Source organism: Macaca nemestrina, chromosome 4 (genome assembly GCF_043159975.1).
Source record: "Macaca nemestrina isolate mMacNem1 chromosome 4, mMacNem.hap1, whole genome shotgun sequence".
NCBI lineage: Eukaryota > Metazoa > Chordata > Mammalia > Primates > Cercopithecidae > Macaca > Macaca nemestrina.
The window spans coordinates 39,390,260-39,462,348 of record NC_092128.1 but is presented as its reverse complement, the minus strand read 5'-3'; positions in this window follow the sequence as shown (position 1 = coordinate 39,462,348).

Here is a 72,089-nt window from a genome sequence, read left to right as displayed (position 1 = left end):
CAATGGAACAGAACAGAGTCCTCAGAAATAATACCACACATCTACAGCCATCTGATCTTTGACAAACCTGAGAGAAACAAGAAATGGGGAAAGGATTCCCTATTTAATAAATGGTGCTGGGAAAATTGGCTAGCCATAAGTAGAAAGCTGAAACTGGATCCTTTCCTTACTCCTTATACGAAAATTAATTCAAGATGGATTAGAGACTTAAATGTTAGACCTAATACCATAAAAAACCTAGAGGAAAACCTAGGTAGTACCATTCAGGACATAGGCATGGGCAAAGACTTCATGTCTAAAACACCAAAAGCAACGGCAGCAAAAGCCAAAATTGACAAACCGGATCTCATTAAACTAAAGAGCTTCTGCACAGCAAAAGAAACTACCATCAGAGTGAACAGGCAACCTACAGAATGGGAGAAAATTTTTGCAATCTACTCATCTGACAAAGGGCTAATATCCAGAACCTACAAAGAACTCCAACAAATTTACAAGAAAAAAACAAACAACCCCATCAAAAAGTGGGCAAAGGATCTGAACAGACATTTCTCAAAAGAAGACATTCATACAGCCAACAGACACATGAAAAAATGCTCATCATCACTGGCCATCAGAGAAATGCAAATCAAAACCACAATGAGATACCATCTCACACCAGTTAGAATGGCAATCATTAAAAAGTCAGGAAACAACAGGTGCTGGAGAGGATGTGGAGAAATAGGAACACTTTTACACTGTTGGTGGGATTGTAAACTAGTTCAACCATTATGGAAAACAGTATGGCGATTCCTCAAGGATCTAGAACTAGATGTACCATATGACCCAGCCATCCCATTACTGGGTATATACCCAAAGGATTATAAATTATGCTGCTATAAAGACACATGCACACGTATGTTTATTGCGGCACTATTCACAATAGCAAAGACTTGGAATCAACCCAAATATCCATCAGTGACAGATTGGATTAAGAAAATGTGGCACATATACACCATGGAATACTATGCAGCCATAAAAAAGGATGAGTTTGAGTCCTTTGTAGGGACTTGGATGCGGCTGGAATCCATCATTCTTAGCAAACTATCACAAGAACAGAAAACCAAACACCGCATGTTCTCACTCATAGGTGGGAACTGAACAATAAGATCACTTGGACTCAGGAAGGGGAACATCACACACCGGGGCCTATCATGTGGGGGGTGGGGGGAGGGATTGCATTGGGAGTTATACCTGATGTAAATGACGAGTTGATGGGTGCAGCACAGCAACATGGCACAATTATACATATGTAACAAACCTGCACGTTATGCACATGTATCCTACAACTTAAAGTATAATAATAATAAATACATTTTTTTAAAAAATGCCTTTATTTTCTGAAATGTAAGCTATATATATATATATTTATAGAAAATAATCCCCTCAAAGCCTCACACATTTGACTGTTTAGATATTATATTTTCATTGCAAGTATATTAATTCCTGTGGTGATATTGCAAAGTTTCACTTTTTATGGTATATTTTCTAGTACTAAAGTTGAAACACATTACCTGCAGTAGGATATTAATAGTATGTTTTTACAATTCATGATAATTTTTTTCTAGGTATAACACCATTTTTCATGCTAACTTACATGCTGTGCTATAAAACATTAGGCCTATTTCTTGTAGCACATCATTTTCATTTATAATTCAGACAGGTGGTTTAAATACTTGATTTTTTCTCACTTAGGCTATTATATATTAGTGTTCTATTGAAGAATGGGCTTTCCTACTGAATAGAAAATTAAGTAGTGTATGCATCATAATCGTAAATGACAAAGTAAGACAGTAAAAATAACATTTCTAAATGTCAAATATTTGGAAAAAATGGAAAGTTTTTAACAAAGAGATAATAGAACATGTTTGTATTAGTAACATAGCTTATTTTCTATGAAGCCCAGGTAATTTTTATAACAGTTGATGTTTAAGACAGTACATGTTATTAAATGCATTACCTATATTTACCTCATTCTGAAAGTATGCATGTTACTCTCCATTGCATTCAATAAAAGACAGAATCTGGATGGCTGGGAAAATTAAATATGTTTTAATTATTTTTTCCAATTATTTGCTATGCATCCACATTTTCAGAAATAAAATCATCAAGTTATATTCATGTGTGTATATATATATATATATATGTTTATAGGTGTGTGAGTATATATATATTTAAAACAAACACTTGCTACTATGTAAATGTCCTTGTCATCTCTCTATAGTTTATCTATGAATATTGCTTATTTCTTTGTTCTTCATCCTTTGTTCTTTTACCTGTATGGGACCATAATAATTTGCCTTCCGTTTGTGTTCATATTTATAATAGTGAGATTTTAAACCAGTCAATAACTGGAGAGATGATCTTTGGGAGATGATAGTAGGTACTTAGTGTGTGGGTTATTTTTTTGCTCATTTTGAAGCTATGAAATTACCTTTAGGTTTTCATTTTACCCTTAAAGGGCAGCCTCTTTTGCATGTGAATGAGACTAACTGTAATGTGGCAAATAGAATGGAAAATGATTGATGCATGGTCCAAACAACGTAATTTTTTTTCCTTCAGGTACAAATTCAATTATTTGAGGCCACTACAGTGAGTCCCCACTAAGGCAAAGCCTACGAGCCCTGGGAATGGGACTGCCACTGGAACCACGAAACTGTGGAATCACTGGCAGCATGCCAGACTTGCCTGGGAAAACTTCAGGCACTGGACTTCTACACTTGTGAGTAGTCATACGCACTTCGCCCAGCAAAGCCATAGGGGTGGGGCTGCCTGAGGCCTTGGGAGCCTAATCCCCACCCCAGTACATCCAGGAGGTGGTACACAGTGTCAAATATATTATTCTCCAGCTTTAAGATTTAATTTATGTCCTACCAGGTTTTGGATTTGCTTGGGGCCTATTATCTTTCTTTTTGCCTATTTCTTTATTTTGGAATAGGGATGTCTACCTTATGCCTGTACAACCATTGTATCCTGGAGGTAAATAAGATGTTTTGATTTCACAGGCTCGCAGATGAGACTCTGGACTGTGGGCTGTTGAGTTGGTGACGAAACAAGTTGAGACTTCAGGACTATGGGTTTGGAATAAATGCATTTGTATGAGAGAAGGATATGAGTTTTAGGTGGCCCAGGGCAAGATGATATAATTTGAATATTGTTACCTCCAATACCCATGTAGAAATTTAGTAATCAAGGTGGCGGGGCCATTAAGAGGTGATTGATGAGGGCACATCCCTCATGACTGGGTTAATCCATTCAGAGACTAATGAAATAATGAGTTCATAGATTAATAGTTTATCATGGGAGTGGGACTGATAGCTGTGTAAGAAGGGGAAGAGAGATCTGAACCAGACTGTCCAAGCCTCTCACCATGTGAATCCCTGTACTGCAGGGACTCTGCAGAGTACCCATCAGCAAAAAGGCACTTACCAGATTTGATCTCTTGACCTCAAACTTCTCAGCCTCTATAACTGTAAGAAATACGCTTATTTTCTGAAGAAATTATCTAGTTTCAGGCATTCTGTTATAAGCAACAGAAAGCAAACTAAAAAAGAAAATTGAGGGACCTGTTTGTCCTTTGATGGTAGAGACCACATTATATAGATTGTGGTTCCCTGCTCACCCAACTGGGTTAAATACAATATCAGACTCACCTCTATGTTGAAGCTATTTATGCTGCTTTACCACTGTTGTGTTTTGACTTTTTCAGGTTTCTGATAAGCTAACTATGGTCATACCACAGTTAGTGCTTCACCACTGTTGCATTTTGACTTTGGGAAAATCCATACTATGTGTTTAGGTTTCCTGGCTATTTGCATTTATGGAAAAGTTTCTCAACAATGAACCAATTATCTGACTCCTTTGCTTTCACCTTCTCCAAGGCTACACACCTCACTTATTAAGGCAGTGTGGTTATTAAGTGCAACTGTTCTCCAAAAAAAAAAAAAAAAAAAAATGGCGTCACTTATGCTTCTTAAAGAATAATGGCAAATACAAAAGTTTGGGAAATTATAGGAGCTATATGGACCAGCATTAGAATTTGAAGATTTTTCTTGGCCTTCCTGAGCACCATTCTTTCTTCTAACTTCATCCACACCCTCTGCTGGGCAAACTTTCTGGATGGCATCCTGGAAAAGAGGCGTCTTTAGAGATTCCAACTTAATTCTAATCAAGTTTTTTAAAAATGATGTTTCCCTCTTGCCCTTGAAGCTTCCAGATAAAACTGTTTGTTGATATTAGGGGATCACTGATATAAGGTATACTTCTTGTAATAGAGCATCCAGATTTCAGGCAATTGGAGAGAGAATCCCAAGGTGTCTGGGGAGGGATTGCATTAGATTCCTGGAAGGGGTATGTGGGAGTATGGATAGTATTAGTAATTTCTGTATTTTATATCTGTCCCCGAAGGCTTCATCCCACAGGAAGATGCCTTCATGCAACTTTCTCAAAGTCTCATGGGTGCATCTGAGTTTAATCTATTGCTGAGTATTCTATCTCATTAGTCAGGTCTGATAATGAGACCACAGTAGATGTCCACAGCTTTTTCAAGTCTTAGGCATAACATCTCTAGATGCTTCCTTGTATTGAGTCTATTCGAATGAGGAATATCACCCTACTGTTGAGGTCAACAAACAGGACCCACTGGACTGATTTTCCTCAGGCACTTTCTCCCAAAACAAGAATTAGACTCAGTTACTCAGACTGACCTGAGAACCCTAAGTCTCCCCAACCAGCTAGCATGCTCCATAACATTTCACATTGAAGCCACTGTCAACTTTTGCCCCTTATTGATATATGCTCCACTGACTGGTTTCAAAAGTATAAACAATAATTGTTTCCAGAGACAACATCTGTGCCATTTGACTTATACTTCTTATGTGGAGGCCAGGTATTGTCCTGCCTTCTCAATAACATAGTGACTTGCACCTTAGGCTTGGCTATGAGAATATTTAAGGAAACACCACTGGTAATTCATATATTACTTCGATGACTACAGAGCTCTCTCTAAAATAAGGTTTCCTTCAGTTACTCAGGTGAGCTTCCTGGAGAGAAAATCAACTCATTATTTAGGCACATCATGTGGGAAATTTTACCTATCATGTTAGTGATTCAATTAAAAAGGTGACACAAATGTGCCCCTAACTTTACCTGTAGTGATCAATGACATTATCTTAGCACTGGGACACAATAAGATTAGCTTCAGCTCATTGCGCAGGGTTCCTACAGATGATTTAATTCTCCTAGAATTCCTTCTTGGAAGCCAAGACAGAATCAGTGCTAATGTATGCTGCTGTATCTTCAATAATGCTTAAAATAGGTAGAATAGTCAACATACTAAAAAATAAAGCCACCTGACTTTCTAATAGTTACATGATTTATTTGGCTAGTTAGATCAGGGTCCTGAGAAGCATACTTAAGTGCAATACTGCAGGTTGGTCGCTTTCTATGCCCAAAGTCTTACTGACAGTAGCTTTAATTAGGTGCTACAAACAGAAACCAAATGGATTTTATATTAATTGGTGTTCGATTAATCAGAGAGCCCGATGAAGTGATAACATGTGGAATTTCACCAAGGACTTGAACCTTGTGGAAACCAGTAATTAATTGGTTGGGAAAAAATTTCCTTTGGCTATTTCACTTTTCTGTGTAGTCAAGGTCTTTTAAACAAAGGGCATGTTTGAATACCAAATACATCTTAGAAGATAGAGATAGTGTCTGCCTAAATATAGAAACCTCTGAAAAGATTTGGAAATATAATAACTAGCTCCCTCCCTTTTCTGGAGACTTATACTTACATTCCACGAAATAAACCAATTGCTCAGAGGAAATTTGCTTAGTAAGCAATCTTTTCTTTTGGAGAAAGGATGAGAACATGTATAAACAGACTATAAAAAACTCAGTCTCCTAAAATTCAGAATCTTGTGCTTAAGCAACACACCACCTTTATTTGAGCGGCCCTGTGAGGATTGAGATATAGGGAAGCAACACTAAGATACTACTCTGACTGCTACTTTTGCTGTAAGAAACAGCCTGTGTCCAGACCCAGGGGTATGCTGTCTTCTTTTACTCTATGTTATATAAAACATTGGCAGGCTAACTTTTGAGCTTTCAAGTAAGGTAGATTCAGTCCTCTCATACTCACTGAGCCGACTCTTAGAAATTTAGATTGAGTGTTATTTTGGGACTTTATCTATGTATAATACTCTCATGGATGACTATGGGAAAGAATCTTGAATGATGAGCTCCACAAAGCTTCCAACCAAGCATATACTTTATATAGATATATTTATGTTGGGAACAGGCCCCCCAAAATCTGGCCATAAACTGGCCCCAAAACTGGCCATAAACAAAACCTCTGCAGCACTGTGATATGTTCATGTTGGCCATGATGTCCACACTGGAAGCTTGTGGGTTTACCGGTATGAGGGCAATGAACACCTGGCCCGCCCAGGGCAGAAAACCGCTTAAAGGCATTCTTAAACCACAAACAATAGCATGAGCGATCTGTTCCTTAAGGACATGCTCCTGCTGCAGATAACTAGCCAAACCCATCCCTTTATTTCCCATAAGGAATACTTTTAGCTAATCTAAAGTCTATAAAAACAATGTTTATCACTGATTTGCTGTCAATAAATACGTGGGTAAATCTCTGTTTGAGGCTCTCAGCTCTGAAGGCTGTGAGACCCCTGATTTCCCACTCCACGCCTCTATATTTCTGTGTGTGTGTGTCTTTAATTCCTCTAGCACCACTGGGTTGAGGTCTCCCCGTCTGAGCTGGTCTCAGCACATTTATATGTATTGCCCTATATCACTAGTGAAAGTTGACCTGGAAGCAAAATAATCAATTATTTTATAAAATATTTCAGATAAAAGTAAGCATAATGAAGAAATAAAACATTAGTTTAAGGAAGAATATATAGAAAATAATTGAAAGAACTGGCCAACTGAGCATTGAGGAAGGTTAGAAAGGAAAGGGGATGAGTTGTCACAGAAATATAAAGAATAGAAAGTCTCTGACATAAGAGAATTTCTAACTATATGTCATGTTTCACACAATACAATGTCAAGTAGTTAGCTAAAGGATTTGAAAAGGAGTAGTTTATCAGTGACTTTAAAAAGTCTTTTTTTGGATGATGGGAATAAAACCCTGATAATACAGGTAAGAGAAAAAGAGGGAGCTATAAAATTGAGGTCACACTTATAGCTAGCTGATAGTTCACTAATATTTTCCTGTGATGGGGAGCAGAAAAATGAAACAGTGTTGGAGAAGAATATGGGATCAAGGGATTACCATTTTAAGTGTGGACAGAATTTATGCTCTGTAAATGCTCAGTGGAAAGGGAAATAAATATGATAAAGAAAGTGAGGGCTTAAATAAAAGAGTGAAAATGTTGTATAAGCAAGCATGAGACATGAATCACAGAGTCCTTACTATGGAGGCCAAGATCCAAGTTCTCTTTGAACATTTAATAGAGAAAATCACATAAATGTTATTGCAAAGAATTAGCACTATATTGAATTAGTGATGAAATACTGAGGAAAAGACATAAAGGCCAGAAAAAGCCTAATATGCATATTGCATTGGTCTAAGGTGATCTGTAATGATTTCTTGGTCTAGAAGTAAACACAGTAATGCAATATGGTTCTAGGTACTTGGAAACTACCATCAGAGAAACAACACTCCCATCTTGAGGGGGACTTTTAATAAGGCACACATTATCAAGAGTATTATGGATCTTCCAAGGTATTTTCTTATAAAAGGTCTTTTGATCAATGGTTGACTACAAAAATGAATGTAAGAATACCTGCTCTGAAGCTTATTCTTATAATCTTTCATCCCATTATATTTACTTTATCAATTGATATTGAGATTTACCACAAATTCATAATTAAAATTAAAATTTAACTCAGGAACAAAAAGACAAGCAACTGAATTTAAAAAGGAGCAAATATTTGAATAGATATTTCTCCAAAAAAAGTATATTAATGGCCAATAAGGATAGGGGAAGACACTCAACCTCATTAGTCATTAGAGGACTTCAAGTCAAAACCACAATGAGATAGCACTTCACATACACCTAACTAGTTGTAATGACAAACAAAATGGAAAACAGTGTTGACAAGAATGTAGATAAATTGGAATCTTCATACATTCTAAGAGGGTGGAGATATAAATGGGCACTATCACTTTGGAAAACTGTTTATCTAAGAACTTAACCTAGAGTTACCTTGTGATACAACATTTCTATACCTAATTATATATAAGTAATTGACAGCACATAGTCATACAAAAACTTGCTCATAAATGTTCATAGCAGCATAATTCATAACAGCCAAACAATGGAAACAACCCAAAGGTTCATTGTTTCATGAATAGCTAAATAAAATATTATATATCAATGCAGCAGACTAGCATTCAACCACATAAAATGGAATAGAGTACTGATATATGCTATAACATGGATGAATTTGGAAAACATGCTAAGTTAAATAATCCAGACTCAGAAGTCACAGACTGAATGATTATATGCAATGTCTAGGATAGGCAAATCTGTACACACAGACGGTAAATTAGTAGCTGCTCAAGGATGGGGAAATGGAAACTGGAGATCCAACCTTACTTTTGGGGGTGATGGAAATGTTCTAGAAATATATAGTAGTATTGATTGTAAACCATTTTGAAAATACTACAAAACCCTCAGTTATACACTCTAAAATAAAATAGTGAATTTTATGTACGTGAATTTATCTCAAAACTATATAAATATTAAAACATATCATTTTATTTAAATATTCACCTTAAATAAGTTTAGAAAATCTGTGTTTATTATAAATTAAACTCATACACAGGGAAACATGAGTAAGTTTGGAAGATTAATGAGTGAAAAATCTTGGCATAGGCATTTTTCTATTAATTATTCTTCTCTATCACATCAGTAACTGTAACTAGCTGTTATCTCTTGAAACTCAGTTCAATTAAATTTTATGGCCTTGATAGTGGCAATAGTTTCTTGAGTGTATACTTATCCCCAAATGCATCAACCTGTATACATTAAATATATACAGCTTTTTACATGTCATCAAACCATTTCAAAGTATTTAAAAATAAATCTGACTATATCTACCTGTGCCAATTACTGTGATAGGTATTGCAAATCAATGACAAATTTACCAGGAGCTGGCCCTTTGAGATGTTCACAGCACAGTGGCAACAGCAAAAGATACAAATGTGGATGAGGAGAGTCCTATGTAGAAAAGTAGAATTATTTTGATAGTTATTCATGTGGACGTATTTACTAAGAAGTAGGATCTGCCAATGATACAATTTAAACTCAAATTATATTTATTCACTAGTGTTTGTTTTTTATTAATTCAAGGCCATATAGTCCATGGATTATATAGTATATAATTATATATACAGATATGATTATGTATAGCATATATATAATTATATATTCTCATATACATTATAATGTATATACAATCTTATGATTATGTATTTATAACTGTATATTTTATAAACAATTATGTATATGCAATCATATATATCAATATATAAATATACAATTGTATGTACTGAAATATGATTGTATATACATTATAAATATATAAAAATATATAATTATATATGCTATACATAATTATATTTGTATGTATTATGTGAAATTAAATATAATAACATATACTATATGAGTATATATAATTCTATATATACTTATATGTGTGCATACATATGTGTATATATAACTATACATATATATATATATATTTAGCACCGACTCTGGTTCTGTTTTTGTGCATCTGACTTTCTATTGTATTCATATATTCCCCAAAATTTGTTCATGTAAATGTTATTTTTCAACAAAGGCAAGTTATATAGTTGGTTTCCTCTTCAAGGCGAGATGAAGTTTCTGGATGAGGTTTCTCAGAAAGGCTACCCATTGAGTAGTCTTCTTTATTCTGACACAACTTACAAAATGAATTGAAAATCAAAAATCAACATATTCATTGGAAGATGTTATGTTTAAAATAAATTTATTAATGATCTATCAAAATGCATCTGATGGTTCAATGTAAAGGACTACCTGTGTTCAAAGGAACTGTTGATTTCACAATATCCAGCATTCTATCATAACATATTATCTGGTCACTTATTTCCCCCTCCCAAATTAATTACCACACATTTGTGGATTATGTGTGTATAAAATCTAGCTCTTGTTTTTTTAATTTTTTATCCTATGTTCATATCCCTTTCATTTTTCCCTCTACAAATTAAATATTCTTTCCTTCTGATTACTTAGAGCTTTTCTATTTAAGTTTCTTCTTTGGCATTGTGATTAACTTTTGCAAAATATCACAAGGTAAATGGTTTCATGTTGTGTAACCATTGTAGTAGTCTACCTTTTCATGGTCCAGTTTTAGAGACCTATATACTAGATGTGACACTAATGGTAGGTCTCAAGTGACCAGAGAAGTTGGCCTTCAGCTCAAAGACACAATTTAGAAAGTCTTCATTTGACTGATACTAGAAGTATGACAGATATGTTTTGATTTTTTTGGATAGAATTAAAGTATAAGCATGTGAACGGCATATGGTAACTTTGATCAACTTATTGTTTTACTGATGCTAAATAATGTTTATTGAATGCATATACAATTAACACTAGTCCAAATCAAACTGTAAAGACGGCTCTAAATGTCAGAAATGAATCTTAGATAATATGTATGCATCACTTAATAAAATATAATAGAGACCTATATCTTACGTATAGTAGGGAAATGGTTCTGCATTTGAAACACTATTTTCATTCCTCGAGCCCTTTCCACCCTGTAGAAGCAAATTCACTGATTATTCAGATGGCTCTTCATATTTCACGTAAGATGAATATTAAACAAAAAGGCAAAAATCCTGTTTATGAAGTTGTAATTCTGGATATTTGGAATCATTAAAACATACTAAAGCATCCCAACAGAGTAAGCAAAAATTAAATGTTGTATTGATTGCTCAAGTTTCTCATTCCACTTTTGCTTTACCTTCCATGCTAATAAGTGTGCTTTTTACTTGATAGCATATTTTTATTATTTACAAAATGTCAGATGGTTATGGGAGAAAAATGTGGGGAGAAAAGGCACACATATTAGTTACATTTCAACTGCACAGGGCTGTTTCAATCTGTGCTGCTACAAGTTGAAAATCCATTATACCAAGTTATAATTATTTAGAGAGATTAAAACACAATAAAAAAATTTTGACAAACGTCATTTGCTGTTATTCTGTAGGAATAAATTCTACATTGTAAACAAAGCTATTTTATTTTAAATATTAGTTAACATAATGTTTCTCAATTCTTAAAATTTAAATACAATGTTAATTGTATTAAAATACGATTTTCTTTCTTGTTTAAAAAAAAGATGTGTAATTTGTATGCAATTAATGGATTGACTATTAAGTTTCATTGTTGAAGCTCATAAAAAATTACTGAAGTTATTTCCAAAACTTAAGCTCAGCTAAGATTGGGTGATTGGGTAGAAATGATATCTTGCTGTTTTCATTAAAGTACTTCATGCTCTTGTACCTCCTGAGGCGTGTACTTGCATCCATATGTATAGGAGCAGCATGTGGGAGAGATATTGACAGTATGGTTAGTTTCAGTTTAGAATTTCTTGTCATGTTTTCTGTGTGTCTGCATGCAGTGGATTTTGGAAATGATTTATGAGTCATGTGCAAGATTGCTTAGTGTTGAAATTACCACTGCAAGAATTCACAGTCTGGCTTGTTTGCTGTTACTGACAGAACCTGTGGGTTCAAATTATAATGCAGCAGATATTCAGTATCAGTCACTTATGGTTTTGTAATGCTTTCCATATTTAAAAAGAATCTTATCGTTGTTAAGTTTTATCTTGAGATTTATACTTTGTATATTCTGAAATTATCCCTATTCTTATTAGTAAAGCAATAGGAAGTTGTTGATATAAGCTTTTTAATATCCTTTCCAATTAGAAAATAATTTTCAGGTCTCTGTTTAATTGAGGAACAACAGGGAGAGATTTAATACTTCCTTGTAGAAGATGAGTTTCTATCTGTGAAAAAATATATTTGTTCTTTTCAGAAAACCTTTCACTGACTTCCATCGACTTCTGCAGTGATTTAATTTTTCTATATACATGTTACTATACTATAAGAATGCTATAAATTTTATACTGCATTAAGGTATAGTTGTATTATTGGACCTTCAAGAAGTAAGACAAAAAAAATATTCTTTTATTTGCAAATCATCTGAGAAAAGATTTTATTCTTGAAAACAAAACCGATATCTGGGAAGGAAAGCCTAGAAGTCATACTCACAGAAAATCCCTAATATTTATTCCTGACCAAAAGTATCAAAGCTTCTAGAAAATACGTAATGCAGGAAAGGTGTTAGTTTGGCAATTTACATCTGGGGAAAAGCCAAGATAATGGAAGACTATACACATAAAATATAGTTCCATGGCTATGTTAGCACCCTGGGAAACTGGATAAAGATATCTTGGATGACATATGAAATGAGATAAACTTTACAATCCTGGGAAAAAATGATATAGTAAAATACTCTATCTGCACTTTTACTGTTCTTTACAGTTCCATTCTCTCTGCATTAATTCATTAATCATTCTGTAAATATTCAACCACCTTACATGCAAGAGTCTATAATAAAATTTATAAATACATCAATAAACAAAATAGATAAAACTCCTTCCTTTTACAGATCTTTTTGATTATGATTATATTCTAAACGTTTTCAGACTCTTCCAATTGTGCCAGTTGAGTTAGAATCTTTTTTTTTTTTCAAATTTGACAGGAAAATTTGACTAATAATCACAGAGATAAAGAAAACAATAGAGAAGATATGTGATGAGGAATTGGTCAGCTACTTTTCTCTTAATTAACTGAAACATTTACCAGTTAAAAACCTTATAAATTCAGGATCCATTTCTGAAACATGAAAATTCCTTTCATTCCCTTAGGGATCAAGTTTGGTTTCTAACCCATGAATCATCACTTTAGGGATCACTTGCTATTTTTCTCCAAATATTAACTGACACGTGTTCCCAGACATATCAGACATACATGAAAAAAAATGGTAATAATATATACAGGTCTTTTCCCTACATATATGTATGTGTGTGTATATTTTCATTGTGTGTATATAAATGTGCATGTATGTGTGTATATATGTATATATCTACATATATACATACATGTGTATGTTTGTGTGTATTTGCTGTTAAGCTTGAATCTTCAATTTGACATGATTTTACAATATGGTAGACTTTTTATGTGAAAGTCATATCATGTATTTGGTTGGTATATTTGTTATATTACATAAAGTTCTTAGCACAACCCAAGCTCCAGGTATATAGACATACATTAATACTTACATGGTTTTCTTATTTTTGGTTACTCACTTATACTAAAGATGATTATCTCTTTAGATGATTGTATATTAGTGGGTGACACTAATGGTCCACATTGATATTTGGTATTTACTGCTGTGTAACAAATTACCACAAAGTTAGCTGCTTCAATGGCATTCATGTGCAAGATCATAGTGTTCCCAGATTCTCTCCTCACAGTCTCATAAGAATAAAATCAAGCAGTCATCTAGGCTGCATATTCATTTAAAACTAACAGTGTTCTTCCAAGTTTACTGATTTCGGCCAATTAATTTTCTTGTGTTTGTTAATCCATTTAAGCCTGTGGTTGTAATTTTTTGAGTTTTTGCCATCAGACCTAGGCAATGACCTTGAGTAGTAGGATAGAAATGATACCCACATGCTTAGCATTCCAATAATGGAATATTAGGCATAATTAAACTAAGACCCTCATTTCTTCATTGGCTATTACGAGGGGTTGCCCTTAGTTCTGAGAGTCTACCCACGTTCCTTGCCACATGACTCTTTTCATTTTAAAGCCAGCAGTGGAGAATCACCATCACACCAAATTCTTCTTCTACTTCGAATGTCTTTTCTTAGAAATATCTGCACTATTTTTAGGGATTACATGATTAAGTCAGATTCTCCCAGGACAATTTTCTTTCCCTTCAACAATATCATCTAATCTAAACCAATCTAATCTAATGTATTCTAATGTAATCCAAACATGGGATGGTTATTCTAACAAATGACCTATTCTCAAGAGTGATGCAAGATGTACATATCATAGAGCAGGAATCTCAGGGCTGTATAGGAGATCCTTAGTCACCTAAATATTGATAATTTTATTCCTATTTTTATTATAGGGGATATTTTTAATTTCATATGTTTTAATCTAAGAACTAAGTTCAGGTTGGGCTTGGTGGCTCATGCATGTAATCCCACCACTTTGGGGGGCTGAAGAGGGCAGATCACAAGGTCAGGAGTTCGAGACCAGCCTGGCCAACATGTTGAAACTCCATTTCTACTAAAAATACAAAAATTAGCCTGGCGTGATGGTGGGTGCCCATAATCCCAGCTACTCAAGAGGATGAGGCAGGAGAATTGCTCAAACCTGGGAGGCAGAAGTTGCAGTGAGGTGAGATCACGCCACTGCACACACCAGCCTGGGTGAAACAGCAAAGCTCAGTCTTAAAAGAAAAAATAAATAAGAGAGAACTAAGTTCAAAAAACTGCATGCCCATTATTTAAAAACTCTAGGCTTGTTGAAATAAATTAGTTACAACTAATCCTTGCCCTCAAAGAAATTATGGAATTGGAGGCAAGAGTGATGTGTGGAGACAAAAGTAGGCAATGTAAAGCAAGTACATTAACAGATGTGCCAAAGAAAACCTAAGAGAACATCAAGGAGAAGGGGTAACTTGACTCAGACATTAGAGATGGAACCCTTTTGGGAACTGAGCCTTTAAGTAGAGAAAAGAGAAAGATTGTGGCATTTAGTGAATCTGGACTAAGATGTTCAGACTGATTTTTGACAAGTCATACAGCTACCTTAATGACTTAGCCATTCACTAATATTTTTTGTGCACTTGCAGCTAAAGAAATCTTTAATATAGATTGATCCGTTTTTTTATTTCATCAGTTATTTACCTGGCAAACTTTAATTTGGCCTAGCCAACTATGAAGAATCTGACACCTGTCTTTGTAACTGGTTTCATCTCATATATTCACTTTGTCCTCTGTCTACCTGCTACTTTTTCATTTCTCAACTTTATCATTCTCTTTCAAATGAAAATATTTAAATGTATTCATTTTTCTTTCTGAACTGCTTTTCATATTGAGAGACAGGCCTAGCTGGATTTCCTAGGCTGACTAAGAATTCCTCAGCCTAGCTGGGAAAGGTGACTGCACCTACCTTTAAACACAGGGCTTGTAACTCAGCTCACACTCAACCAATCAGGTAGTAAAGAGGGCTCACTAAAATACAAATTAGGCTAAAGCAGGAGGTAAAGAAATAGTCAAATCATATATCACTTGAGAGCACAGCAGGAGGGACAATGATTGAGATATAAACCCAGGCATTAGAGCAGGGAGCGGCAACCCCCTTTGGGTCCCCTCCCATTGTATGGGAACTCTGTTTTCACTCTATTAAATCTTGCAGCTGCACACTCTTCTGGTCCATGTTTGTTATGGCGCAAGCTGAGCTTTCGCTCACCATCCACCACTGCTGTTTGGCTACTGTCACAGACCCGCCACTGACTTCCACCCCTCCGGATCTGGCAGGGTGTCTATGGTGCTCCTGATCCAGTGAGGTGCCCATTGCCACTCCTGATTAGACTAAAGGCTTGCCATTGTTCCTGCATGGCTAAGTGCCTGGGTTTGTCCTAATTGAGCTGAACACTAGTCACTGGGTTCCACAATTTTCTTCCATGACCCACGGCTTCTAATAGAACTATAACACTCATCGCATGGCCCAAGCTTCCATTCCTTGGAATCCGTGAGGTCAAGAACCCCAGGTCAGAAAACAAAAAAGATGCCATCTTGGGACGAGCCTGCCCATCTTAGGAGTGGCCCACCACCATCTTGGGAACTCTAAGAACAAAGACCCCATAACATCTGGTTGCCCTGTACGGGGATTCTCCAAAGCAATAAGTAATATTGGACCACTTTTGCTTGCTATTCGGTCCTATCCTTCCTTAGAATTGGAGGAAATACCAGACACCAGTTGGCCGGTTAAAAACAATTAGCATGGCCGCCAAACTAAAGACTCAGGTGTGAGGCTTCCTGGGAAAGGCTTTCTAACAACCCCCAAACCTTCTGGGTTGGGAGCATTGATCTGCCTGGAACCAGCTTCCACTTTCACAATTTTCCTGCAGAAGCTGAGGGTCAACTAGAGGCAGAAAGCTGTCATCCTGAACTCCTGAGGTCATGGTGCAGCCAGAAGTCTCTACTCAACAGTAGCCCATGCGTGCGCCCCTTCCTCTCCCTATGACTTATACCTCCTGGGTCCTGACCATGACTTTCTTGAAAGTATAGCCCCCAAATTCTCCTTACCTCTGAATCTCCTTCCTCTGATCCCTGCCTCCTAGATACTAATGCTTCAGACTTTCACTTCCTCTCCCAAGTATTAGAGCAGATTGTATCTCCAAAGGGATCTAAGGAAGTTCTACACTGCATCCTTAGGCATCTAGGCTATGAACCCAGGGAGTCTTGTCCCTCCCAATTTAGGCATACAGCTCTCCACATGGGCTGTTATGTGGGACCCGTTCCTCACTACCCTTGCCAGGGCCTAAGAACTGATGACCCAGTACTTTGACAACTGTAACTGGGTCTACAACAACATAACAGATCAGGATGAAAGTGAATTGAGTAAGTCAAGGCAGGGAGTGGGGGAAGAGAGGTGGCGGGGGGAAGAGAGGAGAGAGAGAAAGACAGAGAGGAGAGAGAGAAAGACAGAGAGGAGAGAGAGGAGAAGCAGAAAGAGAGGGGGGAAGATAAAGAAAGAAAGAACGAAAGAAAGAACGAAAGAAAGAACGAAAGACAGAAAGAAAGAAAGAAGAGAAAGAAAGAAAGAAAGAAAGAAAGAAAGAAAGAAAGAAAGAAAGAAAGAAAGAAAGAAAGAAGAAAGAAAGAAAGAAAGAAAGAAAGAAAGAAAGAAAGAAAGAAAGAAAGAAAGAAAGAAAGAAAGAAAGAAAGGAAGAAAGGAAAGAAAGAGAAAGAAAAAGAAAGAAAGAGAAAGAAAAAGAAGGAAGGAAGGAAAGAAAGAAAGGGAAAGAAAGAAAGAAAAGAAAGGAAAGAAAGAAAAAGAAAGAAAGAAAGAAAGAAAGAAAGAAAGAAAGAAAGAAAGAAAGAAAGAAAGAAAGAAAGAAAGAAAGAAAGAAAGAGAAAGAAGGAAGGAAAGAAAGAAAGAAAGAGAAAGAAAAAGAAAGAAGGAAGGAAAGAAAGAAAAAGAAAGAAAGAAAGAAAGAAAGAAAGAAAGAAAGAAAGAAAGAAAGAAAGAAAGAAAGAAAGAAAAAAGAGAGAAAGAGAGAAAGAAAGAGAAAAACAGAAATAGTAAAGATAAAACAGTGTACCTTATTCCTTTAAAAGCCAGGGTAAATTTAAAACCTATAATCGATCATTGAAGGTCTTCTCTGTGACCCTATAACACTCCAATACTACCTTGTTGTCAGTGTAAACAAAGGCATAGCCTGAAAACACTGAGACCACTGACAACCTGTAGCCTTCCTATCAAAAATCCTTAACCCAGTAACCCACAGGTGGCCCAAATACATTCAATCTGTAGCAGCAACTGCTTTGCTAACAGAAGAAAGTAGAGAAATAACTTTTAGAGGAAACCTCATTGAGAGCACACCTCACCGTTCAGAACTATCCTAAGTCAAAAAAGCAAAAGGGTAGCTTACTAACTCAAAAATCTTATATGGGGCTATTCTGTTAGAAAAAGGTGATTTAACATAAACCACTGAAAATTCCCTTAAGGCAGCAGATTTCCTAACAGAGGATTTAAGTATTAATTACCATACAAAGGTCCGATCATACCTAGGAGGAACTCCCTTCAGGAGAAGACAATAGATGGTTTCTCCCGGGTAATTGAGGGAAAAAAACACAACGAGTATTCAGTAATTGATAGGGAGACTCTTGTGGAAGCAGAGTTAGGAGAATTGCCTAATAATTGGTCTGCTCAAACGTGTGAGCTGTTTGCACTCAGCCAAGCCTTAAAGTACTTACAAACCCAGCAAGCCCATCTTTTCCTCTTCGCTCTCTTTCTCGTAGGAAAAAGACACAGAGGATAAACAGGATCCATATCTCATACTTCGTATACAAAAGGACTTAATCTGGGGCAACAGAAAGTTTAAGATCGATAATTAGGGCATATTCCTACAAAGGAAAAGAAGGACAAAGACATAGTGGGCCAAAAACTTCATCTGACTCCTGACTCAAAAGATTACGTACACCGTCTCTGAAAGAAATTTGTGTAAGAACTGTTGTTAATGGGAATGCATCTTGATGGGGTAGCTGGGTTGTCACAAAATAGCCAGGAACCCAGCCCAGCTCTAGGACTCACCCCCGAGCACGAAGGCAATGTTGGGCATGCTGGTAAAGTACCACTAGAGTCCAGCAGCCCGGAACACTTTCTTTGTGGCCAAGAAAGGCAGGAAAATGGGTGCAGGAGTGCTACATTGGTGAGCGTAACTAATCCGATAAGCAGAGGTCGATGGATGGTTACACACCTTGGAAAGGAATAAGCATTAGGACCACAGAGGACACTGGAGGACTAATACTCATTGGAAAATGACTAGGGGTGCTGGCATCCCTATGTTCTTTTTCCAGATGGGAAACGTTCCCCCCAAGGCAAAGATGCCCCTAAGATGTGTTCTGGAGAATTGAGCCCAGTCAGAGTGCATGCACCTTTTTCCCTCTCAGACTTGAAGCAAATTAAAATAGACCTAGGTAAATTCTCAGATAACCCTGATGGCTATATTGATGTTTTACAAGGGTTAAGACAATCCTTTGATCTGAAATGGAGAGATATAATGTTACTGCTAGATCAGACACTAACTCCAAATGAGAGAAATGCCACCATAACTGCAGCCTGAGGGTTTGGTGATCTCTGGTATCTTGGTCAGGTCAATGATAGGATGACAACAGAGGAAAGAGAGCAATTCCCCACAGGCCAGCAGGCAGTTCCCAGTGTAGACCCTCACTGGGACACAGAATCAGGACATGGAGATTGGTGCCGCAGACATTTGCTAACTTGCATGCTAAGGACTAAGGAAAACTAGGAAGAAGCTTATGAATTATTCAATGATGTCCACTATAACACAGGGAAAGGAAGAAAATCCTACTGCCTTTCTGGAGAGACTAAGGGAGGCATTGAGGAAGCATACCTCTCTGTCACCTGACTCTACTGAAGGCCAACTAATCTTAAATCTGGAACAGGGAAACAATGGGCAAATCGAATGCCTAATAAGGCTTGCTTCCAGTGCGGTCTACAAGGACACTTTAAAAAAGATTGTCCAAGTAGAAGTAAGCCGCCCCCTCGTCCATGCCCCTTATGTCAAGGGAATCACTGGAAGTCCCACTGCCGCAGGGGATGAAAGTCCTCTGAGTCAGAAGCCACTAACCTGATGATCCAGCAGCAGGACTGAGGGTACCCGGGCCAAGTGCCAGCCCATTCCATCACCCTCATAGAGCCCCGATTATGCTTGACCATTGAGGGCTGGAGTGTAACTGCTTCCTGGACACTGGCGCAGCCTTCTCGGTCTTACTCTCCTGACTTGGACAACTGTTCTCCAGATCTGTCACTATCCGAGGGGTCCTAGGGCAGGCAGTCACTAGATGCTTCTCCCAGCCACTAAGTTGTGATTGGGGAACTTTACTCTTTTCACAAGCCTTTCTAATTATGCCTGAAAGCCCCATTCTTTTGTTAGGGAGAGACATCCTAGCAAAAGCAGGGGCCATTATATACTAGAATTAGGATCAGAAAAAAGGGTAAATATATATACAGACTCTAAGTATGCTTACCTAGTCCTCCATGCCCATGCAGCATTTTGGAGAGAAAGGAAATTCCTAACTTCTGCGGGAACACCTATCAAACATCAGGAAGCCATTAGGAGATTATTATTGGCCGTACAGAAACCTAAAGAGGTGGCAGTCTTATACTGCCAGGGTCATCAGATAGGAAAGGAAAGGGAAATAGAAGGGAACTGCCAAGCAGATATTGAAGCCAAAAGAGCCACAAGGTGGGACTCTCCATTAGAAGTGCTTATAGAAGGACCCCTAATATGGGGTAAGCCCCTCTGGGAAACCAAGCCCCAGGACTCAGCAGAAGAAATAGAATAGGGAACCTCACGAGGACATAGTTTCCTCCTCTCAGAATGGCTAGCCACCGAAGTAGGAAAAATACATTTGCCTGCAGCTAATCAATGGGAATTACTTAAAACCCTTCACCAGACCTTTCACTTTGGCATTGGTAGCACTCATCATATGGCCAAATCATTATTTACTGGACCAGGCCTTTTCAAAACTATCAAGCAGGTAGTCAGGGCCTGTGAAGTGTGACAAAGAAATAATCCTCTACACTTCATGCCATACATTTCAATCCCTGTATCTTTAACCTCCTTGTTAAGTTTGTCTCTTCTGGAATCAAAGATGTAAAACTACAAATCATTCTTCAAATGGATCTCCAGATGCAGTCCATACAATCTACCGTGGACCCCTGGACTGGCCTCCTAGCGCTTGCTCTGATGTTAATGACATCAAAGGCATTTCCCTCCTGGGGAAATCTCAACTGCATGACCCCTACTACACCTCAATTCACAGGAAGCAGTTAAGAGCGGTTGTTGGCCAACCTCCCCAACAGCACTTGGGTTTTCCTGTTGAGAGGGGGGACTGAGAGATAGGACTAGCTGAATTTCCTAGACTGACTAAGAATTCCTAAGCCTAGCTGAGAAAGGTGACTGCACATACCTTTAAACACAGGGCTTGTATCTCAGCTCACACCTGACCAATCAGGTAGTAAAGAGAGTTCACTAAAATAAAAATTAGGCTAAAGCAGGAGGTAAAGAAATAGTCAAATCATATACCGCCTGAGAGCACAGTGAGAGGGACAATAATTGGAGTATAAACCCAGGCATTTGAGCAGGGAACAGCAACCCCCCTTGGTTCCCCTCCCATTGTATGGTAACTCTGTTTTCACTCTATTAAATCTTGCAGCTGCACACTCTTCTGGTCCGTGTTTGTTATGGCTCAAGACGAGCGTTAGCTCGCGGTCCACCACTGCTGTTTGCCGCTGCTGCAGACCCGCCCCTGACTTCCAGCCCTCCAGATCTGGCAGGGTGTCCAATGCACTCCTGATCCAGTGAGGCGCCCATTGCCACTCCAGATCAGGCTAAAGGCTTGCCATTGTTCCTGCATGGCTAAGTGCCCGGGTTCTTCCTAATCAAGCTGAACACTAGTCGCTGGGTTCCACCATTCTCTTCCGTGACCCATGGCTTCTAATAGAGCTATAGCACTAACCACATGGCCCAAGGTTCCATTCCTTGGAATCCCTGAGGCCAAGAAATCCAGGTCCAAAAACAAATGGCTTGCTGCCATCTTGGGAGCAGCCCACCCCCACTGGGAGCTCTAAGAACAAAGACCCACCCATAACATCACTCCTTCTACCACCTTGCTAGTCAATTCTTACTTATTCTTCAGGTAGATTTGAGAGTTGAGACTTAATAGTTAATGATTGTTTTCCTGTTTAAGGATATAATCTCCTGCTTTGGTATTCAACTAAAAATAATTATGTATTTCTTGTTTAAATATAAAAAATAAAGAAAATAAGATATCCCAGTTTTTATTCAGTTCAATATTTCTAGAATTAAGGTAAGTTTTCAAAGAAAATATTGAATTAATGGATTAAGGCATGAATGAATGGATGGGTGTATGAATGAGCACATTTAACCATTAAAATTAAGCTACTTGGAGAGGCATACCAGAAATGTCATTGTTTGGTTTTGTTCAGTGTTTTCCATTTGTTAGTTCACATGAGTTAGTTACAGAGGAAGTTCTTTTAGTAGGACAATGAAGTCCAACTCTGGACATGCAAGCAACAAATATATCACATATATTGGCATATCTCTTTCACTCTAGTTGTACATGCAATCCTGCTAAGAACAATAAATAATAGCAAACATTTATTGCATGGCACTGTGCCAAATGGGAAGTGCTTTATATTGCTCAAGAAAATCTCCTCAGCATACATTTAAGACGCAAACATCTTTAAAATTTGGGATTGTTCACAATTTGTGAAACGGAAATCATCACTACCTTTTAAAATTGAGGTGAATATTATAGTTTTTTTTGTTGGTATATGTTTTCCATAGCTAGGTGATTTCTTCCTGCCAGACACAAAGTCAGTAGTCACTATCCCCCTTCAGTCTTAAATACTGAAAAGTATCATCTGGGCCTACCTGAAGGGGAGGGGAAATTTGTTTTCTTTATGAATGTTACTTAGTTACCTTTTCCAAACTAGAACTCTCCTAGTTATTGCCTGCCAACACAAATAATTGTATAAACTGGGGTGTAGGAAATGACACACTTGTCGAGTGGGGTCTGAGGTGTTTAGAGATGCAATGCCAGGAGGAATTAAGTTGACTGAAATCATGTAGCTAAAATAAGAAATTTTTTTTATCTGAGAATAAAGGTTAAATATTACATTTAAGTTAAGCATCAGGCAGGAGTAAAAATAAATGATAGAATCAGTTGGAAATTAGATGACCAGCAACAAAATCATTTGCTACTTAAGGTGTAAGCAGGAATTAATTCTGACATTGCCGCCTATCTGTCCTTTCTGCCATCTCTCCTTGATATTAATAATTGTCAGTCAAAGAACAAGGGGAACATATTTTTGAGGACCAAAATATCAATACACAAAATGCCTCTCTGAATTGAGGTAAATTGAGAATTTATCTCACAGTTTTAACAAAGCTGAATTAAGTTCCACATTTTTAATCACTTAGACTATTTTTAAGATTTAAATATTTGTTCTTATTAAAGGATATTGAAAACTTATTATGTCTTAGGTGTTCCATACTTTATGTCTTATAGATTATGGCAGAGCTCCAGAGAACTCTAATTAAACAAAATATCAATGTAGAAAAAGAAAATTGGGGTTAGAAATTGTATTTGAGTTTATGAAGATGATTAAAAACAGGATCAAATAGCATTGATAATCCATCATTTTAGCAAATTACTTTAGAGTAATTGAAATAAGTTTGGATTAGTAATATTGAAGTTGTTGTACACAAGCACAATAGTCTTTAGTTCTTCCCTACATATTTCACTCTATCTCTTCACGTTAATATTTATAACTAAATGAACTAATTTCCTGGTGTGGACAATTTATTTTTGGTTATCTGCTCCTTCAGGTCGATATGTAGATAAGAGTGAAGTAGAATTAAATACATTAGTGATTTAAATAATGTGAGGCTCTAAAACAGTCAAAATAAATTATCACTACCTCAGTTTTGAATTTTTTTTTCTTAATTGAATAGTAAGACAATGGAAAATAGGAATGTCCAAAGAACATATTCATTTGCAGTTACTTTTAAATGCTAGTATATATTATTACCTTTTAAAAGTTTTCATGAAATATGGTTCTCCTCTTCTAAGAAAATACTAAGCATCCTGCATCTTGGGAATATATGGGCATTTCTTGTAAAATATGAAGAGATGCTTTGTCAATATGCCCCATGTGTCAATCTTCACGTGTGCCTCTAGAATACAGTATTTCCCACATATTTGCAATTTGGCAGCGGCTCTCCCATAGATTACTTATCCTTGATGCTCCCTGTGGTAGTTAATTTTGTGAGTCAACTTGACTGAGCAATGAGATGCCCAGACATTTGGACACACATTGTTCTGAGTGTATCTGTGAGGGTGTGCCTGACTGAGATCAACACTTTCATTGGTAGACTGACTAAAGCAGATTGCTCTCCTTAATGTGGCTGGGCCTCATTCAATCAGTTGATGACCTGTATAAAGCAGAAAAGGCTGACCCTTCCTCAAATAGGACGAAACTCCCGTCCTGCCTGACAACCTTGAGCAGGACATTGTTTTTTACCTGCCTTCAGACTTGAACCAAACTATTGGCTCATCCTGTGTTTTGAACCTTCTAGCCTTCAGACTGGAACTCTTCTGGTTCTCAGGACTTGAACTCAAACTCAAACTACGTTATTGGCTCTCCTAGGTCTACAGCTTGCCAATTTCATGCCTTGAGACTTAGCCTCTGTAATCAAGTGAATCAATTTCTTCTATACATATATACATGTAATGTATATTTATAATATATTTAAATTATAATATATATCCAAATATATATTATATAATGATATATAATTATATGAATATATAAATATATGATTAATAAACTCAGTAGCTCTCTCACTCTTTTCTCATCATGACTAGCAACCTCTTCCTACGACAAGATGCTTCTTATATTACAAGGACATTGGAAGTGAAAATAATGTGGTGTAGGGCACACTCTTATTACTCCTTTATCCACAACATTATCATTTTGTGTTTGAAAGGCAATATCACTCTAATAAAGATGTAAGGGCTACCAAAACGAATTCTGATGTGTTTTGGGAGGAAGTTTGAGGAGAACTGGTGAATAATGAAAGCCCCTTTTGAGATTTCCCTATAGTGTGAGAATAAGAATGAACATTTCTTCTGGTAATCTAGTGCATAAGTATTAAATGAGATTACTCCCCAAAGACAGAAAAACATTAATTTTGAGAGGAAATTAAATCTAAATATTTTTTAATTGAAGGCCAGAAATAATCCTTGAAATAACATAATTTGATAGCCCTCTGCCCAACAACAGGTCTAGATTTAAATAATTAGGTAAAGTAGAGTCAATCAAAAATCTGTTCCTCTCCCACACTGTCTACGTACAGATTTAAACACACCAAGGGTTCTCAATCCTGCCTGCCCTTCAGAATAAAATATATAGATATAAAAAATAAAAAGTGATTGAGAGCAGAGAGGTACCCTAGGACAAATGGGGTATACTCACTGTAGAAAATCTAGAGTAGAATATAAACATCAGAAATTTCTTCTGGCTCCCCATGTATACTCTCATACATTCACAGACTTGAGAACTGTTGGTATATATTTAGCTTCCAGGCATTAAAACAATCATCTTCCAAACAAAAACTGCACAAAGCCCAAGATGAATATTGACATCCCTTTGGAAAAATATTATATATATATTCTTTGATAACATGCAAGAGGGAAAAGAAAGAGATAGAATTTTGTTAAATTCCAAATACTATTCTTCTTATAATTCCACTAAATGAGCGTATGTCCCAGAGTAAGCGTGAGATGGAAGAAGTTAGTGTACTGTTTCTTCAGCAGGTTTTAGTCTCTGCAAGCCTCTTCTAAGTGGGGACTTGGCAAAACACTGAAGGTGATTATTGAAATAAATATTTAAATATAGTTCTCTTAAGGCATGGCTTTTAAACTTCAGCTAAGTGCCTTTCTGGTGCTCAGCAAAGTTACAATCTGTCCCAATGATGGAAGGAAATCCTTTGTGTTGGAAATATTGAAAGACCATATGTTCCTCTTCAACGGGACAGCTTTTCTAAGGAGGCTGACTACAGCAATGGGACGCCTTTAGAACCCAAACTAACCTTAGCCGTGCTTTAGGAAATACTCGACTTCAATGTTTTTCTCTATGTTACACCAGGTCTTATTATCAGGCAGGGATTTTTATCTCTGCTTATTTAAATAGCAAAGAGGTAACACATCTTTATCATACTATACAAACAAAACCCAGAGGGATTAAATGAGGTTACACGTATAACACAGTAGCCATAAAATAACTTCTCATTTTATTTACAGTACAAATAGCAACAAATATAAAAGAGAGAAAAAAAGAAACAGTGATTACTATATTTGTTAATGAAATTTTACAATGTTTCAGCATGAGCTCAAATCTATGAAACAGCTTTCAAATCTTGTTACAAAGTGCAAACGGGTTTGATCGCTTTGAAATTACCAGCGGGTTAAGCTTCAGAATTGTTAGCTGATAGATGTTCGTTGTTTATATTAGCCTTGAAATTTGCCCTTATCTCTCACGTGATGTAAAAGTGTTATTTTTCTAAACTGATCAAAGCATCCTTTATATTCTTCGGTGTCTTACCACAGCTGATGTGTTGGGAAGAAAAACTGTCTTCCCAACACAATACCAGTTTGTCATGGTTTAATAAATACTAGTTTGTCATGGTTTAATATTGCCACTGATTGCATTAACCAAGTGCAATCTATTCTGTTTGATGTCATTGTTAATCATGGGCTATAGGTGAAACTCCAGAAGTAAGTGTCTTGGTGGGTGAAGTAGTGTTTTCTTTTCTGATATGTAAACTAGCATATATGGTCAAAATCAAGCAGCCCTAACTATGATCACATCCCTTCGTGTGATATCTGTTAGTGGGATGATGAAAACTCAGAAACTCATATAGATTTCTGGTTACTCCATGAGGTTGACACTTTGTACCAGCTGAAACATGGCTAAGGATGAGAAAAGTCTGAAATGGCAAGTGGAGAAGTGAGAGTGTGATATCAATTGCTGATTTGATATCATATGTAACACTCCGATTAGAGTTCCAATAAACCTCTTGTTATAAGTACTTGTAGACAGTTTTGGATGGTCCTGGAGTCACATGGAAATCTATAATGAACTTAATGAAAGGCATGTGCATATATGACTGATATAAATATTGGAATTAAGGATGAAAAAGGCATTGGGTTGTAAAATAAAAATTGGTTAAAAATTTCCATAAATGTAGCAAACAATTCTTGATATGTCACTCAATATTTTATACACATGGACATCCACTTGTAAGGTGCCTGAAAGGTAACACAGAATCTGTCTACTTTGTAGGTCTGATGTGGTCTTATTTTTCTAAAAGAATTATTTAGTCTTCAGGAAGGGATAAAGTATGTAAAAATAATGTAAATGAATAAAATAAAAACATCCATACATTTATAATAGCTAAATATAATACTAAAAACAACTTTTGTAATTATTACCATAATATGTATGAAAGACACGCAATCTGCCCAGTAAAATGTAATCTGTGTGTATGAGCTACTTTTTCAAATGTCAAAATGTTTCGCTTCTATATATGTTTGTGTGTGTGGGGGGGTGGTATTTGGGTGTGTGCATTTCATTATGTAATGACAAGTAGCTCCCTGCTGCAGAAGGTATGGATTTGTTACAGAACCACCAAGAGTTCGTGGGGGAATTCTCACATTAGGACTTGTTAAAGCCTCCACACAGCATTTTTCTTCCCTGCAGATTACTCTAGAACCAATGATTCGTTTGTAGTCATATGGTCCAACTAGTTGGTCTGCTTGTACTTCAGTCTGGCCCTGTAGAGTCTTTTCTTGTTGTGGGTCTTATGCAAAATTCTGAGACTTCAATCACCTTAATTGTCAAAGAAGTGTTCCCAATAGCAGTATATAATACATCCAGAGTATCTCCATACCATTGAGCATGGCACATACTTCTTGGTGTTAAGAAATCTATGGTGCTACATCGTGCACGTTATCTTAGAAGTACTATCAAATGTTGCCCCAGACCAGTACACTGTTAAAATTCATACTGATATGGTAAGCCTTTAAATTTTCATAAGATTTAATATTCCATATTCTGGTAAGCAAGTTGCTTTCCTATGGCACTGCCGTCTATTTAACACTTTCTGTTCACTATCTAATTAACATGATGTTATCAACATGATAAATCAACCTGATGTTCTTCACAGTATCACAGTGATCAGGATTCCCACAGATAAAATTTGTTTCAGAGGTCAATAGCAATGACATAGCCTGGAGACCAGAATGAATAAGAATTACTGCATTTCTCATGTAAGAGTAGATTGCTTTAAATCTTATTGATGAGGATTTGGAAGAATTATTTTGACACTTCAATAGTCTTGTACCAAATATTAGAAATACATAAAGTAACATGGTGCTACAGAAGTTGAAATTGAAACAGCATGTTAAAATGATGATATGATGATAGTTCCTTGTCACACTCCATATTCCATCTCTTTTCCTCACCACCAGAAGGCAAATAATTACAAGAGTTGCACATTCCACTGGTGCACGATTCAAAGAATATTATAAATATAGATATATACACACAAACACACACATGTATTTACAGAAATGTTACTGAATATTATGAGCTTCTTTTATTCTAATAGTGACTCTTGGTGGGCTCCTAGATGGGAACTGGTCACTAGACATAACAAGCCATGATTGTAAACTTGTTGTTTTAAACCTACTCCTTATTCTCTAGAGGGGGGAGAGGGACTGAAAATACAGTTAATAATTGATGATGTCATTGTGTTGAAGCCTTCATAAAAATCCCTAGTTTTGGAGGGATTTGAAATTGCTGAATGTGTGGAGGTACTTGGAGGGCATTAAAGTCCCATCCCTTCTCACATACTTTGCCCTGTACATCTCTTCCATGTGTCTGGTCATCTATATCCTTTATGATATTCCTTATTATAAAATGGTGAACATAAGTGTTTCCCAGAGTTCTCTGAGTACTCCTGGCAAACTAATAGAAACCAAAGAGGTGATTCTATTAATGTAAACCCGAATTTATAGCTGGTCCTTCAAAGGTACAAGTGACAATATACTACTCGTAATTGGAGTCTGAAAGGGGTGGGGAATAGTTTTGTAGAACTGAGCCCTCAACTTGTGGGATCTGACTCTAATTGCAGGTGGATAATATCAGAATTGAAGTAAATTATAGGACAACTAGATGGTGTCCACTGAAGAATCTGCTGTCAGGTTGTGTTGACTGTGTGAGAATGGGAAAAATACTTTTGATTTTTGTTTTTTCTTATCCCTATTACCCCAGAAAAGCAAAATCAGTTTCCATTGAGAACCACAGCTCTACAGAAAAATAACATACTCTGGGGCCTTTCTTTTTTTCTTTATTATTTTAAGTTCAGGGGTACATGTGTAGGTTTGTTACATAGGCAAACTTATGTTATAGAGGTTTGTTGTACAGATTATTTCACCACCCAGGTATTAAGCCTAGTACCCAATAGTTTTGTTTCTGATCCTCTCCCTCCTCTCACTCTCCACCCTCCAGTAGGCCCAAGTGTGGTTTTTTCCCCTCTATGTGTCCATGTGTTATCATTCAGCTCCTACTTGTAAGTGATAACATGTGGTAACTGGTTTCCTGTTTCTGAATTAATTTGCTAAAAATAATGGCCTCCAGCTTCATCCATGTGCCTGCAAAGGAAATTATCTTGTTCTTGTTTATGCTTGCATGGTATTTCATAGTGTATGCATACCACATTTTATTTATTGAGTGTATCACTGATGGGCATTTAGGTTGACTTCATGTCTCGCTATTGTGAATAGTGCTGCAATGAACATATGCATGCGTACCCGTGTCTACACAGTAGAACAATTTATATTCATTTGGGTATGTACTCTAATGGAATTGCTTAGTCGAATGGTATTCCTGTCTTTAGGTCTTTGAGGAATCACCACCTTGTCTTCCATAATGGTTGAACTAATTTACACATCCTCCAACAGTGTATAAACATTTCTTTTTCTCCACAACCTTGCCAGAATTTGTTATTTGCTATTTTTTGACTTCTTAATAATAGCCTTTCTAACTGGTGTGAGAAAGTATCTCATTGTGCTTTTGATTTGCATTTCTCTAATGGTCAGTGATGTTGAATTTTTATTCATGTGGTTCTTGGCTGCCTGTTTGTCTTCTTTTGAAAAGTGTCTGTTCATGTCATTTGCACACTTCATAATTTTTTTGGTAAATTTGTTTAAGTTCCTTATAGATGCTGGATATTAGACCTTTATCCAATGCATAGATTGCAAAACTTTTCTCCAATTATGTAGGCTGCCTGTTTACTCTGTTGATAGTTTCTCTTGCTGTGCAGAAGCTCTTTACTTTAGTTAGGTCTCATTTGTCAACTTTTGCTTTGGCTGTAATTGCTTTTGGTGCCTTTGTCATGAAATGTTTGCCCATGCCTATGTCCTGAATGGTATTGTCTAGGTTTTCTTCCAGGGTTTTTACAGTTTTTAATTTTACATGTAAGTATTTAATCCATCTTAATTTTTGTATGTGGTGTAAGGAAGGCATCCAGTTTCAATCTTCTGCATATGGTTAGCCAGTTATCACAGCACCATTTATTGAATAGTCATTTCCTCATTGCCTGTTTTTGTCAGGTATGTCAAAGATGAGGTAGTTGTAGATATACGGCCTTATTACTGGGATCTGTATTCTCTCCCATTGGTCTGCATATCTGTTTTTGTACCAGTATCATGAAGTTTTGGTTACTGCAGCTCTGTAGAATAGTTTGAAGTCAGTTAGTAGGATGCCTCCTTCTTTGTTCTTTTTGCTTAACCTTGTCTTGGCTATTCAGGTTCTTTGTTGGTTCTATATAAATTTTAAAATAGTTTTTTCTAGTTCTGTGAAGAGCCTCAATGGCAGTTTAATAGGAATAGCATTGAATGTATAAATAGCTTTGGGCAGTATGGCCATTTTAACAATATTGATGCTTCCTATCCATGAACATGGACGTTTTTCCATTTGTTTCTGTCATCTCGGTTTTCTTTGAGCAGATTTTGTAGTTTTTATTGTAGAGATCTTTTACATTCCTATTGGCTGTATGCCTAGGTATTTCATTCTTTTTGTGGCCATTGTGAATGGGATTACATTGCTGATTTGGCTCCTGGCTTGACTGTTTGCGTATAGGAATGATAGTGATTTCTGCAGATGGATTTTATTTCCTGAGAATTTTCTAAAGTTGCTTTTTGGCTTAAGAGGCTTTGGGTTGAGACTATGGGATTTTCTAGATACAGTATCATGTCATCTGCAAAAAGGGATAGTTTGACTTCCTGTCTTCCTATTTAGGTGCTTTATTTCTTTCTGTTGTCTAATTACTCTGGACAGGGCTTCCAATACTATGTTGAACAGGTGTGATGAGAGAGGGATTTCTTGTTTTGTGCTGGTTTTAAAGAGAATGCTTCTAGCTTTTGCCCATTCAGTATGATGCTGGCTGTGGATTTGTCATATATGGCTTTAATAATTTTTAGGTCTATTCCTTCAATACCTAGTTTACTGAGAGTTTTTAATATGAATGGTTGTAAATTTAATCAAAGCTATTTTTGCATCTGTTGAGATAATTCTGTGGTTTTTGTCTTAGTTCTGCATATGTGATGGATCACATTTATTGATTTAATGTGTTGAACCAATCTTGCATCCCAGGGGTAAAGCCTACTTTATTGTGGTGGATAAGTTTTGGATGTGCTGCCGGATTTGTGGTTTGCCAGTACGTTGTTGAGGATTTTTGCATCAATGTTCATCAAGTATATTGCCTGAAGTTGTTTTTGTTGTTATTGAATCTCTGCCAGGTTTTTGTATCAGGATAATCCAGGCCTCATAGAATGATTTGGGGAGGAGTCCCTACTCCTCAATTTTTTGGAATAGTTTCAATAGAAATGGAACCAGCTCATTTTTGTACATCTGGTAGAATTCAGCTGTGAATCCATCCTGGGCGTTTTGTGTTTGGTAGGTGATACGATTTGGCTCTGTGTCCCCACCCAAATCTCATCTCAAATTGTAACCCCCATGTGTTGAGGGAGGGACCTGGTGGGAGGTGACAGGATCATGGTTTTCCCTGTGCTGTTCTCATGATCCTGAGGGAGTTCTAATGAGATCTGATTATTTAAAAGTGTTTGCTGGCCGGTGCGGTGGCTCAAGCCTGTAATCCCAGCACTTTTGACGGCCAAGGCAGGCGATCACAAGGTCAGGAGATCAAGACCACGGTGAAACCCATCTCTATTAAAAATACAAAAAATTAGCTGGGCGCGGTGGCGGGTGCCTGTAGTCCCAGCTACTCAGGAGGCTGAAGCAGGAGAATGGTGTGAACCTGGGAGGCGGAGCTTGCAGTGAGCCGAGATCGCACCACTGCACTCCAGCCTGGGGGACAGAGCGAGACTCCGTCTCGAAAAAAAAAAGTGTTTATTGCTTCCTCTCTCACACTTTCCTCTGTCACCATGTAAGACATATTTTGCTTTCATTATGATTTCCACCATGATTGTAAGTTTCCTGAGAACTCCCCAGACATGCAGAAGTGTGAGTCATTTAAACATCCTTTATTTATAAATTACCCCGTCTCAGGAAGTTCTTTATAGTAGTGTGAAAATGGACTGATACAGTAGGCTATTTATCACTGCCTCAATATTATAACTCATTATTGGACTGTGCAGGGATTCAAGTTTTTCTTGGTTCAGTCTTGAGAGGGCATATGTATTCAGGAGTTTACCAATTTCTTCTAGATTTTTCTATTTTATGTGCATAGAAGTGTTCATAATATTCTGTGATGGTTGTTTGCATTTCTGTAGGGTCAGTAGTAATATTTCCCTTTTCATTTTTAATCACATATATTTGGATATTCTCTCCTTTCTTTTTGAATAATGATTTCATTATTTACCTACCAGTCATTCAGGGGGAGGTTATTCAATTTCCATGTAATTCCAAGGTTTTGAGTGAATTTCTTACTCTTGATTTCTAATTTGATTGTACTGTGGTCCTAGGGATTATTGGTCAGAATTTCAGTTCTTTTGCATTTGCCGAGGAGTATTTTACTTCTAAAACAACTTTAGAGTATGTGCCACATGGCGATGAGAAGAATGTATACTGTATTTTTTTAGGGGTTGTGAGTTCTGTATATATCAATCAGGTCTATTTGATTCAGAGCTGAGTTCAGTTCCTGAATATATTTTTTAAATTGCTCTCTCAAATATCTAATACACTCAGTGGTGTGTTAAATTCTCCCACTATTATAGTGTGGGAGACTAAGTCTCTTTGAAGGACTCTAAGAACTTGCTTTATGAATCCGGGTGCTCCTGTGTTGAGTTTTTATATCTTTAGGATAGTTAATTCTTCTTTTGAATTTAACACTTTACCATGATGTAATGCCCTTCTTTGCCTTTTTTGATATTTGTCGGCTTAAAATCTGTCTTGTCAGAAACTGGAATTGCAAATGCTGCTTTTTACTGTCTTTCATTTGTTTGGTAGATTTTCCTGCATTCCTTTATTCTGAGTATATGTGTATCATTGCATATGAGATAGGTCTCCTAAATACAGCATACCAATGAGCCTTAGTTCTTTATCCACGTTGCCACTCTGTGCCTTTTAATTTGGGCACTTAGCTCATTTACATTTAAAGTTAGTATTAGTATATGTGGATTTGATATTGTCATCATGATGTTAGATGCTTATTTTGCAGACTTGTTTATGTGGTTGCTGTATACTGTCACAAGTTTTTGTACTGTAATTTGTTTTTTAGTGGCTGGTATTAGTCATTCCTTTCCGTATTTAGTGCTTCCCTCAGGAGCTCTTGTAAGGCAGGTCTGGTGGTAACAAATCCCCTCATTATTTGCTTTTCTGAAAAAGATCTAATTTCTCTTTCTTCTTTCTTTTTTTCTTTCATTCTTTTTTTTTTTTTTTTTTTTTTTTAAACAGAGTCTCTCTCTGTCACCCAGGCAAGAGTACGGTGACATGATCTCGGCGCAGTGCAACCTCCATCTCCCGGGTTCAAGCAATTCTCCTGCTCAGCCTCCTGAGTAGCTGGGGTTACAGACTCCCGCCACCATGCTCAGCTAGTTTTTGTATTTTTAGTAGAGATAGGATTTCACTATGTTGGCCAGGCAGTCCTTGAACTCCTGACCTCAAGTGATCCACCTGCCTTGGCCTGCCAAAGCGCTGGGATTACAGACATGAGCCACTGAACCAGGTCCTTATTTCTCTTTCACATATGAAGCTTAGTTTAGCTGGATGTGAAATTCTGGTTTGGAATTTATTTTCTTTAAGAGCGTTGAATATTGACCCCTAATCTCCTCTGGCCTATAGGTTTTCACCTGAGGGGTCCACTGTCAGTCTACTGGGCTTCCCTTTGCAGGTAACCTGGCCTTTCTCTCTAGCTGCCTTTAACATTTTTTCTTTCATTTCAGCCTTGGATAAAGTGATGACTATGTGTGTTGGGGATGATCTTCTGGTGAAGATCTTACTGATGTTCTCTGCATTTTCTAAATTTGAATGGTGATCTCTGCAGCTAGGTTGCGGAAGTTCTCATAGATGATATCCATCAATGTTTTCCAAGTTGGTTCCATTCTCCCCCTCTCTTTCAGGATGCCAATCAATCACATATTCAGTCTCTTCACATAATTCCATATTTTGCTGAGGTTTTGCTCATTCCTTTTCAATTTTTTTTCTCTATTCTTGTCTGCTTGTCAAATTTCAGAAAGCCAGTCTTCTACTTCTGAGATTCTTTCCTCTGCTTATTCTCTCTGCTATTGATGCTTGTGATTGCATTATGAAATTTTTATAGTGAGTTTTTCAGCTTTTTTAGGTCAGTTATGTTATTTTCTCTACTGACTATTTTGTCTGTCATTCCTGCATTGTTTTATTATTATTTTTAGCCATTTTGCATTGGGTTTCAACAGACTCCTGAAGCTCAGTGATCTCCATTCCTATACCTATTCTGAATTCTATTTCTTTTGAGGATTATATGCTTTCAGTCGTTGAGGTTGCTGACCTCTGGGTGGTTTTTTATTTCCATTTATTCTATTTGATGTCGTGAGTGTTTTATTGTGGTATAAGGTGGATTCAGCCATCTGGCTTTGTTTCTGGGAGATTTTAGGTTTCCAACGTTTGGATCCTAACTCCTGAACTGCATGCTCTAAATCTGGGGGAGTTGTATTGAGCCCTACCTATGTTCTCTGGTTTTAGTAGGTTTGGAGTCCACCGCACTGTGGGGGCTGAGATATAGCAGCTGCAGCAGAGGGCTAGCAGATACAGTGGAGCCTTCATTTCTGCCAGCATTTTTTACTATCTAGTATTCCTTTAAAAATTCATGCAAGTAAGATGTACAGCCATGACAAAAATAGGACTGTATGATTTAAAATCAAGAAAGAATACCACAAAGAAAACATGTTCAGTTTTGATCCAGTTATTTAATTAGTAAACAAGAAATTTAAAATATCTATTATTAACATGTTCAAATACATAAAAGATTATAAATATATATAACACAATGGAAAATTCTATCATGATCTAGATTCTATAAAAATGAGAAGAAGAGAAGTAAAATTTACAATAACTGTAACAGGATTTCAATATTGGAGTTTAACAGTTGATGGAAAATGGTAGAAGACACAATTAGAGATTTGGAAAAGAAAATCTAGCTAGACTGAACAGCGACTAGACTGAATGATAATAGGCAAATTTTATAAAAGTATAGAAGAATATACAAGTTATGTGGGACACAGAAAACACAGACTCATGACTTAGCCAGAACCTATAAAGATCTATTCTCAGCACAGTGGCTTATACCTGTAAATCCATACAGGAGTATCACATGAGCCTATGAGTTCAAGACCAGTCAGAGAAACATGGCAAGACTCTGTCTCTATAAAAAAATGAAAAATTTGCTGGGTATTCTGGTGCGAGCCTGTAGTTCCAGCTACTCAAGAAGTTGAGGAAGGAGGATTGCTTCAGCCCAGAAGGGCGAGGCTGCACTGCACCCCAGCCTGAGTGACAGAGCAAGACATTATCAAATAAATAAATAAGAAAAAAAAAAGAGAGAAAGACAAAGAAAAAGACCTCCTACTATTTAAAAAGATAGCAAAATATAACTCAAAGGACAGATATATATAAAAGGTGTAAACAGGAACTTTATGAAAGAGAAAATATAATGTCCAATAAACAAAGAGGCTCAAAATTGAAAGTTGTCATGAGAAGGCAGAAGCAAGGATGAACCTTCTGGACATTATGCTTAATGAAATAAGCCAGGCATCGAAAGACAAATACTGCATGATCTCACTTATATGTGGGATATATTAAAAAATGAATTAATAGAAGCAGAGAGTAAAATGGTGGTAACCAAGGGTTAGGTGAAGTGCAAATGCCAAGGGAGAAATTCCAATTATAAGGGGAAAGTGCCCCAAATTTTCAAGCCGAAGAATGAATGAGAATGAGGTGAGTTAGCATGATGTTCACTATCTGTATAAAGAACTCCAAGAGCAAGAAAGTGAACCTTTCTCCAGTGGAGCTGCAGTTGAGGTCAAAATCCCATCCAATACCTTGATTATAGCCTTGCAGAGGATGAAGCTAAACTGTATGTAGACTCCTGACATATAGAAACAATGAGATAATAAATAGTTGCTGTTTTAATCTGCTAAAATTGTGGTAATATTATTACAAAGAAATAGTTTACATACACAGATTTGGTAGAGCATAGAGCATGATACCCAAAGGTTTAGGGAACTTGGAATATTACAGATAATTTATTATATAAGATTTGTTCATCCACTTAGCAGGGTTGGAGGGCAGATCTTTCACCACATTTGTCAAAACTATATTTAAGATGATACATATGTAACAAACCTGCACGTTGTGCACATGTACCCTAGAACTTAAAGTATAATAATTAAAAAAAAAAAAGATGGAAGTCTCAGCAGTCTTGAAGGACTCTATGGTATTCTCTGCAGGTCAGAAATTACAAGGGGTATTTCCGTCACCACAAAATACAAATTGTGCCAATTTGTATATGTAAATATAAAGGGAATGATGAGACTTTGAAGAGGTAGTGGCTCAGTGAAGGAACTTAATTGCCACTGTCAAGGAAAGGTAGGCATGATTACATAATAAACAAGGGAACCTACATAGTGATCAGAGTTGTCTGGCTCACGGAGACCAGTGGCTTTGGCTAGTTGATCATGGTTTCTCTAGATATAAAATAAATGAACAGACTAATACATTTTTACTTGATCTGTATGAGCAGAAAAGTTTCAGGCCCAGTGAACAGAGATTGACTTGAATTCTCAAAACAATGAGTCACAGTCCCTCAACCAATCCCTAGACTTGAATAAGCTTACATACCCAGAACCTGTTTAATGAAGTACAAGCTTAGATCCCTTGAAGAAGGACCCTGATATATTGTCAAGAATCGCACTTTTAATTTTTCTAACAACTTGACTTTAGAGATACCTTTGGACATTTACCAGGGCAATGTGTATCAAATTTTGGACATTACTGGGCTCTGGCTCCCAAATTACATGAACTTTTGGAAACCTACATCACTATAGTCCAACATTCAGTGTAGGTACTTATGGAAGTCAGGAAACCGAGTTAATTTCCAAAAAAAAAAAAGCCATCAATTTACAAAAAAAACAAAAGCTACTATGGACTTTTAGCTTAAGTCCATCTCACAGTGGGCCCAGTGAGTCCCCAAACGATCTTTTGCTTACTTTTCCACTTTTGAAATAATTGGGATAGCCACATACGGCATCTATAAAAATTGCCACATATTTTTATCAATTGTTGTGCAGTAACATTATAAAAAATTTAGGATCTTTAACTATTTGGCAGTTTATAAAGAGATTCTGCACATCAAAAGAAGCTATCATCAGAGTGAACAGACAGCCTACACAATGGGAGACAATTTTTGCCATCTACCCATCTGATAAAGGTCTAATACACAGAGTCTACAAAGAACAAACAAAGTTACAAGAAAAGAAAAACAATAAAAAGTGGGCAAAGCACATAAAGAGGCACTTCACAAAAGAAGACATAGATGAGGCCAAAAATCATATTAAACAAAGCTCAACATCACTAATCATTAGAGAAACATGGCTCAAAATACCATTGAGATACCATCTCACACCAGTCAGAATGCTTATTCACAAGATAAGCAGTTTGTGAATTTTATCCTACAGTTATTATAGAGCCAGTGTCTTTGAGAGGAGAAAAATATAAAATAATATGACTTTTATCAATAGTTAATAAATATCAAATACAGTAATAATTATTATTATCACATATATATGCTCAAATTTCTTCTTGAAAGATTTTCAGGCAGTATAGACCTATTTTTTATTGTTTTCAATATATATATATTTTATTTATTTATTTATTTATTTATTATTATTATACTTTAAGTTGTAGGGTACATGTGCATAACGTGCAGGTTTGTTACATATGTATACTTGTGCCATGTTGGTGTGCTGCACCCATCAACTCATCATTTACATCAGGTATAACTCCCAATGCAATCCCTCCCCCCTTCCCCCTCCCCATGTAGGCCCCGGTGTGTGATGTTCCCCTTCCTGAGTCCAAGTGATCTCATTGTTCAGTTCCCACCTATGAGTGAGAACATGCGGTGTTTGGTTTTCTGTTCTTGTGATAGGTTGCTAAGAATGATGGTTTCCAGCTGCATCCATGTCCCTACAAAGGACACAAACTCATCCTTTTTGATGGCTGCATAGTATTCCATGCTGTATATGTGCCACATTTTCTTAATCCAATCTGTCACTGATGGACCTTTGGGTTGATTCCAAGTCTTTGCTATTGTGAATAGTGCCGCAATAAACATACGTGTGCATGTGTCTTTATAGCAGCATAATTTATAATCCTTTGGGTATATACCCAGTAATGGGATGGCTGGGTCATATGGTACATCTAGTTCTAGATCCTTGAGGAATCGCCATACTGTTTTCCATAATGGTTGAACTAGTTTACAATCCCACCAACAGTGTAAAAGTGTTCCTATTTCTCCACATCCTCTCCAGCACCTGTTGTTTCCTGACTTTTTAATGATCGCCATTCTAACTGGTGTGAGATGGTATCTCATTGTGGTTTTGATTTGCATTTCTCTGATGGCCAGTGATGATGAGCATTTTTTCATGTGTCTGTTGGCTGTATGAATGTCTTCTTTTGAGAAATGTCTGTTCATATCCTTTGCCCACTTTTTGATGGGGTTGTTTGTTTTTTTCTTGTAAATTTGTTTGAGTTCTTTGTAGGTTCTGGATATTAGCCCTTTGTCAGATGAGTAGATTGCAAAAATTTTCTCCCATTCTGTAGGTTGCCTGTTCACTCTGATGGTAGTTTCTTTTGCTGTGCAGAAGCCCTTTAGTTTAATGAGATCCCATTTGTCAATTTTGGCTTTTGCTGCCGTTGCTTTTGGTGTTTTAGACATGAAGTGTTTGCCCATGCCTATGTCCTGAATGGTACTACCTAGGTTTTCCTCTAGGATTTTTATGGTATTAGGTCTAACATTTAAGTCTCTAATCCATCTTGAATTAATTTTCGTATAAGGAGTAAGGAAAGGATCCAGTTTCAGCTTTCTACTTATGGCTAGCCAATTTTCCCAGCACCATTTATTAAATAGGGAATTCTTTCCCCATTTCTTGTTTCTCTCAGGTTTATCAAAGATCAGATGGCTGTAGATGTGTGGTATTATTTCTGAGGACTCTGTTCTGTTCCATTGGTCTATATCTCTGTTTTGGTACCAGTACCATGCTGTTTTGGTTACTGTAGCCTTGTAGTAGAGTTTGAAGTCAGGTAGCGTGATGCCTCCAGCTTTGTTCTTTTGACTTAGGATTGTCTTGGAGATGCGGGCTCTTTTTTGGTTCCATATGAACTTTAAAGCAGTTTTTTCCAATTCTGTGAAGAAACTCATTGGTAGCTTGATGGGGATGGCATTGAATCTATAAATTACCTTGGGCAGTATGGCCATTTTCACAATATTGATTCTTCCTATCCATGAGCATGGTATGTTCTTCCATTTGTTTGTGTCCTCTTTTATTTCACTGAGCAGTGGTTTGTAGTTCTCCTTGAAGAGGTCCTTTACATCCCTTGTAAGTTGGATTCCTAGGTATTTGATTCTCTTTGAAGCAATTGTGAATGGAAGTTCATTCCTGATTTGGCTCTGTGTTTGTCTGTTACTGGTGTATAAGAATGCTTGTGATTTTTGCACATTAATTTTGTATCCTGAGACTTTGCTGAAGTTGCTTATCAGCTTAAGGAGATTTTGGGCTGAGACAATGGGGTTTGCTAAATATACAATCATGTCATCTGCAAACAGGGACAATTTGACTTCTTCTTTTCCTAACTGAGTACCCTTGATTTCTTTCTCTTGCCTAATTGCCCTAGCCAGAACTTCCAACACTATGTTGAATAGGAGTGGTGAGAGAGGGCATCCCTGTCTTGTGCCAGTTTTCAAAGGGAATTCTTCCAGTTTTTGCCCATTCAGTATGATATTGGCTGTGGGTTTGTCATAAATGGCTCTTATTATTTTGAGGTACGTTCCATCAATACCGAATTTATTGAGCGTTTTTAGCATGAAGGCTGTTGAATTTTGTCAAAAGCCTTTTCTGCATCTATTGAGATAATCATGTGGTTCTTGTCTTTGTTTCTGTTTATATGCTGGATTATGTTTATTGATTTGCGAATGTTGAACCAGCCTTGCATCCCAGGGATGAAGCCCACTTGATCATGGTGGATAAGCTTTTTGATGTGTTGCTGAATCCGGTTTGCCAGTATTTTATTGAGGATTTTTGCATCGATGTTCATCAGGGATATTGGTCTAAAATTCTCTTTTTTTGTTGTGTCTCTGCCAGGCTTTGGTAGCAGGATGATGTTGGTCTCATAAAATGAGTTAGGGAGGATTCCTTCTTTTTCTATTGATTGGAATAGTTTCAGAAGGAATGGTACCAACTCCTCCTTGTACCTCTGGTAGAATTCAGCTGTGAATCCATCTGGTCCTGGACTTTTTTTGGTTGGTAGGCTATTAATTATTGCCTCAATTTCAGAGCCTGCTATTGGTCTATTCAGGGATTCAACTTCTTCCTGGTTTAGTCTTGGAAGAGTGTAAGTGTCCAGGAAATTATCCATTTCTTCTAGATTTTCCAGTTTATTTGCATAGAGGTGTTTATAGTATTCTCTGATGGTAGTTTGTATTTCTGTGGGGTCGGTGGTGATATCCCCTTTATCATTTTTTATTGCATCTATTTGATTCTTCTCTCTTTTCTTCTTTATTAGTCTTGTTAGCGGTCTGTCAATTTTGTTGATCTTTTCAAAAAACCAACTCCTGGATTCATTGATTTTTTGGAGGGTTTTTTGTGTCTCTATCTCCTTCAGTTCTGCTCTGATCTTAGTTATTTCTAGCCTTCTGCTAGCTTTCGAATGTGTTTGCTCTTGCTTCTCTAGTTCTTTTAATTGCGATGTTAGAGTGTCAATTTTAGATCTTTCCTGCTTTCCCTTGTGGGCATTTAGTGCTAGAAATTTCCCTCTACACACTGCTTTAAATGTGTCCCAGAGATTCTGGTATGTTGTATCTTTGTTCTCATTGGTTTCAAAGAACATCTTTATTTCTGCCTTCATTTCGTTATGTACCCAGTAGTCATTCAGGAGCAGGTTGTTCAGTTTCCATGTAGTTGAGCAGTTTTGATTGAGTTTCTTAGTCCTGAGTTCTAGTTTGATTGCACTGTGGTCTGAGAGACAGTTTGTTATAATTTCTGTTCTTGTACATTTGCTGAGGAGTGCTTTACTTCCAATTACGTGGTCGATTTTGGAGTAAGTACGATGTGGTGCTGTGAAGAATGTATATTCTGTTGATTTGGGGTGGAGAGTTCTATAGATGTCTATTAGGTCTGCTTGCTGCAGAGATGAGTTCAATTCCTGGATATCCTTGTTAACTTTCTGTCTCGTTGATCTGTCTAATGTTGACAGTGGAGTGTTGAAGTCTCCCATTATTATTGTATGGGAGTCTAAGTCTCTTTGTAAGTCTCTAAGGACTTGCTTGATGAATCTGGGTGCTCCTGTATTGGGTGCATATATATTTAGGATAGTTAGCTCTTCCTGTTGAATTGATCCCTTTACCATTATGTAATGGCCTTCTTTGTCTCTTTTGATCTTTGATGGTTTAAAGTCTGTTTTATCAGAGACTAGTATTGCAACCCCTGCTTTTTTTTGTTCTCCATTTGCTTGGTAAATCTTCCTCCATCCCTTTATTTTGAGCCTATGTATGTCTCTGCGTGTGAGATGGGTCTCCTGAATACAGCAGACTGATGGGTCTTGACTCTTTATCCAGTTTGCCAGTCTGTGTCTTTTAATTGGAGCATTTAGTCCATTTACATTTAAGGTTAAGATTGTTATGTGTGAACTTGATCCTGCCATTATGATATTAACTGGTTATTTTGCTCATTAGTTGATGCAGTTTCTTCCTAGCCTCGATGGTCTTTACATTTTGGCATGTTTTTGCAATGGCTGGTACTGGTTGTTCCTTTCCATGTTGAGTGCTTCCTTCAGAGTCTCTTGTAAGGCAGGCCTAGTGGTGACAAAATCTCTAAGCATTTGCTTATCTGTAAAGGATTTTATTTCTCCTTCACTTATGAAACTTAGTTTGGCTGGATATGGAATTCTGGGTTGAAAATTCTTTTCTTTAAGAATGTTGAATATTGGCCCCCACTCTCTTCTGGTTTGGAGAGCTTCTGCCCAGAGATCTGCTGTTAGTCTGATGGGCTTCCCTTTGTGGGTAACCCGACCTTTCTTTCTGGCTGCCCTTAAGATTTTTTCCTTCATTTCAACTTTGGTGAATCTGGCAATTATGTGTCTTGGAGTTGCTCTTCTCGAGGAGTATCTTTGTGGCGTTCTCTGTATTTCCTGGATTTGAATGTTGGCCTGCCCTACTAGGTTGGGGAAGTTCTCCTGGATGATATCCTGAAGAGTGTTTTCCAACTTGGTTCCATTTTCCCCCTCACTTTCAGGCACCCCAATCAGATGTAGATTTGGTCTTTTTACATAATCCCATACTTCTTGCAGGCTTTGTTCATTTCTTTTTCTTTTTTTTTCTTTTGGTTTCTCTTCTCGCTTCATTTCATTCATTTGATCCTCAATCACAGATACTCTTTCTTCCAGTTGATCGAGTCGGTTACTGAAGCTTGTGCATTTGTCACGTATTTCTCGTGTCATGGTTTTCATCTCTTTCATTTCGTTTAGGACCTTCTCTGCATTAATTACTCTAGCCATCAATTCTTCCACTTTTTTTTCAAGATTTTTAGTTTCTTTGCGCTGGGTACGTAATTCCTCCTTTAGCTCTGAGAAATTGGATGGACTGAAGCCTTCTTCTCTCATCTCGTCAAAGTCATTCTCCGTCCAGCTTTGATCCGTTGCTGGCGATGAGCTGCGCTCCTTTGCCGGGGGAGATGCGCTCTTATTTTTTGAATTTCCAGCTTTTCTGCCCTGCTTTTTCCCCATCTTTGTGGTTTTATCTGCCTCTGGTCTTTGATGATGGTGATGTACTGATGGGGTTTTGGTGTAGGTGTCCTTCCTGTTTGATAGTTTTCCTTCTAACAGTCAGGACCCTCAGCTGTAGGTCTGTTGGAGATTGCTTGAGGTCCACTCCAGACCCTGTTTGCCTGGGTATCAGCAGCAGAGGCTGCAGAAGATAGAATATTTCTGAACAGCGAGTGTACCTGTCTGATTCTTGCTTTGGAAGCTTCCTCTCAGGGGTGTACTCCACCCTGTGAGGTGTGGGGTGTCAGACTGCCCCTAGTGGGGGATGTCTCCCAGTTAGGCTACTCAGGGGTCAGGGACCCACTTGAGCAGGGAGTCTGTCCCTTCTCAGATCTCAACCTCCGTGTTGGGAGATCCACTGCTCTCTTCAAAGCTGTCAGACAGAGTCGTTTGCGTCTGCAGAGGTTTCGGCTGTGTTTGTTATTGCCCTGTCCGCAGAGGTGGAGTCTCAGTTGAAAATGCAGAAATCACTGGTCTTTTGTGTCGCTCGCGCTGGGAGTTGGAGACTGGAGCTGTTCCTATTCGGCCATCTTGCTCCGCCTGTTTTCAATATATTAATATGTATTCCTAAAATACAATGTCAATGCAAATAGATTAAAAGTGCACAGTGTTCTATTTGTGATTAGGTTTGTGATTCTTCCTCTTATCAACATTTTCTCTTGTGGAAATTGATCTTGTTGATTTGATTAACCTTAATATTTATCAAGTACATAATTTAATGTGAAACAGCTCTTATCAATTCATTGTGAAAAGCATATTGAAAAACTGTTCAATAGTCACATATTAAATAGATTGAGATGCACATTATTTGGCACAACTTCACACAATTATGCCTGACATGTCTGCCAACTGATGTCAATATGGCTCCATTTAAAATTTAAAATCAGGTTTCTGTGCATGAAACATCTTTTTTAATATTCAATATATAAAAAATAGATTAAGCATCCCTCTTCAAAGTTAAATATTTGTCAGTGTGGAGATGTTTGAAGTTTTTGTCAGTTTCATCTGTATTTAAGATTTATCAACAATGCCATCTTTTTGCATTTCACCGTGAAATCATCTAGTAAAGGAATGATTTTTTTTGGTCATCACTAAAGTACCAATGTAGACAAATGAAGTAAAAGATAACATATAGATCATAGCATGACTAACAGAAGCAATACAGCCCAACAGAGTCTTGGAATGGTTCTAGGATTATGAAAACATTTATGACACATGATTACTTACTAAGAAACAGGTTAAAAGGTTAAGTATTAAGAGAAATTGTCTTTTATTTAAAAATAATAAAAGAAAAATTTAATCAAATTATCTAAACCACGAAAATGAAGACAATGATAGTAGACAACAAAATATTTTGCTTAATATTTAATATGTTTTAAAACTGTACATCAATATTGTGACTTTTATTAAGCTTGGACATTTAAGTAAGAGCTATTTATTTTAAATAAGTTAATTTATCTTATTTCACTAGGCTCTAGTTATTATACCATCATAATACATACCTTTGCTCCTCTATATTGTAACCCAGAAATTGTAATCATCATTATCTTTTAAGTCAGCAGCAGCAGCACTAGTAGTTATTGATCAATATGCAAGAGACTAGTTGATTTCCCTACTTTAGTTACTTTTTAAATGTTTAATCATTGGCTATATATTGTAAGCCAGTTCAGAGCTAGAAGCATGCAATATTCACCTTTGTGTCAACACTTGAAACATATAACTCAATGATTTGATAAATAAGATAATCTGAATAAATTGATTTTAAAAGTGTCATTTTCAGTGTTCTCAACCTCAAAATAAGTGTACTAATTTCCATCTCTATCTACTTTATAAAGACTACTAAATGTATGAAAGGAGTTTTTGTATAGAAGAGTACAATGGTGTTGTTATATAATAATATACAAACTTAAGTAATCAATTTAATTTTTTAAAAATATTAGTATTTTATAGGATAATGTGCAGTTTTACAATGTGTGTGTGTGTATGTTTGTATGAGTGAATGAGTGTGTGTGTTGGGGAATGAGAATAAGAGAGATGTTCAAAGTTATGATTGTCAAGCAACCGAGCAGCCCTTATTCAGCAATAAATTGCTAAATCAGCTCCTGCATGCTCCTTCTTATCCTCTAGATAAGATAACAACAATCTCAAATGGAATTCAACCGATTAGTACATATACAATAGCAGGACATATAAACTTCATATTTGCATTAGTTCCCCATTTTCCCTAAAAGCCATGAAGAATGCAGAATGAACTTATATCAGGAGTATGTACACAGAAGATGATGTCACAGCTAAGGAACTATAAATGCAGAAAATATTCAATTGTATAAGGGTGTTTCTAGCAATCCTGTTAATATGATTGGGCTGTGTTCTCACCAAAATCTCATCTTGAATTGTGGTTCCCATAATTCCCATGTGTCATGGAAGGGATCTGGTGGGAGGTAATTGAATCATTGGGGCAGTTTCCTCCATGCTATTCTCATGATGGTGAGTAAGTTCTCATGAGATCTGATGGTTTTATAAGGTGCTTCTCCTTTTGCTGGGCACTCATTCTTCTCCTTCCTGCTGCCATATAAAGAAGGACATGTTTGCTTCTCCTTCCACCATGATTGTAAGTTTCCTGAGGCCTCTCCAGCCTTGTGGAACTGTGAGTCAATTAAACCTCTTTCCTTTATAAATTATCCAGTCTCCAGTATGTCCTTATAGCAATGGGAGAAAAGACTAATGCGCCTACTTAAAGTTTTTTAGAGGGACCCATTATCTTTATGATACTACCTGGGAAACAAAGTTTTCCTCTGACCTGGAGAAAGATACTACATCTAGTTACCAATGCTATTTGCTATGAAAATAACTGTAGAATTTGGAAATAAAATCTGAGATAAAATATAATATGTAGAAACACCAGCTGGTTTGAGTCTATTGGGAGTCAATACAATAGACTCAAACCAGCAGAACTAATATTGTTTAGTTACCATTTATTAAAGGGTATGTTTTGTGGAATCTAAGGTAGTAGAAAGCTGGATAATAATTGCAATTGTTGGCTATATTTCAACATGTTTACACTAAAACTGAAGGCTGTCTTCAATATTGAACCGTTTTAAGAAAACAAAAATACCATTGTTAAAAAATCGGTGCTATATCCTGGCTTGGAATATATATATTTAACTAATAAACTTTATAAAGCAGTTTCAGATTCACAGCAAAATTGAGTGGAAAGTAGAGTTCCCACATATCCACTATTCCCACACCCCCACAACCTTCCTCACAATCAACATCCTGCACCGCAGTAGTATTTTTGCTACAACCGATGAACCTACATTGGCACATCATTATACACCAAAGTCAATAGTTTACATCAAATTTCACTCTTGGTGTTGTATATTCTATGTGCTTTAACAAATGTATAATGACATATATATGCCAGTATGGTATCATACAAAATAGTTTCACTGTCACAAAAATTTTCTGTGCTTCACTTATTCATCCCTCCTTCTCCCCAACCCCTGGCAACCACTGACATCTTTATTGTCTCCATGGTTTCACCTTTTCCAAAATGTCTCATAGTTAGAATTATAAAGTATGCAGCCTTTTCAGATTGGATTCTTTCACTTAGTAATGTGCAGTTAAGGTTTGATATGGTTTGGCTCTGTGTCCCCATCCAAATATTATCTCGAGTTGTAATCCCTACCTTTCGAGGGAGGCAGGTGATTGAATCATGAAGAAGGCTTGCTTGTGCTCGTCTCATGATAGTGAGTGAGTTCTCATGAAATCTCATGGTTTTCTAAGCATCTGGCATTTCTTTGCCTTGTACTTCACACACTCTGTCTCTCCTGCTGCAGTGTGAAGAAGGTCCTTGCTTTGCCATCACCTTCTGCCATGACTGGAAGTTTCCTGAAGCCTCTCCAGCCATGTAAAACTGTAAGTCAATTAAACCTCCTTCATTTATAAATTACCCAGTAGCAGGCAATTCCTTATAGCAGTGTAAGAGCATACTAATACAGTAAATTGGTGTGACAAAGAGTGGGGCAGTGCTATAAAGACACCCAAAAATGTGAATGTGACTTTGGAACTGGGTAACAGGCAGAGGTTGGAACAGTTTGGAGGGCCCAGAAGAAGACAGAAAGATGTGGGAAAGTTTGGAACTACCTAGAGACTTGTTGAATGGTTTTGACTAACATGCTTATAGAGATATGGACAACGGAATCCAGGCTGAGGTGTTCTCAGATGGAGATGAGGAACTTCTGGGGAAGTGGAGCAAAGGTGACTGTTGCTGTGCTTTAGCAATGATACTGGTGGCATTTTGCTGCTTCCCTAGAGAACTGTGGAACTTTGCATGTGGGAGAGGTGATCTGAAATTGGAACTTATGTTTAAAAGGAAAGCAGAATATAAAAGTTTGAAAAATTTGCAGTCTGATGATGCAATAGAAAAAAAAATTTTCTGGGAACAAATTCAAGCCAGCTACAGAAATTTGCATAAATGATAAGAGACCAAATATTAATCTCCATGACAATGGGGAAATGTATCCAGGGCATGTCAGAGACCTTCATGGCAGCCCTTCCAATCCCACACTCTGAAGTCCAGAAAGAAAATACAGTTTTATGGGCTGGTTCCAGGACCTCACTGCTGTTCTGTGAAGCTTTGGGACTTGGCACCCTGTGTCAAAGCCATAGCTAAAAGGGGCCAACATACAGCTCAGGCCATTGCTTCAGAGGTTGCAAGCCTCCAGCCTTCGCAGCTTGTGTGTGGTGTTGAATCTGTGGGTGCACAGAAGTCAAGAATTGAGGTTTGGGAACCTCTGCCTAGATTTCATAGGATGTATGGAAACATCTGGATGTTCAGGCAGAAGTCTGCTGCAGCAGGGAAACCCTCATGGAGAACTTATACTAGGGCAGTGCAGGAGGGAATTGTGGTGTTGGAGCCCCCACACAGGGTTTTCACTGGGGTATGGCCTACTGGAGCTTTGAGCAGAGGGCCATCAACCTCCAGACTCCAGAACGGTAGATTCATTGACAGTTTGTATCACGCACCTGGAAAGGTTCCAGACGCTCAACACCAGCCATGAAAGCAGCCGGGGTAGGAGGGTGTACCCTCCAAAGCCAAAGGAGCAGAGCCGCCTAAGATCAAGGGAGCCCACCTCTTGCATCAAAATGATCTGGATGTAAGATATGGAGTCAAAGGAGATTATTTAGGAGCCTTAAGTTTAAATGACTGCCCCCATTGGATTTTGGACTTTCATGGGGCCTGTAGCCCCTTTGTTTTGGCCAATTTCTCCCATTTGGAATGGGAGCATTTTACAATGCCTGTACCTCCAGTGTATCTTGGAAATAAATAACTTGCCTTTGATTTTTACAGGATCCTAAGTGGAAGGGACTTGCTTTGTCTCAGATGAGACTCTGGACTTGGACTTGTGAGTTAATGCTGAAATAAGACTTTGTGGTATTTTTGAAAAGGCATGATTAGTTTTGAAAATTTGCCTCATCTTGGATGAGAATTTGGATTTGGACTTTTGAGATAATGCTGGAATGAGTTAAGACTTTGTGGGACTGTTGGGAAGGCATGATTGGTTTTGAAACGTATAAAAAACATGAGACTGGGGAGGATCCAGGGGCAAAATGATATGGTTTGGTTCTGTGTCCCCACCTAAATCTCATCTTGAATTGTAATCCCCATGTGTTAAGGGAGGTGGATAATTGGATTATGGGAATGATTTCCCCTATGCTATTCTCATGTCAGTGAGTTCGTTCTCAAGACATCTGATGGTTTTATAATCATCTGAATTTCCCTTGTTTTCACTTCACACTGTCTCTCTCTCTTGCTGCCTTGTGAAGAAGATCTTTGCTTTCCTGTCCCCTTCTACCATGACTGTAAGTTTCCTGAGGCCTCCCCAGCCATGCAGGACTGTGAGTCAATAAAACCTCTTTTCCTTATAAATTACCCAGTCATGAGCAGTTATTTCTAGCTGTGTGAAAATGGACTAATACAAGGTTCTTTAGTGTCTTTCCAGGGCTTGAGAGTTTATTTCTCTTTACCACAGAATAATATTCCATTATTTGGATATTAGTAGTTTGTTTATTTATTCATTAATCTACTGAAGGAAATTTTGGTTGCTTCTAAATTTTGACAATTATTAATAAAGCTGATATAAACATCCATGTGCAGGTTATTCTATGTATGTAAATTTTACCAAGAAGCATGTTTGTGGCATCACATGGTAAGAGTATATTTACTTTTGTTAGAAACTGCCAAAATGTCCTCCAAAGTGGATGTGCAATTTTTCATCCCCACCAGCAATGAATGAGAGTTCCCATTTCTCTACATCTTCAGTGGCATTTGATGATGTCAGTGTTCTGGATTTTGGTCATGTTAACAGTTATGCAGGAATATCTCACTGTTGTTTTATTCCGAAACTGTTTCATTATCCTAATGACATGATGTGGAACATCATTTCATATACTTACTTGCCATCTGTATATCTTCTTTGTTAGGTGAACATTTTTTGAAATTAAAATCCAATCACCAAATTAGAGATAATTATAAGTGAATTAGAAAATTGTACAAATATTAGCTTCCAAATTCTCTACTCTAGCTTATTGTTAAAACAAATGCCTATCCAAATTCAATCATTATTGAAAGTTTAGTATTTAAAGTGTTAACATTTCTTTAACTTTAATTACCAAACTCATCATTGAACTTAGGAAAATACATGTGTATCTAGTTCTATTGCCATTTTTAGACAAAATGTTTCAGAGAATCTGCTGGGCTGCAAGAGATGTATAGACCATTTGTCTGTAGATACTATAAACAGTTGTTAGATGGTATCATATTTTTGAAGCATACATAATTAGGTAAAACTTAGACATCGAAATCCTAGTCAATGAAATTCCAACCTGTACATGTAAAGGATCTATAATTTTGATGACATCTTCACTTGAAAAGAGATAATAAATGAGAGACACCCACATAGACTTCCAAAAAATTATAAGATAGTTTTGTGTGTATATGTTTATAGCACAGGTAACAGGAGGAAAGTATTGGTATACTTCACTTTCAAAAATCATAAGAATTAAAATTGTCAGTTCTAATTTTAGAGAGATTTAAGAGTCATAGAATATGGACCACAAGGGTAAGTACTCTGTAATTTTAGTAACATCAGCATGCATTTTTAAAATTTTTTGTCGTTCTACAATATAAACCTCAATATTAATAGGTGTTTGTGTAATTGTGGGCAGAGATAAAGAGGAATAATAGGAAAATTTCATTCCACTCAGAAGACAGGCTTAAGGAGAAGTCCAACAAAAGAGAGAGAGAGGGAGAGAGAGACAATGGTATGGTGTGTGTTCCTGTAAAGTCTCAGGCATTGCTTCACAAACCTTTACCAGTTTGCATAATTTTATATTTAACTTAAACCCTAGTTCTAGCTATATGAACTAGGTATGATAAAATAACTTGCAGACTATATTTACACCATTTGTCCTTTAGGAAGTTTTATTTTGCTGCAAACCACAACGACTTTGTAATGGGCACTTCTGAATAATACATATTTGTTTCATGGATCACTATGTGCTGCAGGAGACTGTAGCCACCATGAGAAGCTCAAAACTTATGAAACTTTGAACCCACACTCATTTTTCAACCATAAAGTGCTCATTTTCAATGTTAAACTTCTAAGTAAGGTTGTGTTTGAAAACACGATTTTGCTGATAAAGTCAATTACTTTTTAAAAAATTGCTATAGCAAATGGAGTATCCAATCAGTTGGTTACTAAAATTGAGTATCATTGGAAAATAAACGCTATGCCTTAAATTTCTTCAGGATGCCAGTATTTTTATTTTATGTTATTCAAGCGAGCAAAACTCATTTTTCTAGAGTTAAAAAAAAATTCCAAGAAAGGAATTCCATTTTTGAAATGATTGGAATTTACGCAACTCTATAATAAAAAAACAAAACAAAACAGAAAACGTGATACATGCAGTTTGCAATGACTACTGTTTAACATAGTGAATCAAATATTTGATACTGTTTACCATTGTGTGGTGTTTTTATTATAGTATGCTCATGAAGGAACTTTAATAAATTCTCTCTCACACCTTCATCAGCTTATGGTGACAAGGAAAGAAAACAGAATTGTTGAGTATACACATCGTTTCCAAACCCAGAAGTAGCATTTCTTCTCAGGGTCAAACACGTAAAAAGCAGGGAAAATAAAATAATAACATTTCTTGTGCAAGCACTGATATTTATTTGTTAATACAGAGACTACTATTATCCTAGATTGTTTTCAACCACACAGATGAGTAAATATTCTTTGCCTATACACAGAAAAGCAACGTAAACTCTCTGAGATATTCTAGAAAAAAATATTAAGAAGAAAAGAGTGGGAAAGTTTATAAGAAAAGAAAAGAGTGGGAAGAAAATAAAATGTTTAGGCTTGTGATAAAAAACAAAGGACACTGTAAAAGAATTGATAAGAAACTTCACTGCTCAGCAAAGGTTAATCTAGTAATTTATGAGACAAGTGAATATTGAATTTTTTCCATTGTATTAAAAAGTAAAATGTCTATTAGGATAAATTTGAGTAAGTTAGTAACACAGAGAAAAGGTTATCTTCATTTCCCATCAGATTAACAACTGAAGTGAATGTCAGAAGACACACAACAAAGTAACTCTCCAGGTATACATTGAATGATAAGTGAACAAGTTCAGTCCCAAAGGAAATTAGTGGGCAAAATTTATTTGAAAAAGTAATTATCTAAAGTAAGGAACCCTTTTAAGCTCTTTGAACCCTGAAATGGGAAATTCCTCTGTTAAAGATCGAATAAAGGCTGGGAAAAATAAAGTACTATGCATTCTCTCCTTTTTAAAGGAAAGTGTAGTGACTTTCATCCACCTAATTCTGAAATAATTTCACTGTCCTTGCTGTTAAGTCCTAAATAAAACCAAGCAAACATGGCATTATCTGCTCCACAAGATAAAATGTGCTGCACTTCTAAACAAACTTTTATTCGTCTTAAAGCAATACTCAAAATACCAAACAGATTTGTGATAAATGAAGCTACAGTTGTCTAAATTAATGATTTCAAAAAGCCACAGTACAAACTGGGACAATAAGTTTCATCATGAAAAAAAGTACCTTTTCTTTTTATTATTAGGTTTAACTTTTTTTTGTACTTCTGGAAACCATAAACAAAAGTAAAATAAAAGTTAAAAATACTATCAAATATAGAAATGTACAAAGTCTTAGGAAAATTAGAGTCTCTATGACTGAAAGACAAGACATAGGGATTTATTTTCCATGCTGATTTAGTGTTACCTTCACGACTTTTTTGATGAATTTTTGAAGCTTAAAGCCTAGATGGGAGATTAAGTTTAAATATGACCAATCTGACCAAAGTATCTGCTCAATAGTAAATTTGAGTATTTCTCCATCTTGCATTACTTATGAGCATTATTTTCATAATACAATAATTAATTTATATATTTACAATTTATTCCTTTACATCATTCTGAATATAAGCTGCATTTCTAAATGACTCTGTAAAAATCTTTCTGAAAAGCACCTAACTGCTCCTCTTGTCAGATGTGAATGTAGTATTGTTACACAGTGCTGCCTCTAAAATCGGCTGTACTTATACACAGTGAATCCAGTTAACATCAGATAGCCTCCTCCCTACATGGCTAGAAGCTCTAGTAATATCACTCCTTTTTGTAGTCTCTTCAGTGTAAGAGAGACAGGAGCATTTCACAGTTGCTAATCTTTAGGCCATCTATCTCCTATGTTAGTCCTCTGGCACAAAAGTATTTTAATATTTTTAATCTTGTATTAAAGTGGCCACAATTTAAATTTCTTATATATACTTTTCTGTTATATTATTTACACAATTCCTTTGCAATTGACAGATTGTCCTCCTTTCCCTGAATACTGCTTAATGTTTACAATCTTTTAGAGATGTTATTTCTTTTTGTTGAAATATTTTCTTTCTCATCTATCCAAATTCTATCATTTGAGATCCAGATCCTATTTATGTTTCATGAAAAATATTCACATCACTCTTTCCCACGATTGAATTCACAGTATAATCACACACCATATAACAATATTTTGGTCAATGATAGACCTCATGTACATTGGGGATCCTAAGAGATTATAATACTGTATTTTACCATACTTTTTCTATATTTATACATGTTTAGATACACAGATACTTACCATTCTGTTACAATTGCCTACACCAATCAGTATGGTAACATTCTGTAGAGGTTTGTAACCTAGGAGCAATGGGTTATACCATCTAGCCTAGGTGTGTAGTTTGTTTAAGCATCTAGGTTTGTATAAGTACACGTTATGATGTTTTCACAACAACCAAGTTGCCTAAATTAAACTTGTTATTAAGTGACACATGACTGAATTTAATCTCTCAATCCCTCTTTCTGTCTCCATAGCACTTTCTATATTCTTATATTACAACGTACAAAATATTGTGCTATGACTTTCCATAATAAACCCAAAGCCTTTTTTAGTGCTTATATAATGAACTATTATAGAACGTGAGGTTTTCCGGGATGACATATGTCATGGTCTATTATAGTTAGCATATAGTAGAAAATAGATGTGTTTTTGTTTAATGGAGTTGCATTGCTCACTGGTTATCATGTTGTATTGTAAATTCTTTCACATTTGTGTCTTAGTCCTTCAATTTTAAGCAGACTATAAATTAAAAAGGAAGAAATTATGTCAAATAGAAGTTTATGTACACTACGTACTTGTCAATATACTGCATAAGAGTAATTGTCTATATGAAATATTTCTTAACAATCATTGTCATTTTCTCAATATGAGTTTAGAAAAAGAGGTGTTGTGAATCATGAGAAAAATCACAAAATTTTAAGCTGAAAATATATAATTTTGAGAAAAAACAAAACATACATTGCTCTCATTATTGACTAATTTCTCCTTTTGTTTAGAATTAGTACACATTAGTTCATTAAGATATTCATTCATCAAATGTTGATGAATGTTTACTATGTCTTATACATAGATACTAAACATATTATGACAAAGAAGGATGATTACTTTAAAATTGAGTCATTTAACGTAAGAATTTTGTTATGTGAGAAACCATAATAAAGTGATTTGACCCAAACTTGTGGAGGAATGCGTCACAGATTAATTCCGTTGAGCTAGAAACTTTAAGATGCATTGTGGAGAATAAGTAATATTTCTCCATACAAAGGGAGTGTGAGTGAAAATAGTAGATGGACAAAATATCATCTGTTGTTATAAAGCAAACACCTTTAAATAAGTGAAAGTTGACCTGAATGCCTGAGTTACAAATATCATGGGGAAATACAGTGTAGAAAGTGTCCAGAAGAAGGGGCTGAAACATTATGTCTAAGAGCATAACATGTAAGATATTAATATTTTGGTTTCTATCCTTTGAACAAAGATGTTACTGAATAACGTTAAGGAGATAATATAAACAGATTTGTGTTTTGAAAATATGGCCTCAATGAAACAAACAAACAGACAAATTCTAGAATTATTAACATGCCCTGGAGAAAACCAAATATTGGTCTCTGGCTCTAGTTCATATAAGAGACAACATTTGCCTGGATTAAGATGTTGTCCAAAAAGTTGTAGAAGAGAATTTGACACACTTGACAGATATTTAAAAGCAAGAGTTGACTAGAATTGGTGATAAGGTTAGATGTGGAAAGAGTTGAGGAATAAGACACAAATATACATATATATAAATGGGGGTTGGTTTTAAAATTTACTGAGAAGCAAAATCCTAAGGAAGCAATATATTTGGTGGACAGAATTATATGTTAAATCTCATACACGATAAGTTTCAGGAATATACGAGGTATCCCATTTGATATACTGAGTAGACAATTGGATATAAACTTAGAGGAGAGGCCTGAGACAACCAATGAAAATGTGAGTTTATTAATCCAACTCACATTGTTATGAGATCTTTGAGTGTCACTTTTCTGGCCAGAAACCTCTGTGGCCAGTGGCGCCCTGCCTGAACTTTGCTCGAGCCAGTGGGCTCATTCTGCTCACTTAGCCTGGCAGCCTGAACTCGACTCATGCTACTGGTCCGGATTGCACTCCCGACTAGTGTGGGCCAGGTGTGGAGCAATGAGGGGCATGTGAGCGAGCGTGAGGTCTGGCCGTGGGTACAGTCAGGCATGCCGGCTGCTGCAGCAGGGCAGGCAGCTCCAAGTGCTGGAATGGGCACCAGCTCTCCGCGAGGCTGTAGCTGGACCACATGCTCTGCAAGCAGCTTTCCCAGCTGGCACCAGGAAATGCAGTGGTACATGGAAGATTGGGGATGCCAGGCACCAGAGGAACCCAAAGCAGAGTCACAGCACTGGTTTGGGGAGCTCCCAGCTCTGGGCTCCTTGAGGGACCACAGGTCTTCTCTCCTTCTCTTTACCAGCAAGGTTGGGTGCAAGGAGCATGTTTCAGTCCTGTTTGTGTTGTGTTATAGCTCTTTTAGTTCTACCATATGGCAGGTCCTGAGTTCTCGACCTGCGACCAGGAAGAATGAGGTACTCAGTCAAGTGGAGGGTGAGCAAGATGAAGTGGGCTTTATTGAGTAATAGAACAGCTTATAGGCCCTCAGCAGATAGCTCCTTTCTGTAGCCAGGGTGACTCCATGAGTGTTCAGCTCCTAGCAGAGAAGAGACCCTGAGGTCAGACACTCCTCTCTGTAGGCAGGTTGTCCTATCAACTTCCCAGCTCTCAGCAGGGAGGAGGCCCTGGAGTAGGTTGCTCCTCTCTGCAGCTAGCAGTCTCGATGTCTCTGCAGGCCTCTTAAACAGCAGAGAGGAGCTCCTAGAGTGAATACCTCCTCTCTGCAGCTGGTTGTCCTGTCACCTGCTCAGTTACGGTTGAACCTGAGGATTTTATGGGACACAGAGGGGAGGAAGTTCATGCCAATTGGTCCATGGGTGGGCCTAGATAAGGGACCACAAGTTCTCAATCTGGTGCAGGGGTCCTGCAGCCTTGCCCCAGCCTACAGGCCCTATGTGACATGAAGGTGGGGCTTCATCGGGGACCCACCCACTTCTGCCCAGGAATCTATCTGCCTCCTGCTGCTGTTCATGTCAGCAGGGCTCAACCCCAACTTTGCTCCAAAATTAGTGTGGGTGCCCACAGTAGGGAGAAGCCAGGCAGCAGGAGCAGACACTTCTGATCCTGTGAGGGTAGCAGGGCTTCTGATGCCCCCAAGAGTTCAGGGATGCCTGAGTTTGGGTGACTGCAGTTGCACCCAGGACAGCCGGACTCCCTCCTGCTCCCAGTACCCAAAGAACACAGGGAGGTTCAGATCTGAAGCCACAACTTGGGCAGCTGCAGCCCCACCAAGGAGGGCACGGCTCCTCCCTGCTTGATCAAGTGAGAAGTCCGGGTCTACAGCCATGTTTTGGGTGGCTGCAGTGGCACCTGAAAGCTCCCGCCTCATCTCGGAAGGGGTGGGGCTCCCGTTTGTTCCTGGTGGCTCCACAGGCAGCCTCCATGATCAACATCATGAATATAAATAATATCAGCAATGAAGTCAGAAAAGTGTAGGCATCATAACATTGAGGAAATTCCACATTCCATGGTTGAAGTGACTAAAGGAAGTCAGTAAAATGAAGAAAAACAAAAGAGCTTACAGAGAAAAATAACCAAAAAAAAAGTGCAATTACATAAGTCACTGAGCATAATTTTAAAAAGAAAGAAAGAAGAAAAAAGAAAGAGGAAAGAAGGAGGAAAAAAAGAAAGAAAAATAAAATTGGTTATTGGGTTTAGCAACATTTAAGTCACCCGTGATTTCTCTTTTGAAGTGTAGTGTTATGATGAATTAGTATTAAGTGAACATATGGATCTAATAATATAAAAAGTACTTTGAGAAGTTCGGACGTATACTGAAGACAAGGTATAAATCCATAAAGGAAGAGATGTATTGTTTTAAATGGAGAAAATGTTTAAAAAGCATATATTACCCCAGCTTTTGCTTCTGTTTTTAGTTAATGTACTGTGTTTTGATGTAATATTTTGCCCCAAGTGCCTGAGGGTACTTAGTTTGATTTGCCATGTTTTTCAGCAATGTACTCTGTTTTTATCAACTGAGTTTCAAGTTAGAAAAAGCACAGAGAAACATCTTGCATTATGCCTTTAGGTAGTGCCATGTCATAGAATAGACAAGTGGAAGATGGAGGTATATAGGACCAGAGTTTTTGTATGCCATTGAAGTAGAGTTGATATCTATTTGAACTATATTGTTATAAATTGAAGATGTTAAATGCAATCTCCGTGGTAACCACAAAGATAATACATATAAAATAGACACAAAAGGAAATGAGAAGGAAATTCAAATGATTCACCACAAAAAATCAACTAAACACAAAAGAAACCAGTGATGGAAAAAATGAGGAACAAAAAGGCATAATAAATAAATAAAACAAATACCAAGTGACAAAAGTAAGCCCCACCTTAAAAGTAGTTATTTTAAAGATAGCGGATTAAATTCACCAATCCACAGTTAAATATTGGGAGAATATATAAAATGAACAAATACATTGTCCAACTACATTCTTTCTGTAAGGGAGTCATTTAAAATCTAAAAGCATAGAATGAAAATGAAAGACTTAAAAATGTATTCCTTGTAATTGGTAACTAAAAGAGAGCTAGGGTGGCTACATAAATATCAAACAAGTTAGATTTTTAATCAAAAAAAATCTACAAAAGTCAAGTAAATCTATGACATATTGAGAAAAGGTAATTTCATAAGGATCTAAGTATAAACATACATGCACCAACAATGGAGTCTCAAAATATTTAAATCAAACATTAACAGAGTTGAAGGGAAAATTGGACAGTAGTGCAATAACAGATGGAGGCTTCAATATGGCACTTTCAATAATAGATGGAACATTTAGACAGAAGATCTAAATGGAAATGCAGGATTTAGACATTATAGACCAACTAGACTTAAGAGGCACATAAAGTATTCCACTTAGCAACATCAGGGATACATTATTATCAAGGGCTCAGCAAATATTCTATAAAGTAGAACATATGTTAGCCTACACAACAAACCCAATAAATATAAAAATTAAAAATCATGCAAAGTATCTTTTCTGACTACAATTGAATTAAACTATAAATCAATAACAGAAAGAAACTGGGAAATTCAAAAATATGTGGAGGATAAACAGCACACTATTAAACAACCAATCATCCAAAACAGCAATCAGAAAGTAAATTAGAAAATACTAAGAAATGTGAAAATAAAACATACCCAAACTTATAGAATGAAGCAAAGACAGCATTCAGTGAAAAAATTTAGCTGTAAATGTTTAGATTAAAAATTTTAAAAATCAAATAAATTACCAAATTTTACATCTTGAAAAAATTTAGTTCTGTTTATGTGATTGAGTAACAAAGATGTGGTATGTATACATTTAATGATTTGTGTTACATTGAACCAACCTTGCATCCCTGGGATGACACCTTGAAACTTGATTGTGGTGGATTAGCTTTTTGATGTGCTGCTGTATTTAGTTTGCAAGTGTGTTGTTTTTTTGAGGATTTTTGCATCAATGTTCATCAAGGATATCAGCCTGAAGTTCTCTTTTTTGTTGTATCTCTGCCAGGTTTTGGTATCAGGATGTTGCTAGCCTCACAGAATTAGTTAGAAAGGAGTCTCTCCTCCTCAAATTCCTGGAATAGATTCAGTAGAGGTGGTACCAGTTCTTATTTATACATTGAGTAGATATTGAAGGAACTTACTACAAAATGTTAAGAGCCATCAATGAGAAACCCACAGCTAACATTATACTGAATGGACAAAAGCTAGAAGCATTCATTTTGATAATTGGAATGCCAAAAGGATATCCTCTCTCACCCCTCCTTTAAAACATACTATTGGATGACCTAACCAGAGGTATCAGATAGGAGAAATAAATAAAAACATGCAAATAGGAAGAGAGAAAGTATATCTATTCCTGTTTGCAGATGATATTCTTTACCAAAAAATGAAACAAAACAAAACCCTCTGCCCCAAAGCTCCTTGATCTGACAAACAATGTCAGCAAAGTTTCAGGTTACAAAATCAATGTACAAAAATTATTAGCATTTCTATACACCAACAGCATCTAAGTCAAGAGCCAAATCAATAATGCAATACCATTCACAATAGCCACATAAATGAATAAAATACCTAGGAAAACAGCTAACCAAGGAGGTGAAAGACCTCTATGATGAAAATTACAAAACACCATTCAAAGAAAACAGAGATGACACAAACAAATGGAAAAACATTTCATGCTCATGGATAGGAAGAAATTATATTGTTAAAATGACCATACTGCCCAAATCAATTTACAGATTCAGTAGTATTCCTATCAAACTACCGAAAACATTCTTCACAGAATTGGAAAAAAAAAAAAAAAAAAAAAAACTATTTTAAAATTCACATGGAACCACAAAAGAGCCTGGATAGCCAGACAACCCTAAGCAAAAAGAACAAAGCGGGAGACATCACATTCCCCAACTTTGTCATATACAAGGCTACAGTAACTAAAGCAGCATGGTACTGTTACAAAAACAACACCAGAAAAATGGAGCAGAATAGAGAGCCCAGAAATAATGTCACACACCCACCACCCTCTGATCTTTGACAAGATTGACAAAAGCAAGCAATGGGGACAGGACTCTATTCAATAAGTGGTGCCTGGAATAACTGGCTAGCGGTATGTGGAAGACTGAAACCGGATCTCTTCATTTTACCGTATGCAAAAGCCAACTTAAGATGAATTAAAGACTTAAATGTAAAAACCTAAAACTATAAAAACCCTGGAGGATAACCTAGAAAATATCATTCTGGACATATGACCTGACAAAAATTTCATGATGAAGATAACAAAAGCAATTGCAACAAAACCAAAACTTGACAAATGGGATGTAAACTAAAGATCTTCTGCACAGTGAAAGAAACTGTCAACAAAATAAACAGACAACCTCCAGAAAGAAAGATAATATTTTCAACCTATGCTTCAGAAGAAGATCTAATATCAAGCATCAGTAAGAAATTTAAACAAATTAACAAGCAAAAAGCAAACAATCCCATTAAAAAGTGCACAAAGGGCATGAACAAATATTTCACAAAAGAAGACATACACGTGGCCAACAAGCCCATGAAAACATGCTGAACACCATTTAAGAAATGCAGATCAAAACCACAATGAGATACCATCTCACACCAAATCACAATGACTATTATCAGAAAGCCAAAAATTAAATGATGCTGCCAAGGTGGTGGAGAAAAGAGAACACTTCTACACTGCCAGTGGTAATGTAAATTAGATCGGCCATTGTGGAAAGCAGTTTGGTTACTTCTCAAAGAACTTAACAGAATTACCATTTGACCCAGCGATCCCATTATTGGGTATATACCTAAAGAACATAGATCCTTCTACTATAAAGACACATGCATGTGTATGTTCATAGCAGCACTGCTCACAACAAAGACATGGAATAAACTTTTGTGCCCATCAATGCTGGATTGAATAATAAAATGTGGTACATGTACTCCATAGAATACTATCCAGCCCTAAAAACGAATGAGATTAAGTCATTTGCAAGAACGTAAATAGAGCTGAAGGACATTACCCTAAACAAACTAACACAGGAACAGAAAACAAAATACCACATGTTCTCATTATAAGTGAGAGATAAACATTCAGTACGTATGGACACATAGAAGGGAATGGACACTGGAAACTACTTGAGGATGTAGGTTGTATTTTTCATTTTTTTACCAAAATGGGCAAGCTGATCTAAAAATTTATATGAATTTCAAGGGTTTCCAAATAACCAAATTAATGTTGGAAAAAAAGTCGAAGTTCTTACATTTCCCAATTTCAAAACTTACTGCATCTACCATCACAGGGTACGTTAAAAAAAAAGAAAAAACAAAAAAGAAAAAACAAAAACAAAAGCAAAACAAAACAAAACATTTTACCACAAAGCTACAGTAATCGAAACCATGACTCAAGAAATAGTACCAAATCAATAAAAGTTGAATGCATCATTTCTCACAGAGCTTCTGTTTCACTTAACCATTAATATGAGCACTTTAAAGCAGGAACACCATGGTTTGTGCTTGTTTTGAATTATACATATGACTGAGAATCAAAGTACCTGATTTTTTAACCCTATATCTTATCTTTATAATCTTTTGATAAAACAGTTCATTCTTTTTAATATACACTCATGAAATGGGGATGCCTATTGCTATATCCCCAGATTTTCTCAGGACTAAATAAAATAGTTCTGTGTGACATCACTTAGCACACTATCTAACATATAACAGTGCTCTATAAAGTCTAAATCATTCATCTTACCTTATTGTCAAACCAATGCATATTTGGGTGGATGTTTCCCATCTTTGAAGGAGAACCTCTTCTCAAGTCTTTTCTTCAGTGCAGTGTTTCTGAACCCTGGTACATATTTCAGATTATGTTCACATGCAGACAAATTCTATGTACAGTTTTGCATATCAGCTGTCATGATACTTTATCAATCTAATCAAAGAGAGTATATTTTAATAGAACTGGCAATATTATAGGAGTAATATTGAATCTGGTACAAATTATTGAATTCATTTTTATATGTGTACTACCTTATATTCATAATAATATTTATCTGCAACACACTTTAAAACTGATTTTTTTTTGGATATGTTCTCCTGTAGAGCACTCCATGATGACAAGTATGTTTCCTCTCACTGGCCAGTTTCAGTCAACTGGTAATGAATGTCTTGATTACAGCATGAATGAAAAATGAGAGGCCCATATTCTTTTATTCTAAGGGGTATTGTAATTGATTACCAATAGCCACCACTAGGACAAAAGGGAGATATGGTGGTTCAAATGCCAGATTATTTGTCATTCTTAAATTATTTTGTTTAACTTTGTAACATTTTACTGAAATAAATAGTATATCATTATATCGACATGTGTTTACAGTCTGTGAAAATATTATGTGCATTGGAATAGAGAGACATTGCAACAAATTTGATTTACTAATTTGTCATAATCTGCATAGAAAGCTTTAATTTTTAAAACTAAATAGTATAAAATTTACTTTAGTAAGCCATTTTTCAAACAGAAGCAACCTGAGAAGTAAACAAACTTTTCATTCAAATGTGCATAAGCAAACCTTTGCCTTGATGAAAGGTGCAATAGACTTGTTACCTTGCAATGCTCTGTAGCACATAAAGAACTTGATTAATGCCTTCACAGATGACATTGAGAGAGCCCATATTATCTGTATATATATACATGAATAAAATAGTTTTAATTTGAAAAAAACTATATATATGATAGAGGCTATTTATCTTCTTAGACGATAGAGTCAAGAAAATTAATTATGTTCTCACAATGATTAAAAATAGAATTTCACCTAAAAGACTTCTCTGGCTTACCATTGAAAAAAGGATGAGTCTATATTTGAATGCTTTAGTGTACTCACTCTATATTAACTTAGATATCACAGAGTGAAGTGTACTATTCTCTTAAAAATTAATGATATGTAAAGGAACCCCTGAAGTATATACCTTTTGAGTTCACTAAAGTATCAAAAGAAAACTAACGCTTCATAATTATTTGAGACATTAAAGGAGGTATTATATTAGAAAACCAAATATTTAAGTATAAATATAAAATGGTTCTTAAATAGAAACAAGAAGTATTTCCAGTAAATGAGTATTAAATTGTAACTTTATAAAATATTTTATTAATTGTAAGGCTTCATTATTTAATGGCAACAAATCAGATTATGTCAAAACTCAAAATCTCCATACAGATTTTTCTCTTCATTGCAGCAATTAAGTTATGATTATTTACTCATGATTTCAAATTGTGCCACATGTTTCACTTTGCTGATCATGTAGTTCAATATAATCTGAATCAAACTGTCAACATTCACAGAAAGTAGTTATGCATTCCTTTTGGAATGAGATAAATGTTATAAAATGATTTTTGAACTTTCTATTTAAATTTTTCTTTATCTCCCTCCCCCACTCTGTTTGCTTCATGCTAGCTTTAGAGTCAAAGATGAGTAAAATATCCTCAGAGAGGTGCAAGCAGAACTGAGGCCAATATCTCTACTGCAATTCAAGCCAGAAATCTACAGTCATCATGTTTATAGTATCCAGATACAATACATGAAAAACAAGCCTGCTTCAGATCTTACCACTCTCTAGACCTGATACATCTTCACGTTTTTCTGATATTATCTATAATTTAATACTGAAGTGTTTCAATATTTCATATATATTATACATATATATGTATGTATATATGTGTGTGTGTTTATGTATGTATACTCCTTTTTTGGTTCCATATGAACTTTGAAATAGTTTTTTCAATTCTGTGAAGAAAGTCATTGGTAGCTTGATGGGGATGGCATTGAATCTATAAATTATCTTGAGCAGTATGGCCATTTTCACAATATTGATTCTTCCTATCCATGAACATGACATGTTCTACCATTTGTTTGTGTCCTCTTTTATTTCGTTGAGAAGTGGTTTGTAGCTCTCCGTGAAGAGGTGCTTCACATCCCTTGTAAGTTGGATTCATAGCTATTTTATTCTTTTTGTAGCAATTCACTCATGATTTGGCTGTTTGTCTGTTATTGGTGTATAGGAATGCTTGTGATTTTTGCACATTGATTTTTGTCTCCTGAGACTTTGCTGAAGATGCTTATCAGCTTAAGGAAATTTGGGGCTGAGATGATGGGGTTTTCTAAATATACAATCATGTCATCTGCAAACAGGGACAATTTAACTTCCTCTTTTCCTAATTGAATACCCTTTATTTCTTTCTCTTGCCTGATTGCCCTGGTCAGAACTTCCAACACTATGTTGAATAGGAATGGTGACAGAGGGCATCCCTGTCGTGTGCCAGTTTTTAAAGGGGATGACTCAGTATCATAAATTTGTTCAGGTATTTATTAAAAGCTTCAGGTGATTTAAATATGAATACCCAACAGCATCTGATCTGAAAGATGTTCAATGTATTTATGAGATGTGGATATAGGCACATAAATTTAAAATTAGACACAATTCCTTAAGCATTGAAAAATATTCCTAACAATTCAAAATGACAAATTCAGTAGTAGAGAAGCCTTCTTTGAATAGATAAAGTCTGATGAAAAATGGATAGAGAATAGAAACAAAGATGAAATGATGCATTATATGGTGCATCCCTGAATCGTGAAAAGGTTAAGGATTGACGGCAAAAAAAATTTACCAAAATATAGAAGAAATGTAAGACTGCAAGGTCATGAAAACAATGCTAAAATATTAGGTATTTTAATATTGAAAAGATTTAGATAAAGATTAAGATATTTAATATTGAAAGGATTTAAAATATTTAAACATAAATATATTTAATTTAAATTTGTAGGTCATCTTTCCACAATGATCAAGGGAAATTATTTTAAGGGAATATGTTAACTTAAAATTTTGTTAAAATATTTTTCTAATCAACAAGGTATGAGCGATTGCTTATTGTTTTTGTTGCTTTGTATTATTATTACTACTATATTACTTCCATAGCAAGGGAGAAATATTGCTTTTAAGCCTACATGATTCGTATGAGAGTTATGACTTGCCCTTTTTGTTTTTCTCTCTGAGCATGTCTGAGGGTCAAAACAAGTAGACTTTGTATGTGTGTTATATTTTTGGTCAGTTAACATTTTATGGAGCTTTTTGTTTAATCCCTAACATGTCTATCTTGTATCTTTATTATGGGTTTTATCATTGAGCAGATTCTTTTCAAATTATATGTCTTCAAAGGTTGACAGATGTAAGTCACATTGATGAGAAAAGCAAACACTGAGACAGAATGTCTTATAATCCTTCAGCTAAGCTAATATAGGAAAAGCAGGGTCATCTTGACAAGAAAATAAAATACGAAATTGAGCAAGTTCAATAGCTTTGGTCCTCTTGATTTAAACTGAAAAATTAAATAAATTATAATGCAAACCCATTATATAAGCTCCATTTCATTTAGCAAAATTAGTATAGTTGTTTAAAAGAGCAGATGGTGACTTTGTGATTGTGGGCAGTACTCTCCAAAACCTAATTGAGAATGCTTCAGGGAGAAAAATAGGCAGGTGTAATATATAATTATCCAGATTTACATTTCACCCTAGACAGACATCATACACATCTGTTCTTAGATATCAAGGAAAACCATGATTCCTTCAGCATTTTTTTTTTATATCCTGCAGGCTTATCAACTGCTTTGAATACATAAAGGTAGGCTATTGAGAGAAATGTGTGAGTTTGATGGTCTCTTAATTAACAGTTACTTCAACCAAAGAGAAGTGACTGTCATAACTGGAATCATTTCAGATGGAGTCTCCACCCTCAGAAACTTGAGGAACAGGAAGAACTAAGAACATACTACTATATTAGATTCTTGGGAATAGAGAAAAAATCTATAATTTGCATCATAAATTGCCAGAGTGAGTCACGCAAAAAATCCTCTGCTATGCATACTCAGATTTTTATAAACTAAATTTGATCATTGGGTCTACGGGAAACATAACATGATTTTGTATTGGAATGTGTCACCCAAATAACTTTACAGTTGAGTAAACCAAACCCCAATAACATTAATAATTCTCATAAGGTCATGCAGATTATAAGAGAAAAATCTAGTACTTAAAACTTTGTCTCAGTACCAGGGAGATTTTGTATGTAGTTAATGTAATTTCTGACTCTATTCATCTAAAACAGTAAGGGGATTTATTATCCTACATAACAAAATCTAGGGGTGAGGAGGGAGAGGGAGGAGGAGACTCATACTTGGTTAATTTAGCAACTACACGGTGGCATCAAAGATTGAGATACTTTCCTTGTCTTCACTATGCCCTCCTAGAAACGACAGCTGAGCTGGTTCCCCTTTTGGTCACAAGATATTTGAGCTACAGGCAGCAGCTGTGAAAGTATCCCTTTGTTCAACCAGTGGAATTTAGGTAGGAGGTGGGACTTGACTCTGTAGATGGGGATTGAACAAGGAACCAAACTGAGGACTAGCTAAAACAGAAATGGGGCAGAAGCAGCTTTCCATAAGACGTACCCACCAGTGTGCCAAGTCAGTTTACTATTGCCGTGGCAACACTCAGGAGTTACTGCCCCTTTCCAATGACAGTGACCCAATGACCCAGAAGTTATTATGCTTTTCCTAGAAATTTCTACATAAACCTCTCTTTAATCTGCATGTAATTAAAAATAAGTATAAATATGACTGCAGAACTGCCCTGAGCTCCTACTCTCTGCATATTGCCCATGGAGTAGTCCTGCTCTGTAAGAGGAGTCAGAGGGCCATTACACAGTCTGAGCTGTAACACTGCCATTTCAGTTAGGCTGTTTTCTTCTGTCAGCTCACCCTTGAATTATTTCCTGGGTGAAGCAAAGAACCTCCCTGGGATAAACTCCAATTTGGAGCTCGCCTGCGCTGCATCAGAATGGAAGGAAACTTATCCAAGTACTAAAGCCATACACTTTAATCCATGTTGACCAACGTAAGTCACTCTATGCTCAGACGATTAAAAGTCAGCTGAATACCAAGTGGAATAACAATATCAATGAAGATGATGTTAATGAACTTATAAAATGAGTATGTGATGGGTGCATATTATGTTTAAGATTCATATATATATAATGTATACATATATATTTAATATATTTGAGTGCATGTGTATTCATGGGGAATGCAAATTATGTGGCAAACAAATAGTACTGACTATGTATTCTTAAATCCTACTGTTCTACATTGCCTCATATGTATAAAGAAAACTACTCATGAACAAAAGTCCCTTGTAATTATTTTATTATTTTTGTGTTACACTGTGAATTAGTAAAACTCAGAATATTACTTTGGTGGTGACCTTACTCTTCCTTTAGTCAAAATACCTTATTCCTTCTTTCTTCAAAATATATACCACACATAAAAATTAATTTAAAATGGATTACAGACTTAAATGTAAAACACAAAACTATTAAATTTCTAAAAGACAACATAGAAGAAAATGTAAATGACCTTGTTTAGTGATGAAATTTTAGAAATAACATAAAAAACACAATACATGAAAGAAAGAATGGATAAGCTGGTTTTCATTAAAATATCTTCTCTGTGAAAAAATAATGAAAATAAAGCCACAGATTGGGAGAATATATTTGCAAGATAAGTTTCTGATAAAGGACTATTATCCAAAGTATATTATATCAAGTACTCTTAAAACTCAGCAAAGAAAGAATAAACAACCTGACTAAAAAATGGGCAAGGATCCTTAACACAGATACCTAACAAAAGTAAATATAGAAATGGAGAGTAAATAAAATGTGTGTGTGTGTGTACTGTAAATAAAATATGAATGTGTACACAGATGGGTTGTTTATATATATATGCATATATCCACGTCTATAAACAGTCATGTCTATAAACAGCTCATCACAATGTTTCAGACAATAAGGGACCGCATATAGACAGTGTCCCTTAAAACCATGATATTATATGTTTACTACAATGTTTCCATGTTTAAATATGTTTAGATAAACAAATGCCATTGTGTTACAATTGCCTACTGTTTTCAGTACAGTAACATGCTGTAGACATTTGTAGCCTAAGATCAATAGCCATACCATTTAACCTAGGTGTGTAGTAGGCTAAAACATCTAGGCCTGTGTAAGTACACTCTACTATGTTTGCACAATGATGAAATCATCTAACTTTATATGACTCAGAATATATCCTCATCGTTAAGTGATGCATGGCTATATACACATTTATATGTGTGTGTGTATGCTTGTTTTTGTGTGTATATCATATATATGTATATGTATCTTATTATATAGAAAGTGTCATGTATATAGGTAAATTATCTGTAGTTTATGTTTTGATAGAGACCATTGTAAGACCATTTTAGACATGCGAGATTGAGAGCCAAGATGAATCTATAACCCATACAAGAGTTTGAGGTTTGAGTTAGAAGAATTTCTGAAAAGCGTACCGTATTTTACCTGTAGAATTTTACTAAAAAGAACTTGTGAGGGAGACAAAGTCTTTTGAAGAGAGTTCATAGTTAAGTTAAAAAACAAAACATATTTTATTTAATTGAATTCAATTGTGTTTTATATTTCTCCCATAATCAGAAGACCAGTTTTCTTTAGGTCAAGGCAAAGAGAGAATTCTACAACCTAAAGATCCTCAATAATAATATTTTTAAAAGGTATTTCCAGTTTTACTGGGAAAGCGTTTGATGGCTATCAGCAAGTATACTCTAACTTATCTTAAGTGTCTTCATAAGCCCGGAATATTACATGATTTCAAATTGAAGTACACGGACATTTAATGAAATCTACCAGTTCACTCACATACACACACACACCAAGACTTAAAGCAAAATCTAAAAAATTACATTTTAGATTTATTTATCTTTCAAGTACAAAAATAGTAAAACTGATTATCACAACTTTACCAGACATCTAGTTTATAGAGCTGTTTACATTTTACTCATCATATTTTTCTAGTGTTCAATAATTCAGATACCTATATTCAAACTGATAAGCAATTTTATCTCTTAATCAACATTTCAGACAACAATTTCAGAATTTATGGAATATGTTTAAGATTTACAAAAGGTTTTTAACTGATTAAAATGTTTAACATTAAAAAGGAATCTTCATTGTGATTGTAATGTTTCACAATAATCTCTTAGAGAATCCTCTTCCAAATATTTCTTTTCCACATTTCTTACACAGACCCATTTAAGTCTTTTCTTAGGTGAGCATTAAGTAATTAACAAAATATTGAAAAGCCTTGTTTACCAAGTGGTTATAATTTTACCATGTGGGTGTAAAACAAATATTACATAACTTTTAGATGTATCACAAATATATCAAACTGATTTTGTCACATCTGTTATCTACTCATTTAAAATACATTAAAATTGAGACTATTATCTTGATAGTTTTGTTATCTTTATTGTACTCCCCACATACTAGTCAACAAAATGTTGAGCTTTGACTGAAATTATTCAAAATATTTAGATAAATTCTTAAGTTATGCCTACAAATGTACATTGAAATTCATATGCACAATTTAGCAGATTTTAACTGATAAGTATTTGCATATAACTAATCTTCATTTAATTTATATGTTTTATCATTAAGGTTAGAGGAGACATAGCTGTGGTGCAAAAATAAAAAAAATAAAAAGCCAGAAAGTCTCTGTGGAGTATTTCTCCCTGTTCAATGAATCCTCAACACCTAAATTGTTTCCATCTCTTTAAATCTTGTTACCACCTTGGTTGGAGGGAAAAATAAAGCAGAGAAAAGAAAATTAAATGATAGAGAAGGGAAAATTCAAAATATGTCCAGAGAATGTTACACCTACTCAGAACTAGGGACGACATGAGATATAATGCTGTCATAAGTACGTAAAACATTTGTTTCCCTCTTTCTTAGTAAACAACTGGTCCAACTAGAAATCAATATTAGATAGGGATTTGGAGCAATTCCACACGTATTCATTCTTCAGGAATTTAGATTCAGTCATTACACAAATCGTTTTGATGATATTTATCCCTTGCTGGATTATCTTCTTCTTAACCTGAAAGTATAAGTTCTCTTCAAGACATGATCCTAGAAATGTTCCTCTTCTCTATTTGCTTCCTAGGTAAAATACCATTATCATGCTGATATCTCCCAAATGTATATTTCTTGTTTCAAACTCTTTCTGAATCCATTCCTATCTAACTACCTCTATAATAGTCATCTGCTTTTGATTCTCTCAAACATGTTCCTACATTCTAATTACAATAAATAAAAATTCATTTTTTTATAAATCTATTCCTTCATAATTAGAAAAGAAACATTTAAATATCAGTATACCAAAGAAACTTGCACTTCTATTTTTCTTACACACTGTTTATAATAGCTAAGATTTGAAAGCAGCCTAAGTGTCCATTAATAGATGAGTGGGTAGAGAAAATTTGTTGCATATACACAATGGAGTACTATTTAGCCATTAAAAGAATGAGATCCTGTCATTTGCAACAACATGGACGGAAATGGAGAACATGTTAAGTGAAATAAGCCAGGCAAAGAAAGACAAACATTGCATACTCTCATTTATTTGTGAGATCTAAAATTCAAAACAATTGCACTAATAGACAGAGAGTAGAGGATGGTGACCAGAGGACAGGAAGGGTAATAGAGGGATTGGGGGAAGATGGGATGCTTAATGAGTACACAAAATATTAGAAATAATGAATAAGACCTACTATTCAACAGTACGATCAGGTAACCATAGTCAATAATAACTTAATTGTACATTTTAAAATAACTAAATTCAAAGGTGTAATTGGATTGTTTGTAACTCAAAGGATAAATACTTGAGGGGCTACCCCGCTGTCCATGATGCACTTTTTTCGCATTACCTGCCTGTATAAAAATGTCTCATATACCTCATAAACATATATATACCTAATAATGTAGCAAGAAAAATTAAAAAAAAACTTAAAAATTAAAAAAGAAAAATCCTTGAATTTCCTAATTTACTCATCCAAATATATCTGTGTATCTACTTGAACCTACCAACAGCACCTGTCTAGAATGTGGCCACTTTCTATCACTAACGCTGCCCTTATCCAAATTGCCATCATTTCTCTTCTGTATTATTTCAGTAGTTTCTTAACATGTCTCTACAAACTCATATTGTTATTATACAGCTAATTCTCTACAAAACAACCAAAACAATGCTGTTAAGCCATAATTCAGGTATGATTCTTCTGTTTACAAAGGAATTACTGTCCCTTAGCTACTTGAAATCTAAAATGTGATCTAATAACATTATAATATTTCAGTATACTATCTAACATCTCTTCTTTCCTAAAAGGCAATTGATGTAGTGGCCAAGATTAATTAAAAATAATTTGATAAAATATATCCAAGGCTTCTTGTTAAATTGCCTGGAAAGGAGTAACTCAAAAATCCTCAAATATCTGATAGAAAAAACTAAAAGTTATTACAGATGTTTGTTAATCTTATATGTTGCCTTTAAGACACTGAACAAAGTAGCAAAATATTAAACCTTAAAGGATGTTCTAATATTCTGAATTTTGATTAGTTTAATTGCTACTTGCAATTAAATTTTTAAAAGAATATGATGTTAGAATATTTAATGCTGGAGTTTTATTGTTAAGTATATCTTCTTTTGTGTTTAAAAAAGTTAATATTAAATTATATTTTATTAAAGGTTAAGTATACATGCTGAAAATAGTATTGTAGGAGGTTGTTCTATGGGTAGTCTAATAAGCTGAGAGAGAAGCCCAAATGAATATGGCATAATTATGGAAAGTATTAGCACTGCTCACAGTACTTCTGCGCATTAGGAGGATTACATCTTTCTACCTCCTGAAAGTTAGTTGTGGTCATGAGACTTAATGATATATTAACTGAAATAATGTTTCTTATTCAGATATAGATGCATTTAAGATCCAGCAGTGATTCTCTGTATGCTTGCCTCTCCCTGCTGCTATGTTGAGATGTGTATCAGATAAAAGAGCCTCAGGTAACATGATCATTGAGTGACAATAAAATGAAAAAGAGGATCCTTAATACATAGTCGAAATGTAGTTGCCTTAAGACATTCGAATTCTGAAGTTTTTGGTTGCCTACCATAGCATAACTTAGACTATGTTAAAGTTAAAGCATATCCTTCAAATAATAGCTGACTTGGAAAATAATTTATGAAAAAGACCTCAAAAGCAATTTCAACAACAATGATAATTGAAAAACGGGACCTAATTAACTACAGAACATCTGCACAGCAAAAGAAACTAGCAATAGAGTAAACAGGGAACCTGCTGAATGGGAGAAAATATTCACA